At 46.6% G+C, this 72,089-nt stretch overlaps 1 long non-coding RNA gene and 1 pseudogene across 1 annotated transcript; one reads left to right on the forward strand and one right to left on the reverse strand.

The window, feature by feature from the left end:
* Positions 1-25,088: 25,088 nt before the first annotated feature.
* On the reverse strand, positions 25,089-47,253 carry LOC147991534 (uncharacterized; annotated as a pseudogene).
* Positions 47,254-62,376: 15,123 nt separating this feature from the next.
* On the forward strand, positions 62,377-65,910 carry LOC147991535 (uncharacterized). Its single transcript, XR_015613940.1, has 3 exons — positions 62,377-62,696; positions 63,933-64,001; positions 65,613-65,910. It is a non-coding gene; the product is annotated as an uncharacterized LOC147991535 (long non-coding RNA).
* The last annotated feature ends 6,179 nt before the right edge of the window (positions 65,911-72,089 follow it).

Below are 72,089 nucleotides of genomic sequence, written 5' to 3' on the forward strand. Positions count from 1 at the left end.
GTACTTCCATTGTGCATTGACATGACACATCTGATCTCCAGACTTCAAGTGGGTCAGCCTTCGGCTTCAACCTCCCTATCCCGAAGCCAGAGTGTTTCTCAGGCCAGTTTAGCAAACTAAATGCGAGCGGCTTTAGAGAGAAACTAGGCTACCCGGCTCCTGATCATACACCCGGGTTGAGAAAGGAGTGGTAGAAAAAGACTGTGCAGCGACTAAGAAGAAAACATCTATTATAAAACGGCTCATACTAATTTAAGAGCCCCCAAGTGACTTGGGTAAAAGAATTTTATGTATAATGATTGCATGTACCGAAGTACTTATATAATATCATCATTCGCCTGAACATTGAATGCGTCTTAACCGACTGTCAGCTTCTCCCTCTTCGACCAAGGGCCGAAAAGTGTTATCTACTCGGCCTACTGAGAATATCGGTGGTGTTTTGGATAACCAGGCCATCAGGCCATGAGGCTTTAACAGACAAAGAGTGCCCAGGGAACCTATGCTACATTACTTATCTAGCATAAGAAGCATCTTCAAAGAAAATAGTGCCCCAATGGTACCTTTCTTTGGTCGCTCATGATTACTATGAGACATGTGCAATAGATTTTTGTACGTGTGAGTTCCGTCGTGTGTCGACCATAGTTGAAAACAATAAGAGTGCTAGCTTTCGGCTTCACCCGTCTGAGGTACGAGTTCGGATGACCCAGTCGTAGCAATCACAGAGGTGCTCCCTTTACTCCCTAGCTGAACAATCGGGAACATAGGGGTAAGCACAGGAGCCAGGCAACCCAGTGTTATGGAACACTTAAGTCAACATGATGCATATTTTGGCATAATACACGAACAAGGAATTGTGCGATACATTAATAATCATATGCAAGAAGAATGGCTTCATAAAGGAAGCCCCCAAGTAAACGGGGTATTTGAATTTGTTTGTAACAAACAAGGTTTTGACAAAGAAAGTTTTTCGAAAATGACTTTTTTTCAAAAAAAAGTATAATGCTTGGCCGAACCGAACAAAATTTAAAACTTGAAAGTCTTTGAGCATGAAAGCGACTGAGCTGGTTAATGTGCTCGGTGTGACATGGGCCGAGCTTGTAGCGGCTCAAGGTCCCAACCCCCAAGCCGGTCTTGACGTACCCGAGCGAAGAGCTCGGCTTGATGAAGTGATAGCACGACAGTGCCGAAGTGCCGAGGCGAAGCCCCCGGTCTAGCCGAGGAGACAGAGTAGTTCGGCAGCGTGACAATGAAGCCCCCACGTGAGTCGACGTGTCGAAATAGGTTGGCATGGTGGGCGTCAGTTTGATGAAGCGATGACGCGATAATGGCGACATAGGGTATCACACCACGGTGACGGTGGAATTTGGTTGATGGAGGCGAGAGGACGATTCTATATGCCGAGGTGAGGCATGTGTGCCGAACACCCGATGAGGTAGAGCTCTTTCAGCGATGCCGGAGTCCCCAAGGTAACCGAACATGTCGGTATGGCAATTTGTCCCACAAGGTGATCACGCGAGCCGATTTATGCCAATTGGGACGACCACGTTGGCTTGCCGAAGTGACTGCCTGACGCAGCCGAAGTCGATTACCTACACATGTAAAATAGTGTAGTCCAAAAAATAATAATATAAATATATAAAAAATCTTCGCATAATTAATTTACACAAAATAAAAAAATTAAAGAGATGTGGCCTGGCGCCGAAGTCAATGTCGATGCAGGGCGTCGACGTGATGTGGTAAAGGCGTGACAAAGCCTGAATTTCACAGGTCGGTCCGAGTTCCGGATGCGGCGTTCGCCGAACTGTGTATGGAAACTGACCGAACCACCATGTGACTGTCGTTAATGCGGCCACCATTTGACAGACCTGTGTGTAGAGAATGGAACAGACCAGGGTAATAATTCCTCGGGAAAAATAAACCCAAGCAAGCAAAAATTACTAGGATTAATGGCACCTCGTTATTTGTTGTAGCAATACGAAGAGACACATGTGGGCGCTCATAGATTTGCACCTGGTAATAGTACTAGTACCAAAACTAGCACGTGAGAAGTGCAAGAAAGACTATGATTAGCAAAAGGCAAAGACCGCCTTAATTGAATAAAAAAGAAAAGAAAGAAGGACTGGGTCTTCCTGTATGCTGCCAAGTGATCCGAATTCAGTTCATGCCTACTGCTCCAGCTTGATGCTACGTGCACGTGCTCGGCTAGAACACAGCCGCTCAGGATCTCCGACGATGTGTAGCACGTTCTCACAAGTTGGGTATGCGGAGCAAGAAAAGGAAGCAATCTATACAGAACAAATACCAACCAGCACCAAGACTAGATTGGTTTTGATCTTTTAGGTGGAGTAGTAGTGTTCGGACTACTATTAAAATCCAATGACTAAATCTAGGAAAAGATGTATAATTAAAAAAGATGCATAATTTATCAATGTGAAGTGAATAATCTGGTAAATATGGCATGAGCGCCGAGGTCGGCTCGACGGCGTGACGATGTTCACATGGATCAGTCGGCCTAGGTGATGACGCGAGGCCGGACAGACCAATGTTGCACACATGTGTCGACAAAATACCTCTGCAAAAGTAATGCAGTGCAAAACAACAGAAAATATTCTGCGTGCAATAATTTTTTAGGAGATAATCGAATAGTTAGGAAAATAAAACCTGTTTGACGGACATGACTGCAGCAGATGGTTGGGAATAGCCGAAGTGATCCGTATCGTGCTACACATAGTACTCAATCAGGTTAGTACTAGTAACACTTTTGGTCTGATGTGTGCCGCCACCGAGCTGAGTCTGGAGGCCGGACATATGTACGTTGGAATTTATCGCGAAAGTGTCTTCCAAGTCTTCCCAGCTGCCAATGGAATTCTCGGGCAGACTGTTCAGCCAGTGTCGAGCTGGCCCCTTGAGTTTTAGCAGGAGGTATTTGATGGCATGAAGATCGTCGCCGCAGGCCGTATGAATATGGAGAATAAAGTCTTCAATCCATATCGCGGGATCTGTGGTTCCATCATATGATTGTGAAGCAAAGGGGGTGTGCGGCGCCTCTATATCGGGCCAGGTCATGATGTAGTTCAGATGGAGTCCGTCTGCGTCTTTTGGCTCGGACGTGATTGTGCTTGCCATGTTCGGCTTGATAGCCGTCGTCGTGTGTCGGGGCACGCCCCCGCGATCCGTAGATCGGTCTATTCTTACCCGCCCTACTGTCCAGGTCCTGCCGTAGGTCGTATGTATGTCCCCGAGCTGTTTTGTTTCTGCCTTTATGGTGAGGTAGTGCTAGCTAGTGTTCGGCTTGAGTTGCTGCTTTGTCTCGGCCATGTGGTGGTCGATAAGCCGCATTACGTGCTGATGGTACAGGCTCCGGCGCCTCGTCGTCCAATTGAGGTAGCAATTTGCGCTTCGGATAACTTTTGGATGGGTGCTCGAGGCCGTATTCCTCGGCTGCCAGGACATGGGTCCATCTATCGTTGAGTAGATCGTTGTCAGCTTTAAGCTGCTGCTGCTGCTTCTTTCTCAGGCTCCTTGCAGTGGCTATTAGCCGGCGCTTGAAGCGCTCCTGCTCGAGAGGTTCCTCAGGCACGATAAAATCCTCGTTGCCGAGGCTCTCCTCATCCCCGGAGAGTGAAAGATAATTATTGTCCTCCGAGTCTTCGTTTATGGCCTGTTCATCAGGGCTAACTTGCCCGTCTTCCCGTTCGTCCTGTTTTGAAGTTGGCTTAATGGGGTCTTCATTGTCTTCGGCATCGTTCGAAGTATTGTTTTCTCCTGTGCCGGTATTGCTGTCTTTTCCATGGCGTGACTTGGAGGGGCGCCGCTGACGTCGGCGCTTTGATTGTATCTCAGGAGGTTTATCCTCGACTTGGTCTTCCTTGTCGTCGTTGCCATTTTCTTTGGGTGTATCCACCATGTAAACATCATATGAGGGGGTGGTGGTCCAGCGCCCGGTAAATGGCGGGTTTTGGGCCTGCTCCTCTTCGGCATCGTCGTCCATACCGTCGATGTCTTCGGAGCCGTAATCAGGCATGTCGGTTAGGTCTTCGATAGTGGCTATTAAGTGGGAGGTGGGTGGGAAGTGAAATTCCCCGGCATCAACCCCTAGTTCAAACCGGATATAATTCGGATGTGAGTCCCCTGCTAAGGAGAGGGGTTTTAATGGGTTTAGCACATCGCCTAAAGGTGAGTGCTGAAAGATGTCCGCGGCGCTGAATTCGACGATCGGCGCCTGATCAGGCTCAGCGGACGCGGGTGCACGTAGTTCGGTGCCAGTGGCCGCAGACGAGTCCGGGGTTCCGGTGACGCGGATCCCGCATGAAATTGGGTCTGTGTGCGGCTCCAACGCTGCTGATTCTGCGGCTTCCGTAGCGGGGTTGAGCTTCCCGTCTTTGGATGGCGCAGTCCACTCCGGATCTCGGGTAGGGGGTCCCGAACTGTGCGTCTAGGATCGATGGTAACAGGAGACGGGGGACACAATGTTTACCGAGGTTCGGGCCCTCTCTATGGAGGTAATACCCTACGTCCTGCTTGATTGATATTGATGAATATGAGTGTCACAAGAGTTGATCTACCACGATATCGTAATGGCTAAACCCTAGAAGCCTAGCCTGTATGACTATGGTAATGAATGTATATCTTTTCCGGACTAACCCGTTCGGTTTATATAGATACCGAGGGGATCTAGGGTTTACATAGAGTCGGTTACATAATAAGGAATCTTCATAGTCAGTCGCCAAGATTGCCTTCCACGCCAAGGAGAGTCCAATCTAGACACAGGTACAGTCTTCGGCCTTCATGTCTTCACAGCCCATCAGTCCGGCCCATGGATAATAGGCCGGACGCCCGAGGACCCATTAGTCCAGAACTCCCTCAGTAGCCCCTAAACCTGGCTTCAATGACGAGGAGTCCGGCATGCAGATTGTCTTCGGCATTGCAAGGCGGGTTCCTTTCTATCCTTTCTATCGCCACTTCACACAATTACTTGAATAAAGCATTACATCAACCAGTTACAATCAAGGCCCGACTACGGAGCCAAAATAAAAGAAGACTACCCCAAAAGCTACACAGATCCCCGATCGACCCCAACTGGGCTCCACTACTGATCAACTAGAACGAAACAACACAAAGGACAAGATCTTCATCGAGATCCTCCTTGAGCTTGGTCGCGTCATCCGCATGGTTCAACAGCACCTGAAAGCTGGTTTGGAAGTATCTGTGAGTCACGGGGACTCAGCAATCTCACACCCTCGCGATCAAGACTATTTAAGCTTATGGGTAAGGTAAAAGGTATGAGGTGGAGCTGCAGCAAGCGACTAGCATATATGGTGGCTAAACATACACAAATGAGAGCGAGAAGAGAAGGCAAAGCACGATCGAGAAACTATGATCAAGAAGTGATCTTAGAACAACCTACATCAAGCATAACTCCAACACCATGTTCACTTCCCGGACTCTGCCGGAAAGAGACCATCACGGTTACTCACGCGGTTGATGTATTTTAATTAGGATCAACTTCAGGTTTTCTACAACCGGACATTAACAAATTCCCATCTGCCCATAACCGCGGGCTCGGCTTTCGAAAGTTCAAATCCCTGCAGGGGTGTCCCAACTTAGCCCATCACAAGCTCTCACGTTCAACGAAGGATATTCCTTCTAGCGGGAAGACCCGATCAGGCTCGGAATCCCGGTTACAAGACATCCTCGACAATGGTAAAACAAGTCCAGCAAAGCCGCCCGATGCGCCGACATCCTGATGGGAGCTACACATATCTCGTTCTCAGGGCAACACCGGATAGGTCAAGCTACGAGTAAAACCAACCCTCAAGTTTCCCCGAGGTGGCCCCGCAGGCTGCCCATTTCGGACCAACACTTAGACAAGCACTGGCCCGGGGGGTTAAAAATAAAGATGACCCTTGGGCTGGCCTAACCCAAGGGAAAAAAGGCTAGGTGGCAAATGGTAAAACCAAGGTTGGGCCTTGCTGGAGGAGTTTTATTCAAAGCGAACTGTCAAGGGGTTCCCATTATAACCCAACCGCGTAAGGAACGCAAAATCCGGGAACATAACACCGATATGACGGAAACTAGGGCGGCAAGAGTGGAACAAAACACCAGGCATAAGGCCGAGCCTTTCACCCTTTACCAAGTATATAGATGCATTAATTAAATAAGAGATATAGTGATATCCCAACAAAATGTCCATGTTCCAAACATGGAACAAGCTCCAATCTTCACCTGCAACTAACAACGCTATAAGAGGGGCTGAGCAAAGCGGTAACATAGTCAAACAATGGTTTGCTAGGACAAGGTCGGTTAGAGGCTTGGGTTAAGAATATGGGAGGCATGATAAGCAAGTGGTAGGTATCGCAGCATAGGCATAGCAAAAGAGCGAGCAACTAGCAAGCAAAGATAGAAGTGATTTCGAGGGTATGGTCATCTTGCCTGAAATCCCGCAAGGAAGAAGAACGAGTCCATGAACAAGACAAATGGATGAAGATGAACGGGTCCTCACAAACGCGACATTAACGGAACCAACCCGAAGAAGCAACACCGGAAAGAAGCACACAACATAGTAAACAAACCACACATGAACAAGGTATGATATGCGGGATGCGGTATGCAATGCATATGCATGATTTGCAAAGGAATGATTGGACCTGGCCTCAACTTGGAAACCCAAGAGTGCCACTGGAAAGGTGAGATGATTTCGGTAGAAATCGATATAAAGATCACCGGAATCGGATGCATGGTTTGGAAATGGCAAGCAAAACAAATATGGCACCGGTCTGCGATAATCAGCAAGTAGTCATCTAAATGCATCAAGATAAATATGCTACAGCACTCAAACATGACAACAAAATACATGGAAGGGATCCACTCATGATGCTTGACAAAATATGAACACTGAGCTATGGCTAATTCATCCATTAACAGGCTCAAAAAAGCATGGCAAAAGTGCAAATGATAACAGGTTTCAGACTTAGTGAAAAACTGGAGCATGCAAAACAGTTAACGAGTAGGCATGTTTACGAGCTCGATGCACAAACTACAAAGCATGGCATGACAAACTAAGAATACACCCATCAAGAAGACATGGCATAGGAGCTAGATATGGCAAGAACAACAACATAGCATGCACGGATCAATAGCAACATCCTCGGCAAAATCGCTAACAAGTCAACAATCTGCCAGGATTCACGAAATAGCAAAAGTAGAGCTCGATTGACCCAATCTAGGGTGCTCCATAAATGCAAAAAAATACATGGATGGATAGAGCACCACAATTTTAACAAAACTTCCTTACTGATCATCCTCAAAAGAGGCACGGATTACTAGGAAACAACATGAACATATGGCATAACGACAAAATCAGGACAATGACTTAGTGAAATTCAAAGTCCCTGAAATCAGCGTTAACGATTACGCTACTTTGCAAGCTTGTGCTAGTCACCACAAATATCACAAAAATACATGGCATACACCCCTGTAAAGGTGGCATGGCATATAACAAAACACATGTAGAGCTCAACATCATAGCATCCACACATTAATCATGGCAAAAATGACAAAATGCCATTTGCTGAAATAGATTTGCCAAATTACTCACATAGCGCACTTCCAACAGCATTTTGAGCATCAAGATGAGCTCAAATGAAAATAATTCAATGAGATGAAATGATGTACTCATCGAGACGAACATTTTGATATGCTACACGCATGAATCAGAGCTACGGATGCAGAGTTACGATGCGATGAAATATGCAAAAGATTAGGGTTCAGAGGGAAAAGTCAACCCGAGGAAAACTCCAGACCCAGATCCGGTTTGCACACGGATCGAGGCACCGCCGGAGTTCCTCGCCGGAATAGAGGAAGAAGACGGTTGGCGCGGCCGGGGCTCGCCGGAGTAGAGGTCGCCGGGGCCGGAGGAGGTGCGGCGGAGGGCGGCGCGGCGAGACGCGGTGGTCGCCGGCGAGTTGGTGGCCGCTGATGAGGGAGGCGGCGTGGGGCGGTGCTGGCGAGAGGCGGGCGGCGCGGCAGGCGAGGAGGCGCGGGCGGCAATGGTCGCCGACGGGGAGGCGCTAGGCGGCGGGGCTCGGGCACGAGGAGCCGGACGCCTCGGGCACCCGGTGCGCGGCGGTGATGAGTTGGGCCCGCGCGGGCCTGATCTGGGTTCCGCGGGCCGGCGGGCGCGGGGCGAAGTGGGGCGATAGGTGGCGCGCGCGGAGTGGCGGGGAGAGGCGGCGGGGCGACGTGGAATGATCCGATTGGCTGGAGGGAGGTGGCTGCGGGGCGGCGGACATGTCCGGCGCGGTGGGAGTTTTGTCCGGTGGCGCGAGGTAGAGGAAGGCTAGGGTTAGACTACGCGGGATTTCGGGGAAGGCCACATATTTATAGGTAGAGGGAGCTAGGAGAGTCCAAATGAGGTGTGGTTTTCGGCCACGCGATCGTGATTGAACGACCGAGATGATGGAGGAGGTTTAGGTGGGTTTTGAGCCACTTTGGAGGGGTGTTGGGCTGCAACACACACGAGGCCTTTTCGGTCCCTCGGTTAACCGTTGGAGTATCAAACGAAGTCCAAATGGCACGAACCTTGACAGGCGGTCTACCCGTAGTAAACCAAGGACACATGACAAATCTCGGTCCAATCTGAAAACGTTTAACACCCGCACATGAAAAGAGGTAAAAGGGAACACCGGGTGACATAGGAGCGCCGGATTGCAAAACGGACAACGGGGAAAATGCTCGGATGCATGAGACGAACATGTATGCAAATGAAATGCACATGATGACATGATATGCAATGCATGAAACGCAAGCAATGACAAGGCAACAACAGCGAATAACTGCAGGACACCTGGCACATCGGTCTCGGGGCGTCACAACACTCCACCACTACAAGAGGATCTCGTCCCGAGATCTAGAATGGCACCGGAGGGACAATGGAAGAGAAAGAGGAGAGGTAAAACTAAGTTGCTTCCTTGACAAACGAATGAAACCAAAGAACCTTGAAGAGGTTAAGCCATTACGCGAAAAGAATACAACGGAGATGAACGAAGTAAAAAACACTCCGTTAGGAAAAGGAAACAAGGAAGAACAAATTCGAACAGCACTCCGGTTGTAAAGATATGCAAGGCTTGATAAAGTGAAGAACTTGAGCAAAATGGCACAACACTCCGGTTAAAAGGATAGGCACGAAAAGAACACGGTACTCACCATCTCGAGATGATGATCGAAAAAGCAACATCAGAAAGCCTCCGGGAGAAAGAATAGAAGATAGATAATTGAAATGAAAGAATGGAGCAGAAAATGCCAACTTCTGCTAGAAAAGAGCTTGGAAAGACATCTTTAGGAGAAGGGTCGAACGGAGTTGTTGGAAGCCCAACAACGAAAAGATAGGATTGAAGTGGACTTATGGAAAACATCTAGAAAACTTGAGGTGAAATTCTACCACTCACGGAAAAACAATAGATTGGCTTGATATCAAGAAGGAGACGAGAAACTTATTCACTGGGAGTATAAAAGACGAACTTGGGTCCTTTCAGCGCACCATAAATAGCAATAACCCTTAGGGAAGGCTTTAGATGAAAATTTGAACCCAAGATAACTCCAATGACGAGATAGATGGATTTAATATATCTCATTCTTAACAACATGTGAACCATGAAACATGAACTCAAATTATCAAGAATGACATAATACCACCTCCAATGATACGGTAGAAAGACTTGCACTCCGGATTGCAATATGAAGAATTCTTGAGCTCCTCTGAAAAGAATCTCGATGAACACTTCGAAAAGGAATTGAATCCTTGATGAACCATCACGTAGAAACTTCGTGAGAACTCCGGTAATAAAAGGATAACGATAAGAAAGAGAAGTTGAAAACACAAGGTGAATCCTTGCAATGATTAGATAGATCTTTGGAATGATATAATTGAAATAACTTTGAGCTCCGGAAAGAAACATTAAACAAGTGAAACCGAGAGTTTTGATGAGGCTCCGGAATAAGGAATTGAATTTACTCGATGAAACAAGAATAAGAATTACATTATGCTTATCCTTCATCAATTAAATTGATGACAATCAACAGATTTGACATATTACTTATTCTCGTGGAAAAGATTAAGAGAGATATAACATAAACTTGAGAACGTCTTCAACAAGTTACCGGTAGGATTGAGAAGAACGAATGAATATATACGATAACGAATGACGAGAACTCTTGCATGAACCACCATTAGAATTAAAATAAACGAAGTAAGGGATGAATCACCAGGTAAGAATTGAAAATGAACGAAGAAAAGATAAAGAAACACCGGGAAGAATTAGCAAGTGAATGAAAATGTTTGCTAGGATTTAGATACATAAGAACAAAGAGGTCACGAGCTGACAAGAGAATACTTGAATGATGCATCGGTAAGATTTTGAGAACAATAGCTGAAAACTGAGAAGAATCTTGAATTGCTCCGGATAGGTGAAAAGAATTCTCACAATCAAACAATTATGAGAGGATGGCCTCGAACTAGAACCACGAATCTCTAAGAGAACGGAGAAGATATGGAGGTAGAACTCTTCTTCAGTCTTCAAATGATGAGAATGCCAACGAGAAACACCACCAAGAATTATTGAGGCACACCAGAATGAAGAATAGAAAGGTTGAGCCAACGATGAAAAGAATTTTGAAAGATCTTGGAGAAATACATAAGAGTTATGATAATTCATTCTTATGTCAAACTTCAAAAAGAATTTTATGGATATCTCCGGGAGAATTAGAAAAGTCAGGTAAGATCCTGGAAAAAGACCTGTGGGTTAGGGCCCACTCAAAATAAACACCGTTGAAACGATTATTTGAAAGATATTTCACCGGTTCATTTAAATGGCTTGACTGAGATAACAACCCCGAAATAGCTTGAATGGATCTTGAATGACAAGACGAGCCTTCTGAGATATCTTCAGCACTCCGGAACAAATGAATGGCGAGAAGTGGATGATTAAGAGGTGCACCGGCACGAGAAAAACATTTGAAACAAGGAAAAGAATATGATGAACAAAGTTTGACTTGAAACCACCGAAGAAGAAAAAGAACGCATAATGATGAACTTGAGGCTCCATTAGGATCTTCATGAGAATCACTGGATAAGAACATTGATGGAAAAGGAATGAAGAGGCCTCGCATCAATAAGATGGATACTTGATTAAGATATTTGAGTCCTTGAAGAAAAAGGGTGGGTGGGTGGGAAAACAAAGGCAACTTGGGACGAATGAAACAAACACCATTGAGAAGAACTAATAATTGATCTTGCGGATGTTGAAATGATCGGATCCACTTGAAGAGAAGCACACTGGTTAAAAAGGGTTGACAAAACAATCTTGATGATCAAGAAGGATTGGTATTCACATCGGAGTATGAGAACACCATTTGGGGAAGGTATGGAATCAACATTTGACTTCGAAGCAACTCGAATATCACCACTCAAAACAAAACAAAGGATTGGCTTGCAAAATAAGCCGGAACAAACATATGATAGAGATTTCGTCCGAAGTTTTTGTGGTGGGGCCTACAAGGGCTCGATTGTACAGCACCATCATGTACAAGGCAGTGCACATGACATACGAAGCGTCCCCGAGTCGGCATAGCCAAGGACTCTTTAAGACACAACGAGACCACTATAAAACCAACCGTGAATAGGCAGACCACTAGACGTTGAACCCCAATTTCATATCATACATCCGTCGGAAAGATATCCTAAGAGCTACTTGAATTCCCACTTATAAACTCCCGAAATTTTCCAGTTATGCAATCAGGTGTTGGGGATACAGGGAAAGCATAATATCTCACCCAAAACTAGCAAATCCTACAACCAGTTGTATCCATCCTTCAACACATAACCAAGAAACCTTCGGAAATCATTTACCTCAACCTTCAAAAAGCATCCGTTATACGAGTTATGGCAATACTACCAAACTCCCTCCCTAGTACTGGGTGGCGTCGAGGTTATCTCACCAACAACTGCATAAAAGAGATTTTCGATGTCGGCGAAACTAATCTCAGGTATTCCAGAACTGCAACGATAAAATTGTGACGACAACACCTCGGAGCTCAACTCCCCGGGACACTGCCACAACCCCTAAATGACAGGAGGCACCAAGAACAATGTTCTCGTCACAAAACCATCGGAACGATTCCAAGATACCCGCGTGATCCTAAAAAAAATTTTAGTGAAATTTGAGAAGAGAAGAGTCAAAACTCTACGTCAGGATGCCTCACCAGAACGACGAAGGGACTGAAGAGTAAAAAGAATTCCTAACTCTCCGATATATATAATCCTAAATGACTCAAAACATTTCTAGACTCAATAACGCCAGCTATTCGATCAAGCAGGGGGCTCCTAAGGTTGGGGAAGGCTCTGATTAACAACTTGTAACGCCCTCAATGCAGCTATATCTCCCACGTGTCGAAGCACGACTTAGAGGCATAACCGCATTGAAAGCAATGTTGCAAGTGAGGTAATCTTCACACAACCCATGTAATACATAAGGGAAAGAGATACATAGTTGGCTTACAATAGCCACTTCACACAATTACTTGAATAAAGCATTACATCAACCAGTTACAATCAAGGCCCGACTACGGAGCCAAAATAAAAGAAGACTACCCCAAAAGCTACACAGATCCCCGATCGACCCCAACTGGGCTCCACTACTGATCAACTAGAACGAAACAACACAAAGGACAAGATCTTCATCGAGGTCCTCCTTGAGCTTGGTCGCGTCATCCGCATGGTTCAACGGCACCTGCAAGCTGGTTTGGAAGTATCTGTGAGTCACGGGGACTCAGCAATCTCACACCCTCGCGATCAAGACTATTTAAGCTTATGGGCAAGGTAAAAGGTATGAGGTGGAGCTGCAGCAAGCGACTAGCATATATGGTGGCTAAACATACGCAAATGAGAGCGAGAAGAGAAGGCAAAGAACGATCGAGAAACTATGATCAAGAAGTGATCTTAGAACAACCTACGTCAAGCATAACTCCAACATCGTGTTCACTTCCCGGACTCCGCCGGAAAGAGACCATCACGGTTACTCACGCGGTTGATGTATTTTAATTAGGATCAACTTCAGGTTTTCTACAACCGGACATTAACAAATTCCCATCTGCCCATAACCGCGGGCTCGGCTTTCGAAAGTTCAAATCCCTGCAGGGGTGTCCCAACTTAGCCCATCACAAGCTCTCACGGTCAACGAAGGATATTCCTTCTAGCGGGAAGACCCGATCAGGCTCGGAATCCCGGTTACAAGACATCCTCGACAATGGTAAAACAAGTCCAGCAAAGCCGCCCGATGCGCCGACATCCTGATGGGAGCTACACATATCTCGTTCTCAGGGCAACACCGGATAGGTCAAGCTACGAGTAAAACCAACCCTCAAGTTTCCCCGAGGTGGCCCCGCAGGCTGCCCATTTCGGACCAACACTTAGACAAGCACTGGCCCGGGGGGTTAAAAATAAAGATGACCCTTGGGCTGGCCTAACCCAAGGGAAAAAAGGCTAGGTGGCAAATGGTAAAACCAAGGTTGGGCCTTGCTGGAGGAGTTTTATTCAAAGCGAACTGTCAAGGGGTTCCCATTATAACCCAACCGCGTAAGGAACGCAAAATCCGGGAACATAACACCGATATGACGGAAACTAGGGCGGCAAGAGTGGAACAAAACACCAGGCATAAGGCCGAGCCTTTCACCCTTTACCAAGTATATAGATGCATTAATTAAATAAGAGATATAGTGATATCCCAACAAAATGTCCATGTTCCAAACATGGAACAAGCTCCAATCTTCACCTGCAACTAACAACGCTATAAGAGGGGCTGAGCAAAGCGGTAACATAGTCAAACAATGGTTTGCTAGGACAAGGTCGGTTAGAGGCTTGGGTTAAGAATATGGGAGGCATGATAAGCAAGTGGTAGGTATCGCAGCATAGGCATAGCAAAAGAGCGAGCAACTAGCAAGCAAAGATAGAAGTGATTTCGAGGGTATGGTCATCTTGCCTGAAATCCCGCAAGGAAGAAGAACGAGTCCATGAACAAGACAAACGGACGAAGATGAACGGGTCCTCACAAACGCGACATTAACGGAACCAACCCGAAGAAGCAACACCGGAAAGAAGCACACAACATAGTAAACAAACCACACATGAACAAGGTATGATATGCGGGATGCGGTATGCAATGCATATGCATGATTTGCAAAGGAATGATTGGACCTGGCCTCAACTTGGAAAACCAAGAGTGCCACTGGAAAGGTGAGATGATTTCGGTAGAAATCGATATAAAGATCACCGGAATCGGATGCATGGTTTGGAAATGGCAAGCAAAACAAATATGGCACCGGTCTGCGATAATCAGCAAGTAGTCATCTAAATGCATCAAGATAAATATGCTACAGCACTCAAACATGACAACAAAATACATGGAAGGGATCCACTCATGATGCTTGACAAAATATGAACACTGAGCTATGGCTAATTCATCCATTAACAGGCTCAAAAAAGCATGGCAAAAGTGCAAATGATAACAGGTTTCAGACTTAGTGAAAAACTGGAGCATGCAAAACAGTTAACGAGTAGGCATGTTTACGAGCTCGATGCACAAACTACAAAGCATGGCATGACAAACTAAGAATACACCCATCAAGAAGACATGGCATAGGAGCTAGATATGGCAAGAACAACAACATAGCATGCATGGATCAATAGCAACATCCTCGGCAAAATCGCTAACAAGTCAACAATCTGCCAGGATTCACGAAATAGCAAAAGTAGAGCTCGATTGACCCAATCTAGGGTGCTCCATAAATGCAAAAAAATACATGGATGGATAGAGCACCACAATTTTAACAAAACTTCCTTACTGATCATCCTCAAAAGAGGCACGGATTACTAGGAAACAACATGAACATATGGCATAACGACAAAATCAGGACAATGACTTAGTGAAATTCAAAGTCCCTGAAATCAGCGTTAACGATTACGCTACTTTGCAAGCTTGTGCTAGTCACCACAAATATCACAAAAATACATGGCATACACCCCTGTAAGGGTGGCATGGCATATAACAAAACACATGTAGAGCTCAACATCATAGCATGCACACATTAATCATGGCAAAAATGACAAAATGTCATTTGCTAAAACAGATCTGCCAAATTACTCACATAGCCCTCTTCCAATAGTATTTTCAGCATCAAAATGAGCTCAAATGAAAATGATGCAATGAGATGAAATGATGTACTCGTCGAGGCAAACATTTTGATATGCTACACGCATGAATCGGAGCTACAGATACAGAGTTATGATGCGATGAAATATGCAAAAGATTAGGGTTCGGAGGGAAAAAGTCAACCCGAGGAAAACTCCAGATCCAGATCCGGTTTGCACACGGATTGAGGCACCGCCAGAGTTCCTCGCCGGAACAGAGGAAGAAGATGGTTGGCGCGGCTAGGGCTCACCGGAGTAGAGGTCGCCGGGGCCGGAGGAGGTGCGGCGGAGGGCGGCGCGGCGAGACGCGGTGGTCGCTGGCGAGGTGGTGGCCGCCGGCGAGGGAGGCGGCGCGGGGCGGCGCTGGCGAGAGGCTGGCGGCGCGGCAGGCAAGGAGGCGCGGGCGGCGATGGTCGCCAGCGGGGAGGCGCTAGGCAGCGGGGCTCGGCTGTGAGGAGCCGGACGCCTCGGGCACCCGGTGCGCGGCGGCGATGAGTTGGGCCCGCGCGGGCTCGATCTAGGTTCCGCGGGCCGGCGGGCGCGGGGCGAAGTGGGGCGACAGGTGGCGCGCGCGGAGTGGCGGGGAGCGGCGGCGGGGCAACGTGGCATGATCCGATTGGCTGGAGGGAGGTGGCTGCGGGGCGGCGGACATGTCCGGTGCGGTGGGAGTTTTGTCCGGTGGCGCGAGGTAGAGGAAGGCTAGGGTTAGACTGCGCGGAATTTCGGGGAAGGCCACATATTTATAGGTAGAGGGAGCTAGGAGAGTCCAAATGAGGTGCGGTTTTCGGCCACGCGATCGTGATCGAACGACCGAGATGATGGAGGAGGTTTAGGTGGGTTTTGGGCCACTTTGGAGGGGTGGGCTGCAACACACACGAGGCCTTTTCGGACCCTCGGTTAACCGTTGGAGTATCAAACGAAGTCCAAATGGCACAAAACTTGACAGGCGGTCTATCGGTAGTAAACCAAGGACGCATGACAAATCTCGGTCCAATCCGAAAACGTTTAACACCCGCACATGAAAAGAGGTAAAAGGGAACACCAGGTGACATAGGAGCGCCGGATTGCAAAACGGACAACGGGGAAAATGCTCAGATGCATGAGACGAACATGTATGCAAATGAAATGCACATGATGACATGATATGCAATGCATGACACGCAAGCAATGACAAGGAAAGAACAGCGAATAACTGGAGGACACCTGGCACATCGGTCTCGGGGCGTCACACTCACTCGTCCGAGAAAGCACTCCAAAGATGTCCGGATTCGGAGCCGGGGGTAAGTGGATGGCCTCCTCCATCAAGAAGAAGGATATCAAGGCGCTCCGGGAGGCCGGATATCTGGCCAAGGGGATCGCTCACCAACTCTCGGCCAAGGGACATATCGTCTCTACTCGAGAGCCCCACGAGAGGGTTGTGTTTCTCACACATTTTGTCCGCGGGCTGGGCTTCCCTCTTCACCCCTTCATCTGTGGACAGATGTTTTACTACGGGCTAGACTTCCATGACCTAGCTCCCAACTTCATCCTCAACATCATGGCATTCATTGTCATGTGCGAGGCCTTTCTCCGCATCCCGCCTCACATCGGCCTATGACTAAAGACCTTTAATGTGAAGCCGAAGGTGGTGAGCGGACAACAAGCAGAGTGCAGAGGCGCCATGGTGGGCAAGATGCCCAACGTTACCTGGACCGAAGGCTCGTTAGTGGAGATGGTGAAAGGGTGGTAATTGGGGTGGTTCTATATCACCAAGCCGCGCGACGCCAACTGGGTGGCGGCCCTCGAATTCAGATCTGGAATCCCGATGCGGCTCGCCTCCTGGCAAGAGAGGGGCCTAACCTGGGGTCCCTCGGACGAGCTGACTGGGCTCCAGACGTGCGTCTAGAACATGATAGATAGGAAGATCAAGCTCGTCAATGTGGTCCGGGTCATGCTCATTTGTCGGGTCCTTCCGTGCCAACGCCGGGCTTGCTATCTGTGGGAGTACGATCCGGCCAAGCACCAGACGCTACTAGAGCTCTTCGGCACGACGCACGAACAAATCTGGAAAGTGCTCTTCAAGGCCGGCGAGACGCCACCGCCCACGACCGAAGATCGCGGGCTTAGCTTAAAACGCCAGGCTAACCCGGTAAGTTCTTTTAATGTTTTTAAGGTGTACCCTTTAATAGCATATTTTGAGAAAAAGCCTAAGCTTTCCTACCCGTGTTTTTAGGCCTGGATCAAGATAGAGGAGGGGATTAACTGTCCGGCTCCGCTGCCCGAAGACCAAGAATTCGCAATAGAAATAACTAAGTATTGGAATATTAATATGATAGAAGATAAACCCGGGGGCCACAGGTTTCACTAGTGGCTTCTCTCAAGAGCATAAGTATTATGGTGGGTAAACGAATTACTGTAGAGCAATTGATAGAATTGAGCATAGTTATGAGAATATCTAGGTATGATCATGTATATAGGCATCACGTCCGAGACAAGTAGACCAAAATGATTCTACATCTAATACTATTACTCCACACATCGACTGCTATCCAGCATGCATCTAGAGTATTAAGTTCAAGAGAATAGAGTAATGCTTTAAGTAAGATGACATGATGTAGAGGGATAAACTCATGCAATATGATATAAACCCCGTCTTTTTATCCTCGATGGCAACAATAGAATACGTATCGGCTCCCTTTCTGACACTGGGATCGAACACCGCAAGATTGAACCCAAAGCTAAGCACTTCTCCCATTGCAAGAAAGATTAATCTAGTAGGCCAAACCAAACTGATAATTCGAAGAGACTTGCAAAGATAAACCAATCATACATAAAAGAATTCAGAGAAGAATCAAATATTGTTCATAGATAATCTGGATCATAAACCCACAATTCATCGGATCTCGACAAACACACCGCAAAAGAAGATTACATCGAATAGATCTCCAAGAAGATCGAGGAGAACTTTGTATTGAGATCCAAAGAGAGAGAAGAAGCCATCTAGCTAATAACTATGGACCCGTAGGTCTGAAGTAAACGACTCACACATCACCGGAGAGGCCATGGAGTTGATGTAGAGGCCCTCCATGATCGATGCCCCCTCCGGTGGAGCTCCGGAAAAGGCCCCAAGATGGGATCTCTCGGGTACAGAAGGTTGCGGCAGTGGAATTAGGTTTTCGTGGTGCTCCTGGATGTTTGGGGGGTACGTGGATATATATAGGAGGAAGAAGTACGTCGGTGGAGCAACGGAGGGCCCACGAGGGTGGAGGGCGCGCCCAGGGGGTAGGCGCCCCCCTGCCTCGTGCCTTCCTCCGTTGTTTCTTGATGCATACTCCAAGTCTCCAGGATCATGTTAGTTGAGAAAATCACATTCCCGAAGGTTTCATTCCATTTGGACTCCGTTTGATATTCCTTTTCTTCGAAACCCTAAAATAGGCAAAAAACAGCAATTTGGGCTGGGCCTCTGGTTAGTAGGTTAGTCCCAAAAATGATATAAAAGTGTAAAATAAAGCCCATTAACATCCAAAATAGATAATATAATAGCATGGAGCAATCAAAAATTATAGATACGTTGGAGACGTATCATAATGCGATAAGCAAGTAAAGCTATTTAACATGCCGCAACCAAGGGCGAGCTGCGTGCGGGTATATAAAACAGGTATGGCAATCATTTAGTAGAGACCACCTGGGGATTCCCTTGTATGCCAGAGCTCCTTGCCTCCTTGGTGTGTTCTGCAAATGGGTCTTCCGCATAGACCTCGAAAAGAGAAAAAAACCGTGATAAAAAGAAAAATAAAGGCGTGTGAATCCCAGGGTCAGTCAAGCCGCACTGTGGATCGCGAGCGAGTTATGCCTCCGTCCGTACCCACGGGGTTTTGAGTGCGTAGTTATGTATGCGCGGTACGGATGCCATTTCCTCATCGGGGCTGGGTCGGTGGCCGAATTTACTAATTCAGCTCTTGACGAACCGAGTTGCCCTGTTGCAGTGTAGTCCGTACCTTCTTAACGATGTCCAGGGGCTCGGCGGCCGGATTATGGTGCCGCTTGAGAAGGCCGCTCTATATTTCCGCTGCTAGGGCGGCGATATGCTTCTGTGTACGGAGGGAACGTTCCGTGTTTCCATTTACTGTAATGATGCCGCGTGGACCGGGCATCTTGAGCTTGAGATAAGCATAATGTGGCACCGCGTTGAATCTAGCGAACGTGGTTCGTCCAAGCAGTGTGTGGTAGCCGCTGCGGAAGGGGACGATATCGAAGATTAGCTCTTCGCTTCGGAAGTTATCCAGGGAACCGAAGACCACCTCCAGCGTGATTGAGCCCGCACAACGAGCCTCTACGCCTGGTATAACTCCTTTAAAGGTACTTATCGTGGGCTTGATTCGTGAGGGATTAATGCCCATTTTGCGTACTGTATCCTGATAGAGCAGGTTGAGGCTACTACCACCGTCCATTAGGACTTGTGTCATGCGAAATCCGTCGATGATTGGGTCGAGTACCAATGCGGCCGAACCGCCATGAAGGATGCTAGTTGGATGATCACGACGATCAAAGGTGATTGGGAATGACGACCATGGGTTGAATTTTGGGGCGACTGGCTCTACCGCATAAACGTCCTTGAGTGCGCGCTTGCGCTCCCTTTTGGGGATGTGTGTAGCATATATCATATTCACTGTTTTGACTTGAGGCGGGAATTTCTTATGCCCCCCCCCCAGTGTTTGGCTGTCGGGGCTCCTCGTCTTCGTCCTCGCTCTATGATTCCCCTACCCTGTTTTCGCCGTTTACCTTGCTGGCTTGCTTAAAGACCCGACAATCTCTGTTAGTATGGTTGGCCGATTTGTTTGGGATGCCATGTATCTGGCACGGGCGATCAAGTATGCGATTCAAGCTCAATGGTCCTCTGTCGTTCCTTTTATAGGGCTTCTTTCGCTGGCCGGACTTGGAGCCACTGAATCCGGCGTGAATTGCAGTGTCGTCGGTGTTATCGCCATTGCTTCGGCGTTTGTGTCTGTTGCGCCGGAGCTTGCTAGTGCTGTTTTTGGCCTTGGAGGGGCCTGCTTCATTGGCTGTGTTTGTACTGCGAGCCAGCCAACTATCCTCTCCCGCGCAAAAGCGGGTCATAAATGTCGTGGGGGCGGCTGAGGGAGTCCTGGATTAGGGGGTCTGCGGACAGCCAAACTATATCCTTTGACCGGACTGTTGGACTATGAATATACAAGATTGAAGACTCCGTCCCGTGTCCGGATGGGACTCTCCTTGGCGTGGAAGGCAAGCTAGGCAATACAGATATGTAGATCTCCTCCCTTGTAACCGACTCTGTGTAACCCTAGCCCCCTCCGGTGTCTATATAAACTGGAGGGTTTAGTCCGTAGGACAACATACAATCATACCATAGGCTAGCTTCTAGGGCTTAGCCTCTCCGATCTCGTGGTAGATCAACTCTTGTAATACTCATATCATCAAGAACAATCAAGCATGACGTAGGGTATTACCTCCATCAAGAGGGCCCGAACCTGGGTAAACATCATGTCCCCTGCCTCCTGTTACCATCCGCCTTAGACACACAGTTCAGGAGCCCCTACCCGAGATCCGCCGGTTTTGACACCGACATTGGTGCTTTCATTGAGAGTTCCACTGTGTCGTCACCATAAGGCTTGATGGCTCCTTCGATCATCGGTAGCGATGCGGTCCAGGGTGAGGTCTTCCTCCCTGGACAGATCTTTGTATTCAGCGGCTTCGCACTACGGGCCAATTCGCTTGGCCATCTGGAGCAGATCGAGAGCTACGCCCCTGGCCATCAGGTCAGATTCGGAAACTTAAACTACACTACCGACATCCACGGAGACTTGATCTTCGACGGATTCGAGCCCGTGTCAGGTGCGCTGCACAGTCACGACGAGCACGACGTAACTCTGCCATCGGACAGTGTTCGGGAGATCGCATCTACAACTACTCGGGCCGTCAATCCGGAGCAAATCATGCCATCCGAGAGCAGAGGGATAGACCCCGCCATGGAGGCCACACTCTCAGTGGCGATAGATCCGGATACTGACTTCACCTCTTACAAGAGCTGTGTCGCCGAACCACTGGATTCACCTCCGACCATGGACTCCGAGCCGCCTACATCCGTGCCCGTCAAATCCGACTGGGCGCCGATCATGGAGTTCACCTCCACGGATATCTTTCAGCACTCGCCCTTCGGCAATGTGCTAAATTCATTGAGGTCCCTCTCCCTGTCAAGAGAACCTTGGCCGAACTATGTCCGGCTAGAATGGGATGCAGACGACGAAGAAATTCCCTACCCACCCACCACCACTTAGTAGCCCCTATCGACAATTTAACCGACATGCTTGACTTCGACTCCGAAGACATCGACGGTATGGACGACGATGCAGGAGACGAGCAGGAACCACCGCCCACGGGGCGCTGGACCGCTACATCATCATACGACATATATATGGTGGACACCCCTAAAAAAGGCAATGGCAATGAGACAGTGGAGGATGGCCCCTCCAAGAAGCAACCCAAGCATCGACGTCAGCGGTGCCGCTCTGAGTCCCGCCACAGCAAAAGTAGTGATACCGGCACAGGAGATAATAACACTCCAAATAGTGCCAAAGACAATCACAATCCCCTCCAGCACGATGTAGAGCCGGAGGATGAACAAGCCAGCCCTCCAGAGCAGGCAGCAGATGGAGAACCAGAAGAGGACAATTACATGCCTCTCTCCGAAGACGAGGCGAGCCTCGGCGACAAAGAATTTATCGTGCCTGAGGACCCGGCTTATGGCCACATCAAATAGCCTGAAGAAAAAGCAACAACAACTTCAAGCTGATCAAGACTTGCTAGTAGACAGATGGACCGAAGTCCTTACGGCTGAGGAATACGAACTCGAGCGCCCCTCCAAGAGTTACCCAAAACGCAGGTTGCTACCTCACCTCGAGGAGGAAGCATTGAAACCCCATGCACCAGTGTGCGATGCAGCTGACCGGCACTACATGGCCGAGCCAAAGAGGCGTTTTAGCCTGAAGTTCAGCCTGCACCCCACCGCCACTCAATCAAAAATACCAAGGCTCGGGGCAACACACGGGACCTGCGAGACATAAGGGACAGCAGGGCAAAACTCGCAAGGTTAATATATGGGTCACGGGCGCGTGTGCCAACGCGGGACGACGATCGTCGCGCCGGATACACCGGCCGGGCCAAATACAGCAGACAAGACTCATATGAACTGCGTCATGATATAGCCCGGCACAAAGGCGCCGCACACCCCCTATGCTTCATGGATGAAGTTATGGATCACGAATTCCCGGAGGGTTTCAAACCCGTAAATATCGAATCATATGATGGTACAACAGATGCCGCTGTATGGATTGAGGATTTCCTCCTTCACATCCACATGGCTCGCGGTGATGATCTACATGCCATCAAGTACCTCCCACTAAAACTCAAAGGACCATCTCGGCATTGGCTGAATAGCTTGCCAGCAGACTCCATCGGCAGTTGGGAGGATCTGGAAGACACATTCCTTGACAACTTCCAGGGCCCTTATGTGCGACCACCAGACGCTAATGACTTGGGCCATATAACTCAGCACCCTGGGGAATCGGCCAGGCAATTCTGGACATGATTCCTAACAAAGAAAAACCAAATTGTCGATTGTCCGGATGCAGAGGCCTTAGCGGCATTCAAGCATAACATCCACGACGAGTGGCTTGCCCGACACCTCGGCCAGGAGAAGCCGAAGTCCATGGCAGCCCTCACAACACTCATGACCCGCTTTTGCGCGGGCGAGGATAGCTGGCTGGCTCGCAGCAACAACACATCCAGGAATCCGGGCACTCCGGATAACAAAGATGCCAATGGCAAATCACGACGCAACAAACACAAGCACCGCAAATATGGTGATAAAACCAATAATACGGCAGTTAATGCCGGGTCCAGTGTCTCAAAGCCCGGTCAGCGGAAAGGGCCCCACAAAAATACAAATCTGGGTCCATCCAGTCGGGACCGCATACTCGCTTGCCAATGCCAAATTCATGGCACCCCAGAAACGCCAGCCACCCATACCAACAGAGAATGCTGGGTCTTCAAACAAGCCGGCAAGGCAGGCGCCAAACACGAAGAGGGGTCTCAAAGCAACGATAGCAACGAAGAGCCCAGTTTCCGAACATGGGAGGGTAAAAGAAATCCCCCCCCATACTCAATCGGTGAATGTGGTAAATACCACCCAACCGGCCCAGTTGATGTAAGCTAGGGCCGGTCACCTTCAACCGCATGGATCATCCGGTTAAAGCCAATTGGGGTAATCCTGCCACACTAATCCTTGACCCAATAGTAGATGGGTTCCACCTCACTCGAGTCCTTATGGACGGAGTAGCAGTTTAAACCTGCTTTACCAGGATACAGTGCGCAAGATGGGCATCGATCAGTCAGGGATCAAGGCCACTAAAGCCACTTTTAGAGACATCATACCAGATATGGAGTAACTATCAAGCACTGCTCGGGCGAACCGCTTTTGCTCGATTCAATGCGGTACCACATGGTGCCTACCGTAAGCTCACAATGCCCGATCCACGCGGCATCATCACAGATCATGGCAAGGCTGAATTTTCTTTCGACGCCAACAAATACATCACTACCTTAGCAGTAGGAACACCAAGCAGCACCTCGCAGCTGAACCTCGAGTCGACACCTAGGCTCCCGGACACCGTCAAGGGGCTCCGAACTACTTCACGGAAGGATACTATGGCTCGTCCAGGGTTCAATTACACACTCTGGCGAAGGCCACGACAGGCCAAACTCAGCGGCTCAACCGCCCTCCGGCACGCAAAACATTTCTTATATTTCCTTCACAGGTCCACCTTCGCACCAACCAGGATGGACTCCACAGAGGCAGCTCGAACGCGCCTGGGTATCCTTAGACATTTCCTGCAGCGACCATCCGGGCACAATACGAACCCGCACTCAACCTTTTCCCCTGGTCACAGCAGGTTCTGCTATCACAACTCCTTTTTTTATTATTTATCACATTACTTGTACCATACGCATAGACGTATTATTTATACAACATGTGGATTCATATGATGTTTACCTGTTGGTTATTTCTTATCAAAATCATTTTGTCAAATGGCATCCATACACAGCGGTATGCCCTATATATGCCAGGGGCTTCGTCTTCCCTGTAACACGGCAATAAAAGTCCGAACACCTTCACGGAAGTTCAGCACCCCTAACTTATAGCATTATATGCATCAGCTCCGAATCATGTCTTGGGTCAATAGTTGGGTTTGCCCGGCTCCTATGTTTTGGTACCTTACGTTCCGCTATATCGGCTAAGGTAGCACTAGGAGAACTACTATGATTGTGTCCCGGTTCTTTCAGACAAGAACCTCAGTAGAGAAAGCCAAAAACTGATTGTCATGATATGGCGAGAGCTGGTCAGCTGTTCGAGCGGTCACAAAATCTTTAAGGATTTCTCCCGCACAATGCCATAACCAATGCAGCGTGCGACGGATCGGGTTTTTTCCCGATCAGGCGCTTATAGAGCCCCTAGTACGGTCTTCCAAACACAAGGGGCTGCGCCGACAATACTAAAGCTCCTCTGGCTAAGTGAGAGTGATAAAGCCCTATAGTCTGATTGCCTGGTTCGTTGTGCTGAGCACCTCCCTTGGAGGACCCAAAACTGGGATAAAGAGTGCTCAGGTTTATCCCGAACACCCCGGTACTCCTTATGTGGGGGCAGAAGCCGACGACTAGCCAACTCTCAACCTTAATATACAAACGGCCGCACAGGAGGGTAAACTTTTATATAATAGTCGACATATCAACGACCTTGTTTAAACATTACAACGGATAATATGATCCGCATTCAGGGAAATACAATGTCCTTGGTACATAGCTCCGCCGCAAGGTAGGATCCTTTCAGGACACTCTTATAATATGATTCGGGCTTGCGGTGATCCTTCCCCTCCGGCGGTCCTTCGGTCACCATCTTTTCAGCATCCATCTTCCCCCAGTTCACCTTTGCAAGGGAGAAGGCCATTCGCGCTCCTTCTATACAGACTGACCGCTTGATGACGTCAAGTCAAGGGCAAGCGCTTATCAGCCGCCTTACGAGCCCAAAGTAGCTGCTTGGAATCGGTTCGGCAGGCCATAGCTGGATAACCACATCTTTCGTGGCTAGTTCCGCCGCCTTATGCAGTTCGATCAGCTCTTTCAGTTGATCGGCAAAAGGCATCGGATAATTTGGTGCCAAATACTGAGACCAAAAAAGCTTGTCGGTGGTGCTCCCTCCTTCGGCTCGGTAGAAGTGAGCGGCATCTGATATACTGTGCGGCAGCTCGGCAAATACACCTGAGAAGTCTAGATTCACAATCAGTAACATAGTTTTCCCTTCAAATATTTTCTTTACATGGGAAAAACTTACCTGCCGCAATCTGCCTCGCCTCTTGGATCCCCTGCAGCGCGCTTTGGGTTTCCCCCTGGGCGTCGCTTGTAGCTTGGCGCGCCTTGGTGAGTTCGGACTCTTTCTCCGTTAAACTCTGCTCCAAGGCCTCGCATTTACTTACGGCCCCTTGCATCTCCTGCTCAGCTTTAATAACTCTAGCCTCGTGTTTCTCATCAAGAGTCCACTCCATGGCCGCCTTTTTCTCGGCCTGGGCAACGACCCTTTTGAGGGCCTCGACTTCGGTCATAACTCCTAGCACAAATTATGCGGCTCATTTCATACCGAACATTTATCTCGCAATAAATACACATAATAATGGTGCATATCTTGCTTATCCCTCAACTGCATTTGCAATTGGCCAATTTCTTCTTCGGCCCACGCCAGACTTTGATTCTGTCCGGCGATCTCCGCAGTATGAGAGGCAGCAGCCGCTACAGGTATCTGCTCAAAACAGGAGAGAAATCAGTGTCATTTAGTAAGTCTTCCTGAGATCATGAATTTGATCCCCTGTCTGGTTCTTTCTTTCACCGAACAATGTATCAGGGGCTACTATCTATACTATGACACTCTTCGATGAATCATATAACATACCTCAAAGCCTTTTATAAGGCTGATACAGGCTTCGTTCAGTCCATTCTCGGTCAACTGAATTTTCTTAATCACCACGCCCATCAGGGCATGGTGTTCATCAACAATGGAGGCATCTCGTAGCGCCACCAGCAAAGCATCTGACACTTCTGGATGGACAAAGGTCGCCGACAGAATCTTTTTCCCCACGTCTCCGGCCCCTGCGGTTCGACCTCCAGGCGCCTGATATGTCTCCAACGTATCTATAATTTTTGATTGCTCCATGCTATATTATCTACTGTTTTGGACATTATTGAGCTTTATTATCCACTTTTATATTATTTTTGGGACTAACCTATTAACCAGAGGCCTAGCCCAGAATTGATGTTTTTTGCCTGTTTTAGGGTTTCGAAGAAAAGGAATATCAAACGGAGTCCAAACGGAATGAAACCTTCGGGAACGTGATTTTCACAACGAATAAGACCTAGGAGACTTGGACCCTACGTCAAGGCACAAGAGAGGAGGCCACAAGGTAGGGGGCGCGCCTACCCCCCCCCCCCCAGGCGCGCCCTCCACCCTCGTGGGCCCCCTATGCCCTAGAGGCAATAATAAAAGCATTATTATTATATTTCCTTGTGCGTGATAATTGTCTTTTATTCATGCTATAATTGTGTTATCTGGAAATCGTAATACATGTGTGAATAATAGACACCAACATGTCCCTAGTAAGCCTCTAGTTGACTAGCTCGTTGATCAACAGATAGTCATGGTTTCCTGACTATGGACATTGGATGTCATTGATAACGGGATCACATCATTAGGAGAATGATGTGATGGACAAGACCCAATCCTAAACATAGCATAAGATCGTATAGTTCATTTGCTAGAGTTTTCCAATGTCAAGTATCTTTTCCTTAGACCATGAGATCGTGTAACTCCCGGATACCGTAGGAGTGCTTTGGGTGTACCAAACGTCACAACGTAACTGGGTGACTATAAAGGTATACTACGGGTATCTCCGAAAGTGTCTGTTGGGTTGACACGGATCAAGACTGGGATTTGTCACTCCGTATGACGGAGAGGTATCACTGGGCCCACTCGGTAATGCATCATCATAATGAGATCAAAGTGACCAAGTGTCTGGTCACGGGATCATGCATTACGGTACGAGTAAAGTGACTTGCCGGTAATGAGATTGAACGAGGTATTGGGATACCGACGATCGGATCTCGGGCAAGTAACATACCGATTGACAAAGGGAATTGTATACGGGGTTGCTTGAATCCTCGACATCATGGTTCATCCGATGAGATCATCGAGGAGCATGTGGGATCCAACATGGGTATCCAGATCCCGCTGTTGGTTATTGACCGGAGAGCGATCTCGGTCATGTCTACATGTCTCCCGAACCCGTAGGGTCTACACACTTAAGGTTCGGTGACGCTAGGGTTGTAGGGATATGTATATGCAGTAACCCGAATGTTGTTCGGAGTCCCGGATGAGATCCCGGACGTCACGAGGAGTTCCGGAATGGTCCGGAGGTAAAGAATTATATATAGGAAGTGCTATTTCGGCCATCGGGACAAGTTTTGGGGTCACCGGTATTGTACCAGGACCACCAGAAGGGTCCCGGGGGTCCACCGGGTGGGGCCACCTGCCCCGGGGGCCACATGGGCTGTAGGGGGTGCGCCTTGGCCTATATGGGCCAAGGGCACCAGCCCCAAGAGGCCCATGCGCCAAGAGATAAGGAAGGGCAGAGTCCCAAAAGGGGAAGGCACCTCCTAGGTGCCTTGGGGAGGAGGGATTCCTCCCTTGGCCGCCGCCCCCCCCCCTAGGAGATTGGATCTCCTAGGGCCGGCGCCCCCCCCCTAGGCTCCCTATATATAGTGGGGAAGGAGAGCCTCTCAACCCATGCCTTTGGTGCCTCCCTCTCCCTCACCAACACATCCTCCTCCTCCATAGTGCTTGGCGAAGCCCTGCCGGAGTATTGCAGCTCCACCACCACCACGCCGTCGTGCTGCTGTTGGAGCCATCTTCCTCAACCTCTCCTTCCCCCTTCCTGGATCAAGAAGAAGGAGACATTACGCTGACCGTACGTGTGTTGAACGCGGAGGTGTCGTCCGTTCGGCGCTAGAATCTCCGGTGATTTGGATCACGTCGAGTACGCCTTCCTCATCCCCGTTCTTTGAACGCTTCCGCGCATGATCTACAAAGGTATGTAGATGCAATACGATCACTCGTTGCTAGATGAACTCCTAGATGGATCTTGGTGAAACCGTAGGAAAATTTTTGTTTTCTGCATCATTCCCCAACAGTGGCATCATGAGCTAGGTTTATGTGTAGTTCTCTTGCACGAGTAGAACACAATTTGTTGTGGGCGTTGATGTTGTCAACTTTTCTTGCCGCTACTAGTCTTATCTTGCTTCAATGGTATTGTGGGATGAAGCGGCCCGGACCAACCTTACACGTACGCTTACGTGAGACCGGTTCCACCGACTAACATGCACAAGTTGCATAAGGTGGCTGGCGGGTGTCTGTCTCTCCCACTTTAGTTGGAGCCGATTCGATGAAAAGGGTCCTTATGAAGGGTAAATAGAAGTTGACAAATCACGTTGTGGCTTTCACGTAGGTAAGAAAACGTTCTTGCTAGAACCCTACTTCAGCCACATAAAACTTGCAACAACAATTAGAGGACGTCTAACTTGTTTTTGCAGCAAGTGCTTTGTGATATGATATGGCCAAAGTTGTGATGAATGATGAATGATATATATGTGATGTATGAGATGTTCATGCTATTGTAATAGGAATCACGACTTGCATGTCGATGAGTATGACAACCGGCAGGAGCCATAGGAGTTGTCTTTATTTTTTGTATGACCTGCGTGTCATTGAGAAACGCCATGTAAATTACTTTACTTTATTGCTAAACGCGTTAGCCATAGTAGTAGAAGTAATAGTTGGCGAGCAACTTCATGGAGACACGATGATGGAGATCATGATGATGGAGATCATGGTGTCATGCCGGTGACAAGATGATCATGGAGCCCCAAGATGGAGATCAAAGGAGCTATGTGATATTGGCCATATCATGTCACTATTATTATTTGATTGCATGTGATGTTTATCATGTTTTTGCATCTTGTTTGCTTAGAACGACGGTAGTAAATAAGATGATCCCTCATAATAATTTCAAGAAAGTGTTCCCCCTAACTGTGCACCGTTGCGACAGTTCGTTGTTTCGAAGCACCACGTGATGATCGGGTGTGATAGATTCCAACGTTCACATACAACGGGTGTAAGACAGATTTACACGTGCAAACACTTAGGTTGACTTGACGAGCCTAGCATGTACAGACATGGCCTCGGAACACAGAAGACCGAAAGGTCGAGCATGAGTCGTATAGAAGATACGATCAACATGATGTTCACCGACGTTGACTAGTCCGTCTCACGTGATGATCGGACACGGCCTAGTTAACTCGGATCATGTTATACTTAGATGACTGGAGGGATGTCTATCTGAGTGGGAGTTCATTTTAATTTGATTAGATGAACTTAATTATCATGAACTTAGTCTAAAATATTTACAATATGTCTTGTAGATCAAATGGCCAACGTAGTCCTCAACTTCAACGCGTTCCTAGAGAAAACCAAGCTGAAAGACGATGGCAGCAACTACACGGACTGGGTCCGGAACCTGAGGATCATCCTCATAGCTGCCAAGAAAGATTATGTCCTACAAGCACCGCTGGGTGACGCACATGTTCTCCCTGCAGAACAAGACGTTATGAACGCTTGGCAGGCACGTACCGATGACTACTCCCTCGTTCAGTGCGGCATGCTTTACAGCTTAGAGCCGGGGCTCCAAAAGCGTTTTGAGAGACATGGAGCATATGAGATGTTCGAAGAGCTGAAAATGGTTTTCCAAGCTCATGCCCGGGTCGAGAGATATCAAGTCTCCGACAAGTTCTTCAGCTGTAAGATGGAGGAAAACAGTTCTGTCAGTGAGCACATACTCACTATGTCTGGGTTACATAACCGCTTGACTCAGCTGGGAGTTAATCTCCCGGATGACGCGGTCATTGACAGAATCCTTCAGTCACTTCCACCGAGCTACAAGAGCTTTGTGATGAACTTCAATATGCAGGGGATGGAAAAGACCATTCCTGAAGTATTTGCAATGCTGAAATCAGCAGAGGTAGAAGTCAAAAAGGAACATCAAGTGTTGATGGTGAATAAAACCACTAAGTTCAAGAAAGGCAAGGGTAAGAAAACCTTCAAGAAGGACGGCAAGGGAGTTGCCGCGCCCGGCAAGCAAGCTGCCGGGAAGAAGCCAAAGAATGGACCCAAGCCCGAGATTGAGTGCTTTTATTGCAAGAAAAGTGGTCACTGGAAGCGGAACTGCCCCAAATACTTAGCAGACAAGAAGGCCGGCAAAACGAGAGGTATATGTGATATACATGTAATTGATGTGTACCTTACCAGTACTCATAGTAGCTCCTGGGTATTTGATACCGGTGTAGTTGCTCACATTTGTAACTCAAAGCAGGAGCTGCGGAAGAAGCGGAGACTGGCGAAGGACGAGGTGACGATGCGCGTCGGGAATGGTTCCAAGGTCGATGTGATCGCCGTCGGCACGCTACCTCTACATTTACCTACGGGATTAGTTTTGAACCTCAATAATTGTTATTTAGTGCCAAGTTTGAGCATGAACATTGTATCAGGATCTCGTTTAATTTGAGATGGCTACTCATTTAAATCCGAGAATAATGGTTGTTCTATTTATATGAGAGATATGTTTTATGGTCATGCTCCGATGGTGAATGGTTTATTCTTAATGAATCTCGAGCATAATGCTACACATGTTCATAGTGTGAGTACCAAAAGATGTAAGATTGATAATGATAGTCCCACATACTTGTGGCACTGCCGCCTTGGTCACATAGGTGTCAAACGCATGAAGAAGCTCCATGCTGATGGACTTTTAGAGTCTCTTGATTACGAATCATTTGACACGTGCGAACCATGCCTCATGGGTAAAATGACCAAGACTCCGTTCTCAGGAACAATGGAGCGAGCAACCAACTTATTGGAAATCATACATACTGATGTGTGCGGTCCAATGAGTGTTGAGGCTCGCGGTGGCTATCGTTATGTTCTCACCCTCACTGATGACTTGAGTAGATATGGGTATGTCTACTTAATGAAACACAAGTATGAGACCTTTGAAAAGTTCAAGGAATTTCAAAGTGAGGTTGAGAATGAACGTGACAGGAAAATCAAGTTCCTGCGATCAGATCGTGGAGGAGAATACTTGAGTCATGAGTTTGGCACACACTTAAGAAAATGTGGAATAGTTTCACAGCTCACGCCGCCTGGAACACCTCAGCGTAATGGTGTGTCCGAACGTCGTAATCGCACTCTATTAGATATGGTGCGATCTATGATGTCTCTTGCCGATTTACCGCTATCTTTTTGGGGGTATGCTTTAGAGACTGCCGCATTCACTTTAAATAGGGCTCCGTCGAAATCCGTTGAGACGACACCATATGAATTATGGTTTTGGAAGAAACCTAAGCTGTCGTTTCTAAAAGTTTGGGGATGCGATGCTTATGTCAAGAAACTTCAACCTGAAAAGCTCGAACCCAAGTCGGAGAAATGCATCTTCATAGGATACCCTAAAGAAACTATTGGGTATACCTTCTACCTCAGATCCGAAGGCAAGATTTTTGTTGCCAAGAATGGATCCTTTCTAGAGAAGGGGTTTCTCTCGAAAGAAGTAAGTGGGAGGAAAGTAGAACTTGATGAAGTATTGCCTCTTGAACCGGAAAATGGCGCAACTCAAGAAAATGTTCCTGAGGTGCCTACACCGACTAGAGAGGAAGTTAATGATGATGATCAAGATACTTCTGATAAAGCTCCTACTGAAATTTGAAGGTCCACAAGGACACGTTCCGCACCAGAGTGGTACGGAAACCCTGTCTTGGAAATCATGTTGTTAGACAACGGTGAACCTTCGAACTATGAAGAAGCGATGGCGGGCCCGGATTCCAACAAATGGCTAGAAGCCATGAAATCCGAGATAGGATCCATGTATGAAAATGAAGTTTGGACTTTGACTGACTTGCCCGTTGAGCGGCGAGCCATAGAAAATAAATGTATCTTTAAGAAGAAGACAGACGCGGATGGTAATGTGACCATCTATAAAGCTCGGCTTGTCGCTAAGGGTTATCGACAAGTTCAAGGGGTTGACTACGATGAGACTTTATCACCGGTAGCGAAGCTAAAGTCTGTCTGAATCATGTTAGCAATTGCCGCATTCTATGATTATGAGATATGGCAAATGGACGTCAAAACGGCATTCCTTAATGGTTTCCTTAAGGAAGAATTGTATATGATGCAGCCGGAAGGTTTTGTCGATCCTAAGAATGCTGACAAGGTGTGCAAGCTCCAACGCTCGATTTATGGGCTGGTGCAAGCATCTCGGAGTTGGAACATTCGCTTTGATTAGATGATCAAAGCGTTTGGGTTTACACAGACTTATGGAGAAGCCTGTGTTTACAAGAAAGTGAGTGGGAGCTCTGTAGCATTTCTCATATTATATGTAGATGACATACTTTTGATGGGAAATGATATAGAACTCTTGGACAACATTAAGGCCTACTTGAATAAGAGTTTTTCAATGAAGGACCTTGGAGAAGCTGCATATATATTAGGCATCAAGATCTATAGAGATAGATCAAGACGCCTCATAGGTCTTTCACAAAGCACATACCTTGATAAGATATTGAAGAAGTTCAATATGGATCAGTCTAAGGGGTTCTTTCCTGTGTTGCAAGGTGTGAAATTGAGCTCAGCTCAATGTCCGACCACGGCAGAAGATATAGAAGAGATGAGTGTCATCCCCTATGCCTCAGCCATAGGTTCTATTGTGTATGCGATGCTGTGTACCAGACCTGATGTAAACCTTGCCGTAAGTTTGGTAGGAAGGTACCAAAGTAATCCCGGCAAGGAACACTGGACAGCGGTCAAGAATATCCTGAAGTACCTGAAAAGGACTAAGGAAATGTTTCTCGTCTATGTAGGTGACGAAGAGCTCGTCGTAAAGGGTTACGTCGACGCTAGCTTCGACACAGATCTGGATGACTCAAAGTCACAAACCGGATACATGTATATTTTGAATGGTGGGGCAGTAAGCTGGTGCAGTTGCAAGCAGAGCATCGTGGCAGGATCTACATGTGAAGCGGAGTACATGGCAGCCACGGAGGCAGCGCATGAAGCAATTTGGGTGAAGGAGTTCGTCACCGACCTAGGAGTCATACCCAATGCGTCGGGGCCGATCAAGCTCTTCTGTGGCAACACTGGAGCTATTGCACTTGCCAAGGAGCCCAGGTTTCACAAGAAGACAAGGCACATCAAGCGTCGCTTCAACTCCATTCATGAAAATGTTCAAGATGGAGACATAGATATTTGTAAAGTACATACGGACCTGAATGTAGCAGATCCGTTGACTAAACCTCTCCCTAGAGCAAAACATGATCAACACCAGAATTCCATGGGTGTTCGATTCATCACAATGTAACTAGATTATTGACTCTAGTGCAAGTGGGAGACTGTTGGAAATATGCCCTAGAGGCAATAATAAAAGCATTATTATTATATTTCCTTGTTCATGATAATTGTCTTTTATTCATGCTATAATTGTGTTATCCGGAAATCGTAATACATGTGTGAATAATAGACACCAACATGTCCCTAGTAAGCCTCTAGTTGACTAGCTCGTTGATCAACAGATAGTCATGGTTTCCTGACTATGGACATTGGATGTCATTGATAACGGGATCACATCATTAGGAGAATGATGTGATGGACAAGACCCAATCCTAAACATAGCATAAGATCGTATAGTTCATTTGCTAGAGTTTTCCAATGTCAAGTATCTTTTCCTTAGACCATGAGATCGTGTAACTCCCGGATACCGTAGGAGTGCTTTGGGTGTACCAAATGTCACAACATAACTGGGTGACTATAAAGGTATACTACAGGTATCTCCGAAAGTGTCTGTTGGGTTGACACGGATCAAGACTGGGATTTGTCACTCCGTATGACGGAGAGGTATCACTGGGCCCACTCGGTAATGTATCATCATAATGAGCTCAAAGTGACCAAGTGTCTGGTCACGGGATCATGCATTACGGTACGAGTAAAGTGACTTGCCGGTAATGAGATTGAACGAGGTATTGGGATACGGACAATCGGATCTCGGGCAAGTAACATACCGATTGACAAAGGGAATTGTATATGGGGTTGCTTGAATCCTCGACATCGTGGTTCATCCGATGAGATCATCGAGGAGAATGTGGGAGCCAACGTGGGTATCCAGATCCCGTTGTTGGTTATTGACCGGAGAGCGATCTCGGTCATATCTACATGTCTCCCGAACCCGTAGGGTCTACACACTTAAGGTTCGGTGACGCTAGGGTTGTAGGGATATGTATATGCAGTAACCCAAATGTTGTTTGGAGTCCCGGATGAGATCCCGAACGTCACGAGGAGTTCCGGAATGGTCCGGAGGTAAAGAGTTATATATAGGAAGTGCTATTTCGGCCATCGGGACAAGTTTCGGGGTCATCGGTATTGTACGGGGACCACCGGAAGGGTCCCGGGGGTCCATCGGGTGGGGCCACCTGCCCCGGGGGGGCACATGGGCTGTAGGGGGTGCGCCTTGGCCTATATGGGCCAAGGGCACCAGCCCCAAGAGGCCCATGCGCCAAGAGATAAGGAAGGGAAGAGTCCCAAAAGGGGAAGGCACCTCCTAGGTGCCTTGGGGAGGAGGGATTCCTCCCTTGGCCGCCGCCCCCCCTAGGAGATTGGATCTCCTAGGGCCGCCCCCCCTAGGCTCCCTATATATAGTGGGGGAAGGAGAGCCTCTTAACCCACGCCTTTGGTGCCTCCCTCTCCCTCACCAACACATCCTCCTCCTCCATAGTGCTTGGCGAAGCCCTGCCGGAGTACTGCATCTCCACCACCACCACGCCGTCGTGCTGCTGTTGGAGCCATCTTCCTCAACCTCTCCTTCCCCTTGCTGGATCAAGAAGAAGGAGACGTTACGCTGACCGTACGTGTGTTGAACGCGGAGGTGCCGTCCGTTCGGCGCTAGAATCTCCGGTGATTTGGATCACGTCGAGTACGCCTTCCTCATCCCCGTTCTTTGAACGCTTCCACGCGTGATCTACAAAGGTATGTAGATGCAATCCGATCACTCGTTGCTAGATGAACTCCTAGATGGATCTTGGTGAAACCGTAGGAAAATTTTTGTTTTCTGCAACATTCCCCAACATGTTGCTCCACCGACGTACTCCTTCCTCCTATATATATCCACGTACCCCCAAACGATCAGATACGGAGCCAAAACCCTAATTCCACCGCCGTAACTTTCTATATCCACGAGATCCCATCTTGGGGCATCTTCCGGAGCTCCATCGGAGGGGGCATCGATCACGGAGGGCTTCTACATCAACAGCATAGCCCCTCCGATGAAGTGTGAGTAGTTTACTTTAGACCTACGGGTCCATAGTTAGTAGCTAGATGGCTTCTTCTCTCTTTTTGGATCTCAATACAATGTTCTCCCCCTCTCTTGTGGAGAACTATTCGATGTAATCTTCTTTTTGCGGTGTGTTTGTTGAGACCGATAAATTGTGGGTTTATGATCAAGTCTATCTATGAATAATATTTGAATCTTCTCTGAATTCTTTTATGTATGATTGGTTATCTTTGCAAGTCTCTTCGAATTATCAGTTTGGTTTGGCGTACTAGATTGATCTTTCTTGCAATGGGAGAAGTGCTTAGCTTTGAGTTCAATCTTGCGGTGTCCTTTCCCAGTGACAGTAGGGGCAGCAAGGCACGTATTGTATTGTTGCCATCAGGGATAAAAAGATGGGTTTTTCTTCATATTGCATGAGTCTATCCCTCTACATCATGTCATCTTGCTTAAGGCGTTACTCTGTTTTTAACTTAATACTCTAGATGCATGTTGGATAGCGGTCGATGAGTGGAGTAATAGTAGTAGATGCAGGCAGGAATCGGTCTACTTGTCTCGGACGTGATGCCTATATACATGATCATACCTAGATATTCTCATAACTATGCTCTATTCTGTCAATTGCTCAACAGTAATTTGTTCAACCACCGTAGAATACTTATGCTCTCGAGAGAAGCCACTAGTGAAACCTATGGCCCGCGGGTCTATCTATATCATATTTGATCTCCTACTACTTAGTTATTTACTTTGCCTTTATTTTACTTTGCATCTTTATCACAAAAATACCAAAAATATTATCTATATCAGATCTCACTCTCGTAAGTGGCCTTATAGGGATTGACAACCCCTATTTGCATTGGTTGCGAGGATTTATTTGTTTTGTCCAGGTACGAGGGACTCGGACGTAGCCTCCTACTGGATTGGTACCTTGGTTCCCAAAAACTAAGGGAAATACTTATGCTACTTTGCTGCATCATCCCTTCCTCTTCGGGGAAAACCAACGCAATGCTCAAGAGGTAGCAAGAAGGATTTCTGGCGCCGTTACCGGGGAGGTCTTCGCAAAAGTCAACATACCAAGTACCCATCACATACCCTTATCTCCTGCATTACATTATTTGCCATTTGCCTCTCGTTTTCCTCTCCCCCACTTCACCCTTGCCGTTTTATTCGCCCTCTCTCTCTCTATCCTCCCTCTCTTTCTCTATTTGCCTCTTTTTGCCCGCTTGCTTTTTGTTTGCTTGTGAGTTAGTTTGCTTGCTCGTCACGATGGCTCAAGATAATACTAAATTGTGTGACTTCACCAATACCAACAATAATGATTTCATTAGCACTCCGATTGCTCCTCTTACCGATGCTGAATCTTGTGAAATCAATACTGCTTTGCTGAATCTTGTCATGAAAGATCTTTTTTCTTGCCTTCCTAGTGAAGATGCCGCTACCCATCTAAATAGCTTCGTTGCTTTGTGTGACATGCAAAAGAAGAAAGATCTGGATAATGATATTGTTAAATTGAAGCTATTTCCTTTTTCGCTTAGAGATTGTGCTAAAGCTTGGTTTTCGTCTTTGCCTAAAAATAGTATTGATTCATGGAATAAGTGCAAAGATGCTTTTATCTCTAAGTATTTTCCTCCCGCTAAGATCATCTCTCTTAGAAACGATATTATGAACTTTAAGCAACTTGATCATGAACATGTTGCACAAGCTTGGGAGAGAATGAAATTAATGATACGTAATTGCCCTACTCATGGTTTAAATTTGTGGATGATTATACAAAATTTTTATGCCGGATTGAATTTTGCTTCTAGAAATCTTTTAGATTCAGCCGCGGGAAGCACTTTTATGGAAATCACTTTAGGAGAAGCTACTAAACTCCGAGATAATATTATGGTTAATTATTCTCAATGGCATACTGAAAGATCTACTAATAAAAAGGTGCATGCGATAGAAGAAATTAATGTTTTTAGTGGGAAGATGGATGAACTTATGAAATTATTTGCTAATAAGAGTGTTTCTTCTGATCCTAATGATATGCCCTTGTCTACTTTGATTGAGAATAATAATGAATCTATGGATGTGAATTTTGTTGGTAGGAACAATTTTGGTAACAACGTGTATAGAGGAAATTTCAATCCTAGGCCTTATCCTAGTAATCCCTCTAATAATTATGGTAATTCCTACAACAATTCTTATGGAAATTATAATAAGATTCCCTCTGATTTTGAATCTAATATTAAAGAATTTATTACTTCGCAAAAGAATTTTAATGCTATGATTGAAGAAAAATTGCTTAAGATTGATGATTTGGCTAGGAACATTGATAGAATTTCTCTTGATGTTGATTCTTTGAAACTTAGATCTATTACACCTAAGCATGATATCAATGAGTCTCTCAAAGCCATGAGAATTTCCATTGATGAGTGCAAAGAAAGAACCGCTAGGATGCGTGCTAAGAAAGATGCCTTTATAAGAGTGTGTTCTTCTAGTACCTATGAAAATAATGATGAAAATCTAAAAGTTATTGATGTGTCCCTATTAAAACTTTGTTTTGCAATATGAATCTTGATAATGATGGGACTGAATATGATCCACCTTTACCTAGAAGGCATTCTAAGAATTCGGAATTTATTGATCTTGATGCTAAAATTGATAAAAGTGGGATTGAAGAAATTAAAACCCTAGATGTTGCTAAACCCACTATTATGGATTTCAAGGAATTTAACTATGAAAATTGCTCTTTGATTGATTGTATTTCCTTGTTATAATCCGTGCGAAATTCTCCTCACGCTTATAGTCAAAATAAAGCGTTTACTAAACATATCATTGATGCCTTGATGCAATCTTATGAAGAAAAACTTGAATTAGAAGTTTCTATCCCTAGAAAACTTTATGATGAGTGGGAACCAACTATTAAAATTAGAATTAAATATGATGAATGCTATGCTTTATGTGATTTGGGTGCTAGTGTTTCCACGATTCCAAAAACTTTGTGTGATTTGTTAGGTTTCCGTGATTTTGATGATTGCTCTCTAAACTTGCACCTTGCGGATTCCACTATTAAGAAACCTATGGGAAGAATTAATGATGTTATTATTGTTGAAAATATGAATTATGTGCCCATAGATTTTATTGTTCCTGACATAGATTGCAATCCTTCATGTCCTATTATTCTTGGTAGACCTTTCCTTAGAACGATTGGTGCAATTATTGATATGAAGGAAGGAAATATTAGATTCCAATTTCCATTAAGGAAAGGCATGGAACACTTTCCTAGAAATAAAATTAAATTACCTTATGAATCTATTATGAGAGCCACTTATGGATTGCCTACCAAAGATGGCAATACCTAGATCTATTCTTGCTTGTTATGCCTAGATAGGGGCGTTAAACGATAGCGCTTGTTGGGAGGCAACCCAATTTTATTTTTATTCCTTGCTTTTTGCTCCTATTTAGTAATAAATAATTTATCTAGCCTCTGTTTTGGTTGTGTTTTTTGTGTTTAATTAGTGTTTGTGCCAAGTAGAACCGTTGGGAAGACTTGGGGAAAGTCTTGTTGAACTTGCTGTAAAAAACAGAAACTTTAGCGCCCACGAGAACTACTGCCATTTTTATTTGGAAAGTGCTATTTAGTTAATTATTTTTTCAGAAGATTAATAGATAAATTCCTCACGTCCAGAAATTTATTTTAGAATTTTTGGGGTTCCAGATATTGCGCTAGCTACAGATTACTACAGACTGTTCTGTTTTTGACAGATTCTGTTTTTCGTGTGTTGTTTGCTTATTTTGATGAATCTATGGCTAGTAAAATAGTTTATAAACCATAGAGAAGTTTGAATACAGTAGGTATAACACAAAAATAAATAAATAATGAGTTCATTACAGTACCTTGAAGTGGTCTTTTGTTTTCTTTCGCAAACGGAACTCACGAGATTTTCTACTTTAAGTTTTGTGTTGTGAAGTTTTCAAGTTTTGGGTAAAGATTTGATGGATTATGGAACAAGGAGTGGCAAGAGATTAAGCTTGGGGATTCCCATGGCACCCCCAAGATAATCTATGGACACCTAAAAGCCAAAGCTTGGGGATGCCCCGGAAGGCATCCCCTCTTTCGTCTACTTCTATCGGTAACTTTACTTGGAGCTATATTTTTATTCGCCACATGATATGTGTTTTTCTTGGAGCGTCTTGTATGATTTGAGTCTTTTCTTGTTAGTTTACCACAATCATCCTTGGTGTACACACCTTTTGAGAGATCCATACATTATTTGGAATTTGTTAGAATACTCTATGTGCTTCGCTTATATCTTTTGAGTTATATAATTTTGCTCTAGTGCTTCACTTATATCTTTTAGAGCACGGTGGTGGATTTGCTTTATAGAAACTATTCATCTCTCATGCTTCACTTAGATTATTTTGAGACTCTTTAATAGCATGGTAATTTGCTTTAAATCCTAATATGCTTGGTATACAAGATTAATAATAAAACTTTCTTATGAGTGTGTTGAATACTATGAGAAGTTTGATACTTGATAATTGTTTTGAGATATGGAGATGGTAATATTAAAGTTGTTCTAGTTGAGTAGTTGTGAATTTGAGAAATACTTGTGTTGAAGCTTGTGATTCCCGTAGCATGCACGTATGGTGAACCGTTATGTGATGAAGTCGGAGCATGATTTATTTATTGATTGTCTTCCTTATGAGTGGCGGTCGGGGACGAGCGATGGTCTTTTCCTACCAATCTATCCCCCTAGGAGCATGCGTGTAATACTTTGCTTTGATAACTTGTAGATTTTTGCAATAAGTATATGAGTTCTTTATGACTAATGTTGAGTCCATGGATTATACTCACTCTCACCCTTCCACCTTTGCTAGCCTCTCTAATACCGCGCACCTTTTCGCCGGTATCATACACCCACCATATACCTTCCTCAAAACAGCCACCATACCTACCTATTATGGCATTTCCATAGCCATTCCGAGATATATTGCCATGCAACTTTCCACCGTTCCATTTATTATGACACACTCCATCATTGGCATATTGCTTACCATGATCATGTAGTTGACATCGTACTTGTGGCAAAGCCACCATTCATAATTCTTTCATACATGTCACTCATGAGTCATTGCATATCCCGGTACACCGCCGGAGGCATTCATATAGAGTCCTATTTTGTTCTAAGTATCGAGTTGTAATTGTTGAGTTGTAAGAAAAATAAAAGTGTGATGATCATCATTATTAGAGCATTGTCCCGGTGAGGAAAGGATGATGGAGACTATGATTCCCCCACAAGTCGGGATGAGATTCCAGACGAAAAATAAAAAAATAAAAAAAAGAGGCCATAAAAAGAGAAAAGGCCCAAATAAAAAAATGAGAGAAAAAGAGAGAAGGGGCAATGCTACTATCCTTTTACCACTCTTGTGCTTCAAAGTAGCACCATGATCTTCATAGTAGAGAGTCTCTCATGTTATCACTTTCATATACTAGTGGGAATTTTTAATTATAGAACTTGGCTTGTATATGCCAATGATGGGCTTCCTCAAAATGCCCTAGGTCTTCATGAGCAAGCAAGTTGGATGCACACCCACTTAGTTCCTTTTTGAGCTTTCATATACTTATAGCTCTAGTGCATCCATTGCATGGCAATCCCTACTCACTCACATTGATATCTATTGATGGGCATCTCCATAGCCCGTTGATACGCCTAATTGATGTGAGATTATCTTCTCCCTTTTTATCTTCTCCACAACCACCATTCTATTCCACCTATAGTGCTATGTCCATGGCTCACGCTCATGTATTGCGTGAAAATTGAAAAAGTTTTGAGAATGTCAAAAGTATGAAACAAATGCTTGGCTTGTCATCGGGGATGTGCATGATTTAAATATTTTGTGTGGTGAAGATAGAGCATAGCCAGACTATATGATTTTGTAGGGATAACTTTCTTTAGCCATGTTATTTTGAGAAGACATAATTGCTTAGTTAGTATGCTTGAAGTATTATTATTTTTATGTCAATATGAACTTTTGTCTTGAATCTTTCGGATCTGAATATTCATACCACAATTAAGAAGAATTACATTAAAATTATACCAAGTAGCACTCCGCATCAAAAATTCTGTTTTTATCATTTACCTACTCGAGGACGAGCAGGAATTAAGCTTGGGGATGCTTGATACGTCTCCAACGTATCTATAATTTTTGATTGCTCCATGCTATATTATCTAGTGTTTTGGACATTATTGGGCTTTATTATCCACTTTTATATTATTTTTGGGACTAACCTATTAACCAGAGGCCCAGCCCAGAATTGTTGTTTTTTGCCTGTTTTAGGGTTTCGAAGAAAAGGAATATCAAACGGAGTCCAAACGGAATGAAACCTTCGGGAACGTGATCTTCTCAAAGAATAAGACCCAGGAGACTTGGACCCTACATCAAGGCACAAGAGAGGAGGCCACGAGGTAGGGGGCGCGCCTACCCCCCCCCCCCCAGGAGCGCCCTCCACCCTCGTCGGCCCCCTGTTGCTCCACCGACGTACTCCTTCATCCTATATATATCCACGTACCCCCAAACGATCAGATACGGAGCCAAAACCCTAATTCCACCGCCGTAACTTTCTGTATCCACGAGATCCCATCTTGGGGCCTGTTCCGGAGCTCCGACGGATGGGGCATCGATCACGAATGGCTTCTACATCAACACCATAGCCCCTCCGATGAAGTGTGAGTAGTTTACTTCAGACCTATGGGTCCATAGTTAGTAGCTAGATGGCTTCTTCTCTCTTTTTGGATCTCAATACAATGTTCTCCCCCTCTCTTGTGGAGAACTATTCGATGTAATCTTCTTTTTGCGGTGTGTTTGTTGAGACCGATGAATTGTGGGTTTATGATCAAGTCTATCTATGAATAATATTTGAATCTTCTCTGAATTCTTTTATGTATGATTGGTTATCTTTGCAAGTCTCTTTGAATTATCAGTTTGGTTTGATCTTTCTTGCAATGGGAGAAGTGCTTAGCCTTGGGTTCAATCTTGCGGTGTCCTTTCCCAGTGATAGTAGGGGCAGCAAGGCACCTATTGTATTGTTGCCATCGAGGATAACCAGATGGGGTTTTCTTCATATTGCATGAGTCTATCCCTCTACATCATGTCATCTTGCTTAAGGCGTTACTCTGTTTTTAACTTAATACTCTAGATGCATGCTGGATAGCGGTCGATGAGTGGAGTAATAGTAGTAGATGCAGGCAGGAGTCGGTCTACTTGTCTCGAACGTGATGCCTATATACATGATCATAACTAGATATTCTCATAACTATGCTCAATTCTTTCAATTGCTCAACAGTAATTTGTTCACCCACCGTAGAATACTTATGCTCTCGAGAGAAGCCACTAGTGAAACCTATGGCCCCCGGGTCTATCTTTATCATATTTGATCTCCTACTACTTAGTTATTTACTATGCCTTTATTTTACTTTGCATCTTTATCATAAAAATACCAAAAATATTATCTATATCATATCTATCAGATCTCACTCTCGTAAGTGGCCTTATAGGGATTGACAACCCCTATTTGCGTTGGTTGCGAGGATTTATTTGTTTTGTGCAGGTACGAGGGATTCGCGCGTAGCCTCCTAATGGATTGATACCTTGGTTCTCAAAAACTGAGGGAAATACTTACGCTACTTTGCTGCATCATCCCTTCCTCTTCGGGGAAAACCAACACAGTGCTCAAGAGGTAGCAGCGCCGCCTTCACGGTTTTTTCCTTTTCTCGTTGGCCGGGGTCCTGTCGGGACAAGGCCTTGGTGTTTGGCGCCTCTTTGGAGGAAGGGTCCTTCGGGGGCGTCCTGCTCTCCACAGCGTTTGAGCTCAGCAAGTCCTCTGATGAGGATTGTTCGGTATGGGACCTCGCCGGACTGCAAGAAATATACGGCTTAGGTTAAAATACTAAGCCACGATGAGTTCGTACGCTTAAACGTATTCGGATACTCACGAGTTCACCAGGGGCTGGGCCCTGGGATCCCATGTCGTGCCGCTGTCGGCGGCGGCAGGAGACTCCTCTTGACGAGGAATCTTTCCTCTTTTGGGTAGTTTGGCCTCCAAGGATGCGGAGGCCGTCCTCTTCCTACTTCCCTCCGCAGGGGATTCATCTCCCTCCTCCTTTTTGTCCTCTTCAAAGGCGGAATGGGCTTCAGAGCCTTCGGGTATTGTGCCCGAAGTGCCGCAACGATGAAGGCCGCCCCGGGTCTTTTTAGCCCCCTTCTCGGCCGTCTTCTTCGGCACGTTGTAGGGCGCCGGGACCAGCATCTTCGTCAAAAGTGGGATGGCCGGGTCTTCGGGCAGCGGGGCCGGACAATGGATCCGCTCCGCCCTCTTTGTCCAGCTCTGGGAAAGTTGAATAAACACGCGTAAAGCGCGTCCATTGGGTCATGCGGATGGAAAAGTTTGGTAAACTCACCGAACTTGCAGGGCGAGACAGTTGGTACCCGCGGTCTTCGGCGGAGTCCGGCCACGATTTGCAGGACTTAAAAAAGCACCTTCCAAATATCCTCGTGCGACAAGACGAAGAGCCTTCGCAAGGTTTGGTGCCTAGCCGGATCAAACTCCCATAGATTGCGAGTCCGGTGTTGACAAGGCAGTATTCGGCGGACTAACTCACCTGGACTACGTAGACGAGTTCAATGTTCTTATCCCCCATATCCTTAACGCGCATCTGGAGCACCGACAGTTCGTCGGACGAGGACCAATCCAGTCCTTTTTTGACCCAGGATGTAAGCCGCAGAGGGGCGCCAGATCGAAACTCGGGAGAAGCAGCCCGCTCCTTGCCGCTCGGCTCAGTGATCTAAAACCACTGTTGTTGCCACTCCTTGACAGAATCATTAAAGGTTCTTGTTGGCCATATGGCATTGGGCATCTTGCTCACCATAGCGACCCCACACTTGGCGTGCTCGCCGCCCACCACCTTGGGCTTCACATTAAAGACCTTCAGCCATAGACCGAAGTGTGGCGAAACGCGGAGAAAAGCCTCGCACACGACAATGAATGTTGAGATGTTGAGGAAGTAATTAGGGGACAGATCATGAAGATCGACCCCATAATAGTACATGATACCGCGAACGAATGGGTGAAGGGGAAATCCCAGCCCACGGACGAAGTGAGGGAGGAATACAACCCTCTCGTGGGGTTCCGGAGTGGGCATGATCTGTCCCGCCATCGGGAGACGGTGGCCGATTTTCTTAGCCAGATACCCGGCCTCCCGAAGCTTTTTGATATCCTTCTCTCGGACAGTAGAGGCCATCCATTTGCCCCCTGCTCCGGATCCATAAATCTTTGGAAGACCTCTTGTGGGTAGAGGAGGAGAACGCTCGCGCGTTGGAGCCTGAGCAGAATGGAATGAGTTGGGAAGAAGGTATGGGTGAAGAGGGTGAATTCTTGTCCCTTTATAAGGGCGGAAGAGGCGATGCGCCCCCCTCGCTTGGTAAAATCTCTTATTCCCCAAGCGCCGTAAGTAATGGCACGGTTGGGTTACCCATGTCCGTATTGATGAGAATCCCGTAATAAGGGGAACACGATCTATGCTTTGACAGGACGTGTCAAGAAAACTACCCCATGTTATGTGCGGTGCTGGTTGAGAAAAACGGTTTGAATAATGACCGAGCCATGACGTACCGTTGTGCTATCTAAACACGTCAGCAGATTAAGATTTGTGGAAATATTATTCTCTCTACGGTGGTATGTGGAAATTATTTTGCAGAGTCGGACACTATTCTGGTGTTCAAAATCTTCTATGGAGTATTCGGAGGCAGAACCCGCCTTGCAATGCCGAAGACAATACTGCGCGCCGGACTCATCATCATTGAAGCCTGGTTCTGGGGCTACTGAGGGAGTCCTGGATTAGGGGGTCTCCGGACAGCCGGATTATATCCTTTGGTCGGAATGTTGGACTATGAAGATACAAGATTGAAGACTTCGTCCCGTGTCCGGATGGGATTCTCCTTGGCGTGGAAGGCAAGCTAGGCAATACGGATATGTAGATCTCCTCCCTTTTAACCGACTCTGTGTAAACCTAGCCCCCTCCGGTGTCTATATAAACTGGAGGGTTTAGTCCGTAGGACAACATACAATCATACCATAGGCTAGCTTCTAGGGTTTAGCCTCTCCGATCTCGTGGTAGATCAACTCTTGCAATACTCATATCATCAAGAACAATCAAGCAGGACGTAGGGTATTACCTCCATCAAGAGGGCCTGAACCTGGGTAAACATCGTGTCCCCTGCCTCCTGTTACCATCCGCCTTAGACGCACAGTTCGGGACCCCCTACCCGAGATCCGCCGGTTTTGACACCGACAGCGGCCATGGATCTCGGCTTTTCTTGGCCGAGGTGGCGGGCGAGCCATTCGTCACGGATGCTATGCTTAAAGGCCGCTAGGGCTTCGGCATCTGGACAGTCAATGATTTGGTTCTTTTTGGTTTGGAACCTAGTCCAGAATTTTCTGGCTGACTCTCCAGGTTGCTGAACTATGTGGCTTAAGTCATCGGCATCGGGTGGCTGGACATATGTACCTTGGAAGTTGTCAAGGAAGGCTTCTTCCATGTCCTCCCAGCTGCCGATGGAATTCTCAGGCAGGCTATTTAGCTAGTGTCGAGCTGGCCCTTTAAGTTTTAGTGGGAGGTATTTGATGGCGTGGAGGTCATCTCCACGGGCCATGTGGATGTGGAGAATAAAGTCCTCAATCCATACTGTGGGATCGGTTGTTCCGTTGTATGATCCAATGTTGACAGGCTTGAACCCCTCGGGGAATTCGTGATCCAGCACCCCATCTGTGAAGCAGAGAGGGTGTGCGGCGCCTCTATATCGGGCCGTCTCACGGCGCACCTCCGATGAAGTCTGTTTGCGGTTATCGGCCCGGGTGTGACTAGGTTTGTCACGTTCGAATAGGTAGCCGTCCTCTCGAGTCGGGAAGTGTCATCGCGATCCGTAGATTGATCTGGTGTGTCCTTCTCTGCTGTCTAGATCCCGCCGAAGGTCGTGTGTGTTGTCCCGAGCTGTTCTGTCCCTGTTTTTGCGAGGCGCTAGGGCGGGCTGTTGTTCGGCCTGAGTTGCCATTTTATCCTGACAGCGGGGTGGTCGGTCCGCCATACTATCCCGACCACGTGGTGGTCGGTCCGCATTGCATGAGGGAGGTATAGGATCCGGTGCTTCCTCATCGAACGGAGGTAGCAGTCTACGCTTTGGGTAACTCTTGACTGGGCGCTCGAGGCCGTATTCTTCGGCTGCCAGGACATCAGTCCACCTGTCAATGAGCAGGTCTTGATCAGCCTGGAGCTGCCACTTCTTCTTCTTCATGCTTCTAGCAGTAGCTATTAGCTGGCCCTTAAAGCGTTCCTGCTCTAGGGGTGCCTCAGGCACGATGAAATCCTCGCTGTCGGGGCTCTCCTCATCTTCGAATACTGGATGATAACTATCATCATCCGGGTCATTGGGCATGGCCTGTTTATCAGGGTCATCTTGCCTATTGTCTTGTTGCTCCTGTTCGGATGCAGCTCCAACAGGGTCTTCATTGTTTTCGGCGTCGCCCGGAGTACTATTTTCTCCGGTGCCAGTGTTTCCATCTTTTGAGCGACGAGGCTTAGAACGACGTTTAGGGCGCCGGCGCTTGGACTGTGTCTCAGAAGGCTTATCCGCAACTGGATCCCCTTTGTCATTGTCGCTAGCTTTTTTTAGGTGTGTCAACCATGTACACATCGTACGAAGAGGTGGCCGTCCAACGTCCAGTAAATGGCGGGTCTTGGCCTTGCTCCTGGTCGGCATCGTCGTCCATACCGTCGATGTCTTTGGAGCCGTAATCAAGCACATTGGTTAAGTCATCGACGGTGGCTATGAAGTGGGCGGCGGGTGGGAAGCAAAATTCCTTGTTATTAGCCTTTGGCTCGAACTGAACATAGTCCGGCAGTGAGTCCTTCTCCAAGGACAAGTTCTTTAAAGAGTTTAGCACATCACCCAAAGGTGAGTGCTGGAAAATGTCTGCGGCGCTAAATTCAAAAATCGATAACTGATCCAGCTCGGTGTCCGCGGGCATACCCGGTCCGGGACTTATAGCCGGAGACGAGTCCGGAGTTCCATTGACGCAAATATTGCGGGGTGCCGAGTCCGTGTACGGCTCCAACGCCGCAGACTCTGTGGCCTCGGATGGCACGATCTGCTCCGGTTCTAAGGCTGTTGCAGCAATAGGGGCCATCTCCTGGGTGTGATCCGATGACAGATTTAAGGCATGTCCATCGGGGTGAGGGGGAGCGATCGCTGCGGTCTCAAACCCATTGAAGATCAAGCCTCCACGGATATCCGTGACATAGTTCAAGCTTCCAAATCTGACCTGGTGGCCAGGGACGTAGCTATTGATCTGCTCCAGATGGCCAAGCGAATTGGCCCATAGTACGAAGCCGCCGAACACGAAAATCTGTCCGGGGAGGAAGGTTTCTCCTTGGACAGCGTCTCTATAGACGATTGAAGGGGCCATCGAACCTTTCGTCGACAGCACAGTGGAACTCTCAATGAAAGCACCAATGTCGGTGTCAAAACCGGCGGATCTCGGGTAGGGGGTCCCGAACTGTGCGTCTAGGATCGATGGTAACAGGAGACAGGGGACACAATGTTTACCCAGGTTCGGGCCCTGTCTATGGAGGTAATACCCTATGTCCTGCTTGATTGATATTGATGAATATGAGTGTTACAAGAGTTGATCTACCACGAGATCGTAATGGCTAAACACTAGAAGCCTAGCATGTATGACTATGGTAATGAATGTATACCTTTTCCGGACTAACCCCTTCGGTTTATATAGATACCGAGGGGATCTAGGGTTTACATAGAGTCAGTTACATAAGAAGGAATCTTCATAGTCGGTCGCCAAGCTTGCCTTTCACGCCAAGGAGAGTCCAATCCGGACACATGTACAGTCTTCGGCCTTCATGTCTTCACAGCCCATCAGTCCGGCCCATGGATAACGGGTCGGACGCCCGAGGACCCCTTAGTTCAGGACTCCCTCAGGTGCTATCTCCTGGGTATGGTTGGATGACAGACTTAGGTCATGCTCATCGCGGTGGCAGGGAGCGGCTGCCATGGGCTCGAATCCGTCGAAGATTAAGTCTCCACGAATATCAGCAACGTAGTTCAAGCTTCCAAACCTGACTAGATGGCCAGGGGCATACCTGTCGATCTGCTCTAAGTGGCCAAGCGACTTGGACCGCATGACGAAGCCGCCAAATATGAAAATCTATCCGGGGAGGAAAACTTCACCGTGGACAGCATTGTTGTAGATGTTTGACGGGGCCATCGAACCTCTTGAAGACGACACAGCGGAACTCTCAATGAAAGCACCAATGTCGGTTCTATATCCGGCGTATCTTGTAGTAGGGGTCCTAAGCTAGGCGTCTTGGAGCGATGGTAACATGGACACGGGATTTTACCCAGGTTCGGGCCCTCTTGATGGAGGTAAAACCCTACATCCTGCTTTTGATTATATTGATACGGATGTGGTACAGGGTACATGTGTCTACCACGAGATTGATCTAATGAATATGATCCCCTATTGACTAGCCTGGCCTTGGTTTATATAACACACTAGAGGCCTAGGGTTTAGGAGAGTCCTTGGCTTGGGCGCCAAGTCTTGTAGAAACCTCCTTGTATGCAGCATGGGCTGCCCGAAGTGGCCCATGAGTGAACCGCCATGGGGGTCCTCGGCCCGATCCAGCTGGTCGGGAGACGACGTGGTGAGTACCCCCTAGTCCAGGACACCTTCAGAGGTAGCCCACAAGGGGCAGTCGCGCCCCCTCCCTATAGGGAGTCCGAATTGGACTAGGAAGGGGGGCGCCCCCCCTTTCCTTCTCCTCTTCCTCTCCCTTCCCTCTTTCCCCCTTCCGAAAAAGGAAAGGGAGTCCAACTAGGATTGGTAGTCCTAGTTGGACTCCCCCCTTTGGCGCGTCCCCTAGGCCGGCCGCTTCCTCCCCTCCTCCTTTATATAATGGGGCAGGGGGCACCCCAAAGGCACATCAATTGTTCCTCAGCCGTGTGCGGTGCCCCCCTCCACAGTTTACCACCTCGGTCATATTGTCATAGTGCTTTGGTGAATCCCTATGCGGATCACATCACCAACACCGTCGCCACACCGTCGTGCTGACGAAACTCTCCCTCGACCCTCTACTGGATCAAGAGCCGAGGGACGTCATCATGCTGAATGTGTGCTTAACACGGAGGTGTCGTACGTTCGTTACCTGGATCGGTTGGATCGTGAAGACGTTCGACTACATCAACCGCTTTACATAACGCTTCCGCTTTCGGTCTATGAGGATACATAGACACACTCTCCCATCTCGTTGCTATGCTTCTCCTAGATAGATCTTGCGCGATCATAGGAATTTTTTTGAATTACTATGTTCCCCAATAGATCATCTCATACAATAACGTATATCACATCATGTCTTGACCATATCACATCACAACATGCCCTGCAAAAACAAGTTAGACGTCCTCTACTTTGTTGTTGCAAGTTTTACGTGGATGCTACGGGCTTCTAGCAAGAACTATTCTTACCTTCGCATCAAAACCTCAATGGTGATTTATCAAGTTTGTTGTTTTAACCTTCAACAAGGACCAGCCGCAGTCAAATTCGATTCAACTAAAGTTGGAGAAACAGACACCCGCCAGCCACCTTTATGCAAAACTAGTTGCATGTCTGTCGGTGGAACCAGTCTCATGAACGTGGTCATGTAAGGTTGGTCCGGACCGATCCATCCAACAATACCACCGAATGAAAATAATACATTGGTGGTAAGCGGTATGACGATCACTGCCCACAACTCTTTGTGTTCTAGTCGTGCATATCATCTACGCATAGACCTGGCTCGGATGCCACTGTTGGGGAACATAGCATGCAATTTCAAAAAAAATCCTATGCTCACGCAAGATCTATCTAGGAGATGTATAGCAATGAGAGGGGGGGAGTGTGTCCACGTACCCTCATAGACCGAAAGCGGAAGAGTTTGACAAAGTAGTTGATGTAGTCGAACTTCTTCTCGTTCCGACCAATCAAGCACCGAATGTATGACACCTCCGAGTTCTGCACATGTTCAGCTCGATGACGTCCCTCGAACTCTTGATCCAGCAAAGTGACAAGGGAGAGTTTCATCAGGACAACGATGTGGTGACGGTGATGGTGAAGTGATCCACGCAGGGCTTCGCCTAAGCACTACGTGAATATGACCGGAGGCGTAAACTGTGGAGGGGGTGCCGCACATGGCTAACAACTATTGATGTGTGTTCTAGCGGTGAACGTTTTAGCATGCGGACCATACGGGTTTGAGAACTATATAGGTTTGACAGGAGGGGAGGAACCCAAGGGGGCGCCCCAAGTAGGAGGAATCCTACTTGGGCACCTCCCAATTCGGCCTCCCCCTTCCATATTCATCCGAAGGTGAAAGGAAGGAGGGAGGAGAGAAGGAAGGGGAGGCTGAATTGCTCCCCTTCCTTTCTCTCTTCCCCTCTTTCCTTCCCCCTTATTTTGGCCTACATGGGGCACACTGTCTGTCCCCTTCTTGGCCCATTAGGCCCATGTAGTTGCCGGGGGATTCCCGGAACCCCTTCCGGTGACCTGATATGTACCCGGTACCCCCACGTCACTTCCGGTGTCCGAATATCATCATCCTATATATGAATCTTTATCTCTCGACCATTTCGAGACTCCTCGTCATGTACGTGATCTCATCCGGGACTCCAAACAACATTCAGTCACCAAATCACATAACTCATATAATACAAAATCGTCATCGAACGTTTAAGCGTGCGGACCATACGGGTTCGAGAACTATGTAGACATGACCGAGACACCTCTCCGGTAAATAACCAATAGCGGAACCTGGATGCTCATATTGGTTCCCACATATTCTACGAAGATCTTTATCGGTTGTACCGTAATGACAACATACGTTATTCCCTTTGCCGGAGAGGTGTTACTTGCCCAAGATTCGATCATCGGTATCTTCATACCTAGTTCAATCTCATTACCGGCAAGTCTCTTTACTCGTTCCGTAGTACATCATCCCGTAATTAACTCATTAGTCACATTGCTTGCAAGGCTTATTATGATTCGCATTACCGAGAGGGCCTAGAGATACCTCTCCAATACTCGGAGTGATAAATCCTAATCTCGATCTATGCCAACCCAACAAACACCTTCGAAGATACCTGTAGAGCATATTTATAATCACCCAGTTATGTTGTGACATTTGATAGCACACAAGGTATTCCTCCGGTATTCGAGAGTTGCATAATCTCATGGTCGAAGGAATATGTATTTGACATGAAGAAAACAATAGCAATAAAACTGAATGATCAATATGCTATGCTAACGGACGGGTCTTGACCATCACATCATTCTGCTAATAATGTGATCCCGTTCATCAAATGACAACACATGTCTATGGTTAGGAAACTTAACCATATTTGATTAATGAGCTAGTCTAGTAGAGGCTTACTAGGGACACGGTGTTTTGTCTATGTATCCACACATGTATCAAGTTTTCAGTTAATACAATTCCAGCATGAATAATAAACATTTATCATGATATAAGGAAATATAAAATAAAAACTTTATTATTGCCTCTAGGGCATATTTCCTTCAGCTAAAACCATTTAGCACTAAGAACGACAAGGAGTGATTCTTGTTGAAGTCACATGGAAAGAGTTTTTCTAAGACTCGGTGTCCCAAAACACTGATGAGAAAAATACATGATGGAGATTCCACACACTCCTGTGTTTGGATTAATCATGTATTCCATGGTATGTAAAACAACCAGATATGTCCAATACTCCCAAGCTGTTGCGAGTATAGATACCAAAGTGATCCAAAGTACTGATCATGGGACAACAGTGAAAAAAGGTCATTGAGTGCTAAAGTAGCACTGATGACATGTTTTCTTGCAAGTGGAGATCATGAAGAGTTCGTTGTAAAAGGTTACATCGATACAGTCTTCATCATTTCTCCACGCGATTTTCATTTTAAATTGAGGGTTTTGTGTTGCACACAATACGGTGGCACGGTAAGTTGGAATTGTTTTAAACAAGTTACTGTGGTGGATTCTAAAATAGAGGCGAAGTATGTTGCCGCTTCCGAAGCGACAAAGACAATGATGTTGAATCATATAGTTCATTCATGAACTTATTATGGTTCCAAGAAGGCTTTGGTCAATGGGACACTATTGCAGATAGTTGCTCCATAGCTCAGTCTGAGGAATCAAGTTTCGACCAATGATTCACATATATACAAAGCCAAGTCCGCACAAAATATGAATTTTGTGAAAGCGTGAAAATGCGAGGATATGCAGATTTACACACGGAGCTGAAGTTGTCAGATCCGTTGGACATCAGGCTATACCACATGCGGAGCATATTTTACACCGGTGTGCCATGGGTGTAAAGTGCACTAGCATTAACTAGATTATTGACTCTAGTGAAAGTGGGAGTTTGTAGGAGATATGCCCTAGAGGCAATAATAAATGTTATTGATTATCTCCTTTTTCAAAATTATCTTTATGTTCCATGTTATAACTGCTATGGTTCTCGAGTCTACAATAACACGAAGCTCGGAGGAAGACTCATATGCACGTGTGGAATAATAAACGATAAGAAGTATTCCTAGTCTGACCTCTAAGACTAGCTCAAGTGTCGCATGATGGTTCTATTTTCCTGATCATGGGCATGACTATGCCGGCAACTTTGAGGGCAGAATGTTAGGAGAACACTTGTGTTGAATCAACCCGATTGATGTTATGCCATGAGATACATTCGTCACAACTTGATGGTTTATAACACAGAGAAAGTTTACGTTTGCATGATTCCTTAGACCATGAGAGTATCAAGTTTCTTCATGCTTGCTTCATGAACTTTGGGGTTTGTTAAACGTCATCCATAAATGGGTGGCTATTACGGAAGCTTACGGGTTCATGTAAAAGTATGTCAAGTAACTTGATAGCTCAAGATTGGGATTTGCTCCTCCGACGATGGAGAGATATCTCTAGGCCCTCTCGGTGTTACGGTATCCATCATCGTCTGGCCAGGCACAGTGTGATGTGATCACAGGGATGCCGGAACACGAAAATGAGAAAAGAGAACAAAACTGATAACGAGGTAACTAGCATAGTGGACAAGTTGTTGATCTACAGGGATGCAAGTAAATCTCACCTCAGGTATTTGTAACATATCGCGAAGCAACATGGATAGCACACAACAACTGGAGGTTCACTCGAATATTTATTCGTGTGGGTATAGGGGTCAATATGGGTGTCCACGGCTCCGATGTTGTTCATTGATCGGAGAGAGTTCCGGCCATGTCTATACTTCACCGAACCTATAGGGTCACACGCTTAAGGGTCATCTATCTGCTAAATAATAGACACGGAGTCTGAGAGAAATTCACCAAAAAAGTTTCGGACACACCAGAAAGGTTCTGAAGAGAGAACACTGAAATAGTTTCAGTAAAACCAAAAAGTTATTTTGGGGTATTCCATTAAGTCAAATTGGTTCTGGCACATGCCTGATAATTCTTGGAGGGTGCCAAAATTATTCTGGAACCTTCTGGGAATTTTCCAGGATAAAAATCGGAAATGTTCCGGAGCTGCCGAAACCACTTCAGATGCTTTTTGCGGATGAAAATCACTAATCCGGAGTTGTTCCGGAACGCGTTGAAAATTATTTTAGTGGGTATTGAAAATGTTCTAAGCCCACATAAATATTTTCAGTTCGAACCGATGCTGAAAAATGTCGTCGTGAATAGTGAAAGTGCTTTTTGGATATTTTTTGGAAAGCCACTTTTTTGGGCTTTGCTCAAAAGATCTAAGGGATGACTTGGTGGATGGAAAGGTGGTGGGACCACCCAATGAGGCAACCATTTTCGTTCATGGCCTTGGGGGGGCATGGGGCTTCCTTCCACCATTTGGTGCTCCACTTGCCTCCCCATTTTGCCCTTATGTATGACATAAAGCATGGGCACTTTGGGTGTTTCATGTGGCACACTACCCCTTGGTTTTCCTATAAATAGGAGGTGAGGGGGCTTCCCAAACCTCATCCTTGCTCTCATACACATGCCATAGACTTGTCTGGCTTCTCTCTCCCTCCCACGAAAAGAGTTTCGTAGAGCCGAAAGGTTGTCTGGGTTCCGGCGGGAACTAGATCTGGATGGCGAAGCCTAGCCGGATAGATGACACTGTATGTGTGCAACCCCATAGAGATGTTGTAGGTTCGATCTTTGTGCCCGAGGGGCTGTTTTGAGAGTGCCTCCCGAAGGGCTATCCAAGTGATAGTCCGAGTCTATGAGTCCTCCCGAAGGGCTGTTCGAGTGACCGTCCGAGGGACTGTTCGACCGCCTCCCGGAGGGCTGTCCGTGGGGCAGATGAGGGAGTACTTCCTCGCGGTTGAGAGGTTCTAAATCCTAGCTGTGGGGATCTGCACCGCCGATCGTCATCGACTCAATTTCCGCTGCGCTACGAGTCGGTAACAAAAAAGATCAAACCTTGTATGCAGTCTCCATAGTGGTCCTGGGCTGGTGCGTAGGTCGGAATTTTTTTTGTTTTCTGCTGCGTTACCCAACAAAATGCATATGCAACAAATTTAAATCTACGGTAGGATGAAAGAGCAAAGAAAAATAAATAATCTTAGCGAGTTCATATAGAAGAGAGAAGATGTGAATCCAACGGACAAAGAAAATGTTAGTACGTGGTAATATTACGGTCTAATAGACCTGACTCCTCATAAGAGAGCGCGTGAATGAATAGAAGCTTTATAAAATTCCCCTCAGGGATGATCCCATAGAAGTTATTTTACAGATGGAATAGGTGCACGGGTAATAAAATATATAGATTTCAAAAAAAATATTGGTGTTTTACTGAATGCTATATATCCTTCTATAGCTAAATAATTATCTTCTCTACACTCTAAACAAGTTCTCAAGGAAACAATGGCTAAATGTAGCAACAACTATAAACTAAACAATACAAGGAATATAATCCAAAGGAAGAGCTCATCAAATTCTATTTCCAGCAGCAAGGGCAATATGGCAGAATTGGTCTACTGAAGATACTTCCAAATGAATTGGGTGTGTGGCTTTGTCACCTTGGCGAATCATCTAAATTTTAAACAGAAGAAATGATATTTACATCACTGTTGTACAAGATCTAGGTTTTCTTAGAGAAGCATATTACTACATAACCATCCAATGCAAGGCAATTGTAAGTGCATCTAGTGCCCCTTAGTGATTTTGGTGTATTGAAGACTTATATGTTAAGGGACTAATGCGTTTGTGAGTGTACACAGGTCTATAAGTCTATGAGGAGTTTGATATTTACAGAGAAAGTTGACCCCTAAAAATGAAGTTCTTCGACTGAAGACTTTGGATTTCTGAAGACTTTCTGAAGACTTTGAAAGTGAAGAAATTGGTGTGGCCGTGAAGACTTGGTATTCATTCGAGGAACATGAAGCGTGAAGACTTTTATTTTCATAGTTTCATTTTCTCTTTCTTGAGTCATAGGAAACACCATACTGTTAAAGGGGATCGAGGAAATACTAAGGAAAAGTTTCCAAGTGATGCTCAACTCAAAATCCTACACCTACCAATTCCTTCGAGTGAAGCCATTGGAAATCTCATGCAGTTTAGTCAAATTTCTTCAGTGACAGAGATGACGTTCTTCCGGTCTCTGAGGAATTTGTTCTGACTGAGGAGTTAGGAATTCGCCAGTGCGGATTGCCTACAGGTGATGAACATGATAGCTCTGAGGAATTTGATAGTCAAATTTCCGACCGTTGATGTGCTACGCGCCAGCTGTCCCAAAATATCTTCCCACCTAACGGTCATATCATTGAAGGGCATTTATGTCTTATCATGTCGGGCTGCTCCCTAGGTTATAAATAGCCGCCCCCTACAACCACTAGCTGGTTGGCTGCTCCGAGAGAAACTGACACTTGTCATTTGAGAGCATCCCATCCTCCGAGGACTTTGAGAGAAAATCATCAAGTGAGGAAAACCCAAACCCAAACACCTACAAACCCAAAGTGATTCAGCATCACTAAAGAGATTGATCCTGCGTGGATCCGACGCTTGTTACCTTTGAAGACTGTGCATCTTCCAAACAGTTAGGCGTCATGGTCTAGAGCATCCAAGAGGAAATTGTGGATCGCCAAGTGACCGAGTTTGTGAAGGTTTGGAAGTCACCTGAAGACTTACCACGAGTGATTGGGCGAGGTCTGTGTGACCTTAGCTCAAGGGGAATACGGTGAGGACTAAGTGTCATGAACTGCGTGTTCAGGGCTGGGTGTCCGGGACTATGTGTCCTCAGGTTTGAATACCTAGACGTCATAAACAGACGTACAACTGTCACAGCAGTTGGAACTGGTCTACCAAATCATTGTCTTCACCGAGCTAACTGGTTCTATTTCCTCAACCCTTCCATTTCATCATTTCTGTTTTGTGTGCTTGTTCATATCTATTCGAAGACTTTGACTTAAGACTTTCTCAATTCCCTCAGTTCAATTTCTTCAGTCTGTTTGTCTTCCTGTGTTTATGCTTTATGTACTCTGTGCTTGTTTTCATTTCATCATGATGAACATGCTTATGTTCTGTTATGTTTGCATCTGAGTACTTATTCCGCTGCAAGTAGTTCTTCGCTTAGGAATTTCCTCACCCTGAAATTTCTCAATGAAGAATTCATAAAAATCGCCTATTCACCCCCCCCTCTAGTCGACTTAACGCACTTTCTGCAATAACATAACAACAACCTCTTATTGGATAGAAAGAAAAGAATATGCTAATGGTGCACTGACAAAATCTCTTATACCATTTGGATATTACAAGGAATAACCAGTGGTTGTACCACACACTTCACAAAAAATGGCAATATGGGATATGCATCCAAACGACCATTGTTAGAAAGAAGCATATATACACATGTAAGTGGGCAAATGACGTACAAACAATTGTATAGATACACGCGGATAGAGATGGAAAAAAGGTAAGGACCTGATCCCATGGCAGCATTTCTGTCATCTGTGTCCTCTAAAGAAACAAACGGGACCGCAGCAGCTAGCTCACTGGAAAAAGAATAGTCGCGTCCAACATAGATGTAAGCACAGACGACACACATGCACAGAAGAAGATCAAGGGATAGAAGAATCACCAACATGTAAACCCAGACAGCAAGTTGCACAAAGATCATCACCTGCAAATAAGAAAATGGAGCACCAAAGAAGCCAAATTAGTCAAAAATCTAAGAGAAAAGGACTAAAATAATGAGCTCTAGAGCACAATGGTAAAGAAATAATCATTTAATTACTTCAAGACGTTCAACATATCATGTGTGCCTTAAGTTGTATAATAATGTAGAAGCCAGAGAACAATGGTAAAGAAATAATCATTCTCGTTACTTCATGAAGTTCAATATATCATGTGTGCCTTAAATCGTATAATAATGTAGAAGTAACTACAACCGAGAGGAAGACAACACACCCCTTAGGGTAGAAGATGAGCAGTGAGCATTCGTACTAAACCAGGGACATCATTGTAACGACCGAACCTGATAAGATTCAAGTCTCTGTGCTCATTGTGCTAGTCCCTGGATCGATTCGCTAGCACACACAGTACATAGGAATATCAAAGTACCAAGTGCATCATTTACTACAACATATGATCCAGAATTTATAAAGTGTTACAAACCGAGTAGCACATAGCTAGCTTTATTAAATAAAATAGCGGAAAGGTAGTATAAATAAACAATAAGTCCCATCAATGCCCACTGGCAAAATGCTGAGTGAAGACTCACGACCCTACTTTATCTCACTGATCATCTGAATATCCTACAACATGATAACTTGCGGCCAGAAGGGTAAATACATTGAATGTATTGGCAAATAACACAAGTGATATAGCAAACCTACATCCACAAAGCAATGTATGACAAATAGAACACTCAAGTTGGTTTGGCATAAACTAACTTCATCTACCTCCACTGTCAAGGTTTACCGTCACCTCTAATTTATCTACCCAAGAGAACCCAAGAAATCCTAGGTTAACATGACAAGAACTTCCGAAGTCTCTCAAGTGCGCTCTGTCAGTGGGCATTCCCTAGGAACGATAGAGCGCTTTGCCAAGGACGCATTCACCTGATTTAAGTTTCAAAATTATACCTCGCCTCAAGTGCGCTCTGTCAATGGCGCATTCTCTAGGGACAATAGAGTGCTCTGCCAGTGACACATTCACCTGGTAAAAAGTCCCGAGCCTACAACTATAAATGCTCACCACTTACATGAATCATTCGAGACCAAACCACACCTACCATAACAATGTGAAGCACACAATCACATAATACAATCAATACCCAAATATGACAACACAGAACATACAAATCAAAGCAAGCACATATCATAGCATAAAAAACCACACATGCATAGCAGAATATAGGGTGAGCAAAATCTAAAGTGCAAACTTGCCTTGAACGATGCTGAAGTATTCTAACACTTAATTCTGATCCGCTTCGCACTCCGGACAATATATATGTTTAATGAAGGCATCGATAAATAAACCATTCTCGCATAATACTAAAATAATGTCAACATGATGAAATTAAATAAAATTCCAATAAATGAAACCTATCAATAGGTAAATATATCCTACATGCTAATAGGATCATAATGCAAAAAGAATCAAATAAATTGGATAAACGGTTTAAAAGATATGGCCTCCGAAAGGATGAATTCAAATTTTAACAATGCAAAAGTGTGAAATTGTGATTCTCCTAGATTCTCTTGGTCAACATAAGTACACAGGAAAATGAATCACTCAATTTGACTAAACAGACCAAGAGATATAGCTAACCGAAATTTGGATGAAAATCTGTCCCAAAAGGACTTTGAGCTGCTGCGGCTACTGTAGAATGTGGCCACGTGGCGCAATGCTATTGGCCAGAAACTGTCCGTTGTGGTAGCTAAAGAGCGGACGGCCGAATTCTAGTGCATACTGGTTGGAAGAAAACAAAACAGAAATTGATCTGGGCAGTCCACATCGGACGGATGGGAGATGTGCTCACCGGAGAACAGAGGCTGGGTGGTCGGACTTAGGAAGACGACGGCGCGAGCGGCCCAGTGGTGACGCGGGGAACGGCCACGGCGGGTCTCTGGTGACAGAAAGTCAACGAGTGGACGAGCAGCTCCACGATGAATCGGATGGAGATCTCGGCGGCGACGATTACGTCCTCTGGTGGCGTCGGTGAGCGACTGCTGCAACGGCGGCGGTACTCTGCTTCGGGCGGAGGTCCTAGGGATCGATGTGATGCTTCCCTGTGCGAGATACTCCTATATGGTTATGGAGACATAGGAAATCAAGACGAAGACGACAGAGGGTAAGGGAGGCGCTGGAAACCTTCTGTGGCGACGAATTTGACCGGCGACGGAAGCTTCAAGTGGCTGTACTCCAGCGAGATCGGGACGACGCCCTAGGGCGCGGGAGAACTTCGTTTTTGCGAGAATCGGTTGAGCAGGATTCGGGAAGAATATATAGGGGGTCGGGCGTGGTAGAAGGATCAAAAACAGATACGAATCGACAAGGATTTGAGTCGGGTTGACTCGGCATCGTGCATGAACAAGAGTTTGACCCGAGGAGGAAGATGACCAGGCTGTGGTCCACCCGTCAGCGGCAGGGAGGGAAAGAAAATAAAAACAAAACAAAGGAAAGAAAGAGAGCTCTACGGGGTGGGTTGCTTGCTGAGCAAATGGGCCCCTGGCCTGCTATCTGCTGCGCGGCGTTGCGCGCGCACGAGCGAGGAAAAGGAATGGGTTGCTGCTAGCCCAGATGAACAGTAAAACCTGGGAACAAATTTATATTATATACAGATCATATACTTGGCTTGCATTAAAAAAAGATCATATACATGGCTGCAATAAAATACATAATGACTTCCTAAAATAGCACAACATATAGTAAAATACTAATGCTACTATATACTACAGTAAGTATATTTTCAGCCCTAATGCGGTTTTGTAAAATATATTTACGCAATAAAGAACACATAAAGAGCAGTATGAACCAAAACTAAAAAATCATTTGGAGTTTATAAAATTGCAAAAGTACATCAGGCGAACTCCAAATAATATACTGATCATTATGAACTTTTTATAACAGGGGAGAAGTCATGTTATCTCCACTCCAATAATTTGCCTTAACTTGCAATAACGATTTGAATATTCGGAAAATTCAAATGTGCATAGGAATCAAGATGAAAAATCTATATCTATATCTATTATCTATTGCCTACTAATAAAGCAAGGTGATATTCTTGGTTTCGTCCCGCGATTAGATATTTTTGGTTTGGTCCAAAATGTTTCATGTCAAAAGTGTTGCCCGTATCGTTCAGCCGAAATCACTAATTAAGGAGTACTCGTTGCAAAGAACACTCCACTTTCCCAGGTCACGACAAGTGGCGCACATGCAGCGCGCCACTTGTCGTAACCGGGGAGTTTTCCCTTTTTTCGTAGATCTGTTTATTCAAAACGTTTTATCTCTTAAACCGTGCGTCTAAATCTCGAACCGTTTTCACCATTGGATTCTTCGCGTCGAGATCTTCAAAACTAGATCCCATGTTGATAGGTTTTGACAAACATTTTTTTCATGAAAAAAACCGAACGAAAAAAACCGGGCGAAAAAACAGAATCGGGAGCATGGTTTTTTCCCCTTTCCGAAGGAGGCACGCCCGTGCCTCTCGCAAAATCACAACCGTGCCTCTCGTTGAAGCAAAACCGTGACTCTCGTGTAAGGAAAAAAACAGAAAACGCGTTTTTTTTCGTTTCCGAGAGGCACGGCCGTGACTCTCGAGAAAGCACAACCGTGCCTTTCGCGAAAGCAAAACCATGACTCTCTGTAACATCCCCAGCATCACCCTACAGTGATCTCCTCTTAATCATGACAAGTCATCATCATTGCAATGCTTGATCACAGTGGTGAAACATCTTATTTCAAAATCCTTATTTGAATTCAAATTCAAATGCAAGTGGAATTTGAAGTTGCTCAAATATTGCTGCAAAAATGTTCTTCATTTGTCAAAAATTCCATAACAAATGATTGTTAAGAAAAACAACATCACCATATACGACAAAATGGTCCTAAGCATTTTAAACAGTGCCAAAATAGCACTACTAATGCCTTTTCCATTATTGAAAGTCCCAAATGGAATCAAAACTTGTCCATACTTTTTATGGCAGAGAACATTATTCCCTAGTAATTGTTTGGCCAGGCACACAATTTTGCTAAGCCATTTGGTGGCTAGTTTAATTGCAAAAACTTCTGCTAAAAAAAGGAAAAGAAAAAGGCAAAGGGAGAGAAGAGAAGCCCTGACCTCCCCTTTCACTGGGCCTCGGCCCAGCTGGACCGCCAGGACAGCCCACCATCTCTGGTCCCTCCCCTCTTCTCCTGTTCATGCGACCGAGTTGCTATAGGGGCTTGGTCGCCGCCGCACCCTCTCACCGGCAGCGCCGGGAGGGGATAAGGGTGCCACAACCCGATCCCTCGATCCCATCCCCCCCACTCGCTCACCACTTCCCTCTCTTTCTCTCCGCCTCTCGCCCAGGCGCTCGTTCCCCTTCTCCAGATCCGTCGACGAGCGCGGCCGTCGCCGCCCGGCTCACTCTGCCGTGGCCACCGGCCACCTCTCGCCTCGCCATTGCGTCCACGAAGACCGTCGTCGTCCACTGCGTCCACTACGGAGACGAAAACGAGCAGGAACCCCCCCCCCTCCATTGTCGAGCCGGCCCTCTTCTTCCACCTCCGGGCACCGAAGGTCACCGCCGTCGTTCCGCTGCATCGAGCCTCCCCCGAGCCCGCTAGTCTACTCTTCCACCCCACTGTGAGCACCCACGCCGATTCCCCGCTCACGCGCTCTCGTTCCTCGTCGCTAGACACCGCGCACGAGCTCCGAGCGAGCTCGCAGTCGCGTGCCCGGGGCGCGCCCTGCTGCTGCTCCCCCTGCTGCCGTGCTGCTCCGACGCCACTGCTGTCGCTCCAGTCGTTTCCGGCTGTCGATAACCGCTCGCCGTTGTCGCCTGCAAGGCTGCTGCGGTTCTCGGCTGCCCGCCTTGGGTTGCCACTAGCCCCCGGCTTCGGCCACGTTTCCCCCTGGCCGGCGCCCCGCCGCGCCCGACGGCCTCGCACCGCGCCCCAGGCCACGTCCCTCGCGCCGTGGTCGTGCCCTTGGCCACCTCCGCGCCTCGCCGGCTACGCAGGCCCCGCTCCGCCTCTGACCTCGTCGCTTCCCGGCGTCCCGACCTCCGGCCGCTGGCTGCGACCACCCCCCCCCCTTCACCCTGCTCCCACCGGTGGCCTCGCCGGAGGCCGCACCCGGCCGCAGCGCCGAGCCCCCTGCTGTCGTGCGTGCATGGGTCTGGCCTCCACGGGCACCCGCCCGATAGCCAGTGCCCGCTATGGCCTATGGGCCTTTGACAGGCGGGGCCCAACCCCTTAAAAAGAGTTTTAAAATGATAACAGTGATATAAATATTAATTAATTTAATTAATTAGATTAATATTGTTTAATTAGGCTAATTAGCAAGTTTAACTAATTAAAACTGTTAGTTAGACAGATTAGTCAATGACAGGGGGCCCACCCCCTGTTGACCAGTCAAACGTTGACTGGTCAACTGGGACCCCCTGGACCCGCATGTCATCCCCTGGTACACTTCTGTGTACGCAGAGCTGGGTGCACCTAGCAATTAATCTTTATTTTCGAATTAATATTAATTTTAGAATATTTTTCAAATCTTTGAAAATTCATATAAATTAAACTGTAACTCCGATGAAAATGTTTTCTATATTAAAGTTGCTCAGAAAAATCCAACGAATCCGAATACGCGGTCCGTTTATCTGTCACATGCCCCTAGAATGCTGAACATGGAACTTCCCCCCTCTTTTCCTTTGTCCGGAATCCACCTAACGTCGGGAATTCATCCTTGGATGTTTATCCCCTTCGTCTGCAACGTGTAGTACCGTGTTAGAGCACGCCTAGCACTACGTTTTTATCCTGTCATGCTTAGCGTTGTACCTGTCTGCTTGTATTTACTGTTTCTTCCCCCTCTTCTCTCCGGTAGACCCCGAGACTGATGCTGCCCCTGTGATCGGCTACGTCGGCGACGACCCCTCCTTGCCAGAGCAACCAGGCAAGCCCCCCCTTTGATCATCCCGATATCGCCCATTCCATTCTCTCATGCTTGCATTAGATTTTGCTACTGCTATTGTTTGCTCCTATTCTGATGCATAGCCTGCTTTTGTATCTGCTGTTGTACCTTACCTGCTTATCCTAAACTGCTTAGTATAGGTTGGTTAGTGATACATTAGTGATCCCCCACCTTGTCCCTGTTGCCCCCTGCTTCATCATCGAAGACCAGACCCCGACACCGCACATCATTTTCCCCTTAGTTGTTCGACACTACTGGGTTACTATCGAGTGCCGAGGGTGAGGCCTCTTTGGCACTTCTGTTGTTAACCTGTAGTGTAGCTATTCGGTCGTGGTCATCGAGGGTGATTTCCTCCTTAACTACTTCCGATACGGCTCTGTCATGCAACCCTTCAAGTGTGAACCTCGAGGGTGAATCCTCTTACGTTCACCTTGATGATTACATCGAGTGGAATTCACCGAGGGTGATTCCTCTGGTTTTCCCCTTGGTGTTAGACACACAGTTACTATGGTTACTATGACCTTACAACTGAACCATGTTACTAAAGACGGGTAGGCCCTGAGGGGTACCCGCGCGAGCTTAATAGCGAGTGATGTGGAGTCGGGTTGACCTGGAAGGTGCCCGCGAGATACTTACGAGGCGTGGCCGGGCATTCTTAGCCCTTGTCGCAAGTACTCGAGATGGGGTGACGGGGTCACATCGATCGTGAGTCTCTGCTCGTTACCGCGTGTTCCTAATCCACTACGATTTGGATATTTGATCCGAGGGGCCTCTGGCCTGATAGCACTAACCATCACGTGGGCATAGTATGGGCGTTCTGCGTCGTATACATCAGCCGAAGCTTAATAGACGTCAGCGACTGGGCGGCGCGCGCTAGGTTGGACTGGTAAGCACCTACCTTGTTGAAGGAGGTAGCTAGGTCTGCTCACCGGCCGCGTACGCAACGTGCAGGAGTTCCCGGGGAGATGGCCCATGACCCCTGGGGGCATAGGTTTAGTCCCGCGTGCTGGCCTCTCTATTAAGCCTAGGTCGGGTTGCGGCGTATTGTTTGGCCGAGGCCGGGCATGACCCATGAAAGTGTGTCCGGCCGGAGTTAATCGAGTGTGGTGGGTAAGTTGGTGCACCCCTGCAGGGAAGAAAACATCTATCGATAGCCTGTCCTACGGTAACGGACACTTGGAGTTGTATCCCGATCAATACAACTAGAACTGGATACTTGTGATGAGACTGGATGGTGACGAGAATTGGATAGTGATGATAACTGGATAGTATGGCTCTGGGATTGCTTTCTCGCAGGGAGTCGAGAAAGGATCTTTGGCCGAGGTTGATAACACTACTACTACTTTACTTTATGCTACTCTACTCCCTCCTGTTGCTGCAAGATGGTGGTTTCCAGAAGATGCCAGTCTTTGATAGGCTAGGCTTTCCCCTTCCCTTCTGGCATTCCGCGGTTTAGTCCACAGATACACCCCTTTCCTTTGATACAGATGCATACTTAGTTTAGATCTGATGTAAGTCTTGCGAGTACTTTGGATGAGTACTCACGGTTGCTTTGCTACTTCTTTTTCCCCCATACTCGATTGTTGCGACCAGATGATGGATCCCAGGAGCCAGACGACGCCACTGATGACTACTAGTACCCGGAGGATGCCTACTACTACGTGAAAACCGCAGACGACTAGGAGTAGTTAAGAGACTCCTAGGCGGGAGGCCTTGCCTTTTCGATCGTTGTTGCTTTTGTGCTAGCCTTCTTAAGGCAAACTTGTCTAACTTATGTCTGTACTTAGATATTGTTGCTTCCGCTGACTCTTGTGTTTTCAAGCTTATGTATTCGAGCCCTCGAGGCCCCTGGCTTGTAATATAAAGTTTGTATTATTTTAATTTGTGTCTAGAGTTGTGTTGTGATATCTTCCCGTGAGTCCTTGATCTTGATCGTACACATTTGCGTGTATGATTAGTGTACGATTGAATCGAGGGCGTTACAAGTTGGTATCAGAGCCGACTGCCTGTAGGTAGCCCCCTTTCCAACTCCTTGGCCGAAGTTGAGTCTAGTCACTACAAAAACTTTTACTAACACGGCTATGTGTCTTACGGGCCCACGTCTCCATTTGGGGGATATTAGGATCTTTTATTTCCTCGTCTATACTTTGGGACTCTGATCTCTCTTCTACTAGGGTTAAATTGCTTTACTAACTCGAACATTAGGATCTCGTGATCAGATCCGCCCGGAGAGCCTCTTATTTCAGATGATCGCCTGCTGCATCAGAAGATTCTGAAGATACTCTATGATATTCTCTCGAGACTTTGTGCCTGTTGCCTTTGCAATTCCTTACCACCGAAATATCCTTATGGATAACTACACACACTTACCAATCTTACATTCTATCCCATTGATCTTGTTATTACAAGATGCCCTGAACCGCTCTCCTTTTTCCGAGAATCCTTTGAGCTTACTGCCTTGCAGTTCCTTGTCGTCAGAATACCCTTACGGATAACTTTGTGCACCTATCGAGTATCCGCTCATCCTCAGTTGATTCTTGTACTTCACAAAAATCTTTGTAATACCATTCGTTCTTGTGAAAATCCTCAACAGCCTAATGTTCTTGGATTTCTTGCTTGCTTGCATTATGGTTAATACCATAAGTCTAGTAATCTTATTGTCAGCCTTTGTCATTATCATTATGAGTTCGTTGATACAATATGTTGCGAATGCTCGCAATCCTCAATCAGATCCTAGAATTCATCCTTCTGGCTCAGACGTCATTCTAACATGTGCTGAATCTCGATCAATCAAATCGCCATCGATTGTACCCCTAAGGCTATTCTACCTATCCATCCCCTATCAGAGCATTGCTTCTGATCCCTTATCTTGGAATTCATAATTCCTTTGCAATTGAGCTTTGAGTTAGTCATTTGTTTCTATAATCTGATCTCCTTGCATTCTTTCTTCCTCTGGTTGAGTACTGATGCTCACCTCAGATCCCTTGTGGACCACCAGCCCCCTTTTTTCCGGATTTTATCCGACAACGTCCTTCTTATTCAATAAGCTTGTGAGCCTTTCCTCGGATACATAATGCTTTTGGTAAATTGTATCCTCCGCTTTCTCAAGCATACTCTACTACCAAGCTTGTGTTATTTATTCTCGAAATTTATGATATATGTTCCTAAGATGCCTCGATGGGTTGAACCTATGCCTTCCCTAATCTGTGTGAACTCGAAAGTTATGCGGGTTATACTCTACTGGATTTTCGTCAGATAAAATTTCAATACTACAGCTTCATCAAGAGTGAGAAGTAAAGTGAAAGGTTATGCATTATAGAAGTGGGAGTCGACCCTGAACCTTTGTGTTCATGCCCACGGACACGGTGTGGAACTTATCATGAAAGCTTCTTGCAAGGATATTTAATCAATTGAATAATTCTTCCGGTATCGTAAATTGGATCCCTTGCAGTTATGGTCTCGACCATATTTCCTCCTTGATCTCATTCACTGGGTAAGTTAAAATTACTTATCCTCTGCAAATCATTTCCCCCGTACAACCTCTACTCCGAATTACCTTCTGGCATTACACCTAGTACTTGATACTGGGACGCTTTATACCCCATCACATCATTCCTAGCCTGATCGGCTATCTTTTATCATGACAACTTTTTAACTGTGCTACATGGTCCTTATGCCCGGAGCAACTTCCGACGATGAGCTAAGCTTACGTCGATCTTCCTCATCTTATCATTTCACCTCGAACAACAAGCTTGACTTTGAGCTTGTGTCGAATCCGTGGTTCTCATAGCCTTTCACTTCATACTCCCTTTTCTGCTCGAGGGCATCTTCATAGAGTCTCTCGACAAACTTTGTCTTGATCACTGTCACACTTTGGCTTCTTCAGAGATGTCAATTGAATTCATGGCTAGAAATACCATCTTTGCCTCTCGATGATTTGTGTCAGCATCAACAACATTCTTGTCTTCCCCCTAACACAAACTTGATCATATTAATTTTGGGGATACATCCTTTTTGACATGTCGATGGATTGCTACTGAGCCCATCGGCCACACCCTCATCTTTCCCTGCTAAAATTGTATGACTTATTTTCTAAGTTGTTTCCGATGGATCCTTGGTGTATCCAAAGTCCGACCTTTGCTTGAAACTATGTCAATGCTATCTCGAAGCATGTCTGTGGTAAACCAAACTCTAATAGGAACATTTGAAGCACGATACTAAATCTTCTTTATCAATTATCCAAACACCGTTGTATGGGTAATGTCATGAAATTTCTTTCCCCTTACCTAAATGGTTTTAAACTTCTATCCTGTCATGGATACCATGCTCTGCTTGTCCTTGGGAAGGATATACCGCTGAAATATGTGTTTAAACACATTTTCCTTTCCATTATTCTGTTTAATCTGACAATTACATTTTCCTTTCCATTGGTTTGTTTAATCCTTATTGTGATCTATATTATATAAGGAGTAATATTTCCCTGCTTATGTAAACACCTCGTTGTACCACTCTGTCAATAGGACCCTGTTACTATTGTTGATGACATTTCGGTAGCCACCGATGGACGAGAACTTTGCCTAATGGCCCGCCTCGTTCAACGAGCAGGATAATGGTTCTCTTCGTCCCTCACCCTTGGTACCAACGTTGTTGCCAACATAACTGACAGGCTACCCTCTGACATGCCTTGCTATCATAACCGTTCAAGATGTTAGCGCCTTCCTGCTTTTAACCCACATGGTGGGCCCATAACCCACAGTTCCACAAGATCGAAACCTGACTCTCTTGTACACCCTTCTTTCTAAGGTTATTTCTCACGATCGGCTTCATATGTAAATTATGAGCCCCCTTCCGAGGGATCATCAATTCTTGTATCAGATGCAATACTTATTCCGTTGCTCTGAACCCCTTCACACTCTATTCAGGAATCAAACGGTTGCTTACCCGTTTGAAACTTTCGTACCATCTTATAAGGCTCGTGATGTGTTTCATGTAATTAACTCGAGAGATACATTTGTCACACTCCCTGAATTGTCCATCAGATAATTAACCCTATAAGGGTCAGTTCTCCCGAAGTTACTCTTTTCTTCCCCACTTAAATCTCGGGACGAGATTTCTTGTAGTGGAGGAGATTTGTAACATCCCAGCATCACCCTACAGTGATCTCCTCTTAATCATGACAAGTCATCATCATTGCAATGCTTGATCACAGTGGTGAAACATCTTATTTCAAAATCCTTATCTGAATTCAAATTCAAATGCAAGTGGAATTTGAAGTTGCTCAAATATTGCTGCAAAAATATTCATTATTTGTCAAAAATTCCATAACAAATGATTGTTAAGGAAAAGAACATCACCATATACTACAAAATGGTCCTAAGCATTTTAAATAGTGCCAAAATAGCACTACTAATGCCTTTTCCATTATTGAAAGTCTCAAATGGAATCAAAACTTGTCCTTACTTTTTATGGCACAAAACATTATTCCCTAGTAATTGTTTTGGCCAGGCACACAATTTTGCTAAGCCATTTGGTGGCTAGTTTAATTGCAAAAGCCTGCTGCTAAAAAAAGGAAAAGAAAAAGGCAAAGGGAGAGAAGAGAAGCCCTGACCTCCCCTTTCACTGGGCCTCGGCCCAGCTGGACCGCCAGGACAACCCACCATCTCCGGTCCCTCCCCTCTTCTCCTGTTCGTGCGACCGAGTCGCTACAGGGGCTTGGTCGCCGCCGCACCCTCTCACCGGCAGCGCCGGGAGGGGATAAGGGCGCCACACCCCGATCCCTCGATCCCACCCCCCACTCGCTCACCACTTCCCTCTCTCTCTCCGCCTCTCGCCCAGGAGCTCGTTCCCCTTCTCCAGATCCGTCGACGAGCACGGCCGTCGCCGCCCGGCTCACTCTGCCGTGGCCACCGGCCACCTCTCGCCTCGCCATTGCGTCCACGAAGACTGTCGTCGTCCGCTGCGTCCACTACGGAGACGAAAACGAGCAGGAACCCCCCCTCCATCGTCGAGTCGGCCCTCTTCTTCCACGTCTGGGCACCGAAGGTCGCCGCCGTCGTCCCGCTGCATCGAGCCTCCCCCGAGCCCGCTAGTCTACTCTTCCACCCCACTGTGAGCACCCGTGCTGATTCCCCGCTCCCGCGCTCTCGTTCCTCGTCGCTAGACACCGCGCCCGAGCTTCGAGCGAGCTCGCAGTCACGTGCCCGGGGCGCGCCCTGCTGCTGCTCCCCCAGCTGCCATGCTGTTCCTACGCCGCTGCTGTCGCTCCAGTCGTTTCCGGCTGTCGATAACCGCTCACCGTTGTCGCCTGCAAGGCTGCTGCGGTGCTCGGCCGCCCGCCTGCGCCCAGCGCCACGAGGCCGCGACCCGCTCGGCTCCTCCCACCTTGGGTTGCCACTAGCCCCCGGCTTCGGCCACGTTTCCCCCTGGCCGGCGCCCCGCCGTGCCCGACGGCCTCGCACCGCGCCCCAGGCCACGTCCCTCGCGCCGTGGCCGTGCCCTTGGCCACCTCCGCGCCTCGCCGGCTACGCAGGCCCCGCTCTGCCTCTGACCTCGTCGCTCCCCGGCGTCCCGACCTCCGGCCGCTGGCTGCGACCCCCCCTTTCACTCTGCGCTCGCCGGTGGCCTCGCCGGAGGACGCACCCGGCCGCAGCGCTGAGCCCCCTGTTGTCGTGCGTGCCTGGGTCTGGCCTCCACGGGCACCCGCCCGATAGCTAGTGCCCGCTATGGCCTGTGGGCCTTTGACAGGCGGGGCCCAGCCCCTGTAAAAAAAGGGTTTTAAAATGATAATAGTGATATAAATATTAATTAATTTAATTAATTAGATTAATCTTGTTTAATTAGGCTAATTAGCAGGTTTAACTAATTAGAACTGTTAATTAGACAGATTAGTCAATGACAGGGGGGCCCCACCTCCTGTTGACCAGTCAAACGTTGACTGGTCAACTGGGACCCCCTGGACCCGCATGTCATCCCCTGGTACACTTCTGTGTACGCAGAGCTGGGTGCACCTAGCAATTAATCTTTATTTTCAAATTAATATTAATTTTAGAATATTGTTTAAAACTTTGAAAATTCATATAAATTAAACCGTAACTCCGATGAAAATGTTTTCTATATTAAAGTTGCTAAGAAAAATCCAACGAATCCGAATACGCGGTCCGTTCATCTGTCACATGCCCCTAGAATGCTAAACATGGAACTTCCCCCCTCTTTTCCTTTGTCCGGAATCCACCTAACGTCGGGAATTCATCCTCGGATGTTTATCCCCTTCGTCTGCAACGTGTAGTACCGCGTTAGAGAACACCTAGCACTACGTTTTGTCTTGTCATGCTTAGCGTTGTACCTGTCTGCTTGTATTTACTGTTTCTCCCCCCTATTCTCTCTGGTAGACCCCGAGACCGATGCTGCCCCTGTGATCGGCTACGTCGGCGACGACCCCTCCTTGCCAGAGCAACCAGGCAAGCCTTCCCTTTGATCATCCCGATATCGCCCATTCCATTCTCTCATGCTTGCATTAGATTTTGCTACTGTTATTGTTTGCTCCTATTCTGATGCATAGCCTGCTTTTGTATCCGCTGTTGTACCTTACCTGCTTATCCTAAACTGCTTAGTATAGGTTGGTTAGTGATACATCAGTGATCCCCCACCTTGTCCCTGTTGCCCCCTGCTTCATCATCGAAGACCAGGCCCCGACACCGCACATCATTTTCCCCTTAGTTGTTCGACACTACTGGGTTACTATCGAGTGCCGAGGGTGAGGCCTCTTCGGCACTTCTATTGTTAACCTGTAGTGTAGCTATTCGGTCGTGGTCATCGAGGGTGATTTCCTCCTTAACTACTTCCGATACGGCTCTGTCGTGCAACCCCTCAAGTGTGAACCTCGAGGGTGAATCCTCTTACGTCCACCTTGATGATTGCATCGAGTGGAATTCACCGAGGGTGATTCCTCTGGTTTTCCCCTTGGTGTTAGACACACAGTTACTATGGTTACTATGACCTTACAACTGAACCATGTTACTAAAGACGGGTAGGCCCTGAGGGGTACCCGCGCGAGCTTAATAGCGAGTGATG

The sequence above is a fragment of the Triticum urartu genome, chromosome 1A (genome assembly GCF_056163025.1).
Source record: "Triticum urartu cultivar PI428250 chromosome 1A, HENAU_Tu73, whole genome shotgun sequence".
Classification (NCBI taxonomy): domain Eukaryota; kingdom Viridiplantae; phylum Streptophyta; class Magnoliopsida; order Poales; family Poaceae; genus Triticum; species Triticum urartu.